Here is a 67,024-nt window from a genome sequence, read left to right on the forward strand (position 1 = left end):
CCCCACAGTATGTAGATCGTAGCCAACTTTTTCTTCTATCAGATGCTGTGTCTCTGATTTAATATCAAGCTCCTTGATCCATTTTGAGTTAACTTTTGTGCATGGCGAGAGAAAGGGATTCAGTTTCATTTTGATGCATATGAATTTCCAGTTTTCCTAGCACCATTTGTTGAAGATGCTATCCTTCCTCCATTGCATGCTTTTAGCCCCTATATCAAATATAAGATAGTTGTAGTTTTGTGGATTGGTTTCTGTGTCCTCTATTCTGTACCATTGGTCCACCCGCCTGTTTTGGTACCAGTACCATGCTGTTTTTGTTACTATTGCTCTGTAGCATAGTTTGAAGTCTGGTATTGCTATACCGCCTGATTCACACTTCCTGCTTAGCATTGTTTTTGCTATTCTGGGTCTTTTGTTTTTCCATATGAATTTCATAATTGCTTTATCTCTTTCTACAAGAAATGCCGTTGGGATTTTGATTGGCATTGCATTAAACCTATAGAGAACTTTTGGTAATATCGCCATTTTGATGATGTTAGTTCTGCCTATCCATGAACAGGGTATATATTTCCAATTTCTAAGATCTTCTTCTGTTTCTCTCTTTAGGGTTCTGTAGTTTTCATTGTATAAGTCTTTCGCCTCTTTTGTTAGGTTGATTCCCAAGTATTTTATTTTTTTTTTTTTGAGGATATTGTGAATGGAGTATTTTTCCTCATTTCCATTTCAGAGGATTTGTCGCTGATATACAGGAATGCCTTTGATTTATGCGTGTTGATTTTATACCCTGCCATTTTGCTAAATTCATTTATTAGCTCTAATACTTTCTTTGTAGACCATTTTGGGTCTGCTAGGTATAGTATTATGTCATCTGCAAATAGTGATAATGTAAGTTCTTCTTTTCCTATTTTTATGCCTTTAATTTCTTTCGTCTGTCTAATTGCTCTGGCCAGTGTTTCGAGAACTATGTTGAACAGAAGTGGTGAGAGAGGGCATCCCTGTCTTGTTCCAGATTTTAGAGGGAATGCCTTCAATTTTTCTCCATTCTGAATGATGCTAGCCTGAGGCTTAGCATAGATAGCTTTTACAATATTATGTATGCTACTGTTATCCCTAGTTTTTCTAGAGTTTTGAACATAAAGGGATGCTGTACTTTGTCGAATGCTTTTTCTGCATCTATTGAGATGATCATATGGTTCTTATCTTTAAGTCTATTGATGTGGTGAATAACATTTATTGATTTCCGTATATTGAACCAGCCTTGCATCCCAGGGATGAATCCTACTTGATCATGATGTACCATCTTTTTGATATGCTTCTGTATCCGATTTGCCAGAATTTTATTGAGGATTTTTGCATCTATGTTCATTACAGATATTGGTCTGTAGTTTTCTTTCTTTGAATTGTCTTTGTCTGGTTTAGGAATCAGGGTGATGTTGGCCTCGTAGAATGAATTTGGAAGTTCTCCCTCTTTTTCTATTTCCTGAAATAGCTTGAAAAGTATTGGTATTAGTTCTTCTTTAAAGGTTTTGTAAAACTCTGCTGTATACCCATCCGGTCCTGGGCTTTTCTTAGTTGGTAGTCTTTTGATGGTTTCTTCAATTGATATTGGTCTGTTTAGGTTGTCTATATCCTCCTGACTCAATCTGGGCAGATCATATGACTTAAGAAATTTATTGATGCCTTCACTATCTTCTATTTTATTGGAGTATAAGGATTCAAAATAATTTCTGATTATCTTCTGTATTTCTGAAGTGTCTGTTGTGATGTTGCCTTTTTCATCCCGTATGCTAGTATTTTGAGTTCTCTCTCTTCTTCTCTTTGTTAGCATGGCTAAGGGTCTATCGATTTTATTTATTTTTTCAAAGAACCAACTTTTAGTTTTGTCAATTTTTTCAATTGTTTCTTTTATTTCGATTTCATTAATTTCAGCTCTGATTTTAATTATTACTTGCCTTCTACTTCTTTTGCTGTTGTTTTGCTCTTCTTTTTTAATATTTTTAGATGAAGTATGAGATCATTTATTTGTTGGTTTTTTCTTTTTTTAAGGAATGAACTCCAAGCAATGAATTTTCCTCTTAGAACTGCTTTCAATGTGTCCCATAGATTCCGATATGTTGTGTCTGTGTTTTCATTTATCTCTAAGAATTTTTTAATTTCCTCCTTGATGTTTTCTATGACCCATTGATCATTCAGTAACCTATTGTTCATTCTCCAAGTGATGCATGATTTTTCCTTCCTTTTTTTATCGTTGATTTTCAGTTTTATTCCATTATGATCAGATAAGATGCATGGTATTATCTCTACTCCTTTATATTGTCTAAGAGTTGCCCTGTGACATAATATATGATCTATTTTTGAGAAGGATCCATGTGCTGCTGAGAAAAAAAATGTAACTGCTTGATGTTGGGTGGTATATTCTATATATGTCAATTAAGTCTAGGTTGTTAATTGTGTTATTGAGTTCTACAGTTTCCTTATTCAACTTTTGTTTGGAAGATCTGTCCAGTGGTGAGAGAGGTGTGTTGAAGTCTCCCATGATTTTTCTATGCTGGTCTATTAGACTCTTGAACTTGAGAAGAGTTTGCTTGATGAACATAGCTGCTCCATTGTTTGGGGCATATATATTTATGATTGTTATGTCTTGTTGGTGTATGGTTCCCTTGAGCAGTATGTAGTGTCCCTCTTTATCCCTTTTGATTAACTTTGGCTTGAAATCTATTTTATTTGATATGAGTATGGACACTCCTGCTTGTTTCCGCAGTCCATATGAGTGATATAATTTTTCCCAACCTTTCACCTTCAGTCTATGTATATCTTTTCCTATCAAATGCGTCTCCTGTAGGCAGCATATTGTTGGGTCTTGTTTTGTGATCCATTCTACTAGCCTGTGTCTCTTAATTGGTGAGTTTAAGCCATTAACATTTAGGGTTATTATTGAGATATGGTTTGTTCTTCCAGCCATATTTGTTTATTTATGTTACTAAACATGGTTTGTTTTCCTCTTTGATTATTTTCCCCCCTTTACTGTCCTACCTCCCACTGTTGGTTTTCATTGTTGTTTTCCATTTCCTCTTCCTGAAATGTTTTGCCAAGGATGTTTTGAAGAGATGGTTTTCTAGCTGCAAATTCTTTTAAGTTTTGTTTTTTGTGGAAGGTTTTAATTTCATCTTCCATCCTGAAGCTTAATTTCGCTGGATACATGATTCTTGGTTGGAACCCATTTTCTTTCAGAGTTTGAAATATGTTATTCCAGGATCTTCTAGCTTTCAGAGTCTGTGTTGAGAGATCAGCTGTTATCCTGATTGGTTTACCCCTAAACGTAATCTGCTTCCTTTCTCTTGTAGCTTTTAAAATTCTCTCCTTATTCTGTATGCTGGGCATCTTCATTATAATGTGTCTAGGTGTGGATCTCTTATGATTTTGCACATTTGGCGTCCTGTAGGCTTCTAGGATTTGGGATTCTGTCTCATTCTTCAAGTCTGGGAAGTTTTCTCGTATTATTTCATTGAATAGATTGCTCATTCCTTTGGTTTGGACATCTATACCTTCCTGTATCCCAATGACTCTTAAGTTTGGTCTCTTTATGTTGTCCCATATTTCTTGAATGTTCTGCTCATGGTTCCTTAACAGTCTTGCTGAGCTGTCTATGTTCTTTTCAAGTTGAAATACTTTGTCTTCATTGTCTGATGTTCTATCTTCTAAGTATTCTACTATGCTGGTAGTATTCTCAATTGAGTTTTTAAGTTGGTTTATTGATTCCTGCATTTCTAGGATTTCTGTTTGTTTGTTTTTTATTACCTCTATCTCCCTGTATAGTTGATCTTTTGCTTCTTGGATTTGTTTATGTAATTCATTGTTGAAGTGATCTTTCATTGACTGATTTTGCTGTCTCATGTCTTCCTAGAGACTCCAGATCATCTGAAGCATGTATGTCCTGAATTCTTTATCTGACATTCCATCTGCTGCAGATATTACCTCTTCTAACGTTGAGTTGACCTGCATTGCTTGTGGTCCTTTCTTTCCTTGTCGTTTCATAATGCTCGCGTTTCTTTCTGCTTGGTGAAACTGTTGTGTTTTTGAAATTTTCCCCCTATATATTTATATTACTCTTGTATAGTTGAAAAGTTTCCCTTGCAGGGCGGGCAGCAGCTGTGCTCCTCCTCCAGTTGGTGTGACGTGTCTACCATGCCCGCGGACCCCTGGGGCTGTTCTGTTGGTCGCAGGTCTGCCTACCTTGCAGGCGTGGGCGGCGGCTCTGCTCTGCCCTTACACCAATTGGGGTGAAGTGTCTACCATGCCGGGGGGTCGCTGGGCCTGTTCCAGACGCGGGAGGCGGCTCTGCTCTGCCCCTACTCCAATTGGTGTGACGTGTCTACCACACCCGTGGGTCGCTGTGCCTGTTCCAGGCGTGGGCGGCGGCTCTGCTCTACCCCTACTCCAATTGTTGTGATGTAACTACCACACCGGCGGGCCACTGGGCATGTTCAGGGTGCGGGCAGCGGCTCTGGTCTGCCCCTACTCCAATTGGTGTGACATGTCTGCCACGCCGGCAGGCCGCTGGGCCTGTCCTGCCGATCGGTCGCAGGTCTGCCTACCTTGCGGGCTCGGGCGGCAGCTCTGCTCGGCCCCTACTGCAGTTGGGATGAAGTGATACCACGAAGGCGGGTCGCTAGGCCTGTTCCGGGCGTGGGCGGCAGCTCTGCTCTGCCCCTACTCCAATTGGTGGGATGTGTCTACCACGCCAGCAGGCCGCTGGGCCTGTCCCACTGGTCGGTCGCAGGTCTGCCTACCTTGCGGGCTCGGGCAGCAGCTCTGCTCGGCCCCCACTGCAGTTGGGGTGAAGCGATACCACGCCGGCGGGTCACTAGGCCCACTCCGGGCGCGGGCCACGGCCCTGCTCTGCCCCTACTCCCATTGGTGTGACGTGTCTACCACGCTGGCAGGCCGCTGGGCCCGTTCTGCCGATCAGCCGGTGGTCTGCCTATCTTGTGGGCTCGGGCGGCAGCTCTGCTCAGCCCTCACCGCAGTTGGGGTGAAGTGATACCACGCCGGCGGGTCGCTGGGGCTGTTCCGGACGTGGGCTGCAGCTCTGCTCTGCCCCTCTGGCCCCCACAGCACTCAGCAGGATCCGGACCGAGAAGCAGTCTCCGCGGGTTCCTCAGCCCTGGGTCAGAGCAGCTCCGGGAGCCAGAACTCGGCCACTCTGGGCTCCGTGCATGCTCTGATAGGAGCAGGCTCCAAGAAGCAGCCTCTGCGGGCTCCTTAGCCCTGGGCCAGAGCAGTTCCGGGAGCCAGAATTCGGCCGCCCCAGGCTCCGTGTATGTTCTGATAGGAGCAGGCCCCAAGAAGCAGTTTCCACGGGTTCTTTAACACTGCGCCTGAGTAATTTGTCTGCAAGACGCAGGAGAATGGCAGCCTAAAATTACCTGTTCTATGGTTGAATGAACTGCGATCAGTCGAAAACAGGGATGATGACGTCAACTCTCCAAGATGGTGGCCACTGGCTTCCTCTGTGGTCTGACGAGTGAAGAACTGAACTGGACCGCTTCCTTCCCCCGTCTCAATCCCAGAATTCAGCACTGTGTATTGTGATTGCACAGCTGACAGGAGCCCACAGAATCCACAACGCTGTGTCCTTGCGTTGCTATCTCTTGCTTCCCAGCGCGTGCCGCAGATTCTAGCCACGGGGCAATTTGCTGAATAAGCAGCGTGACCCTCCGTACGGACAAATCGCTCGTGTTTGAGCCCCTTTAGCTGATCCTCGTGCGATGAAAATCCTTCCACTAGGTTTTGGAGCACCCCAGTTTTGCTAGAAATTCCTAACAACATAGTTTTTAGCTGTTCTAACTCATCATTCTTCCGAACAGTGACACGGTACATGGGAGTGATGCACTCCCTTCACTGCCATCTTCTCCCTCCCTCAATAGGTTTTCTTTCTTAATCAAGGTATGTGTGTGTGTATATGTGTGAGTCTCTCATCCATTTTGGAAATGAAGCTGAGACTCACAAGGAATTACTTACACCTAAGTCACACACACAAAAAAAGGAGAAGAGCAAGAATCTCAGCTTTAAACTCTCAAACACTGCTTTAGAGTTCCTTCATTTTAAATTGTCTGGCTGACTTACAGTGAAGCAGGATTATGATTTGTACTCACAACACTATAAATCTTGCTCATGAAATAAATTAAAGCTTTGCTTATTCTAAAAAATATTACTCCTTTCTCCATGGCATTCCAGTCCTTTATTTCTATAATTCATCTTCCTCCTCCACCATTACCCAACAGCTCAGTGAAGAACTATGTAAGGCCTTTGACATCACACTATGACTTTACAAATTCCAACCTACTTCCACCCTCCCTAATAAGTCTTAAATCATTGTCGCTCTGAAATGAGCTAATGAAAAACATTGCCTTCCTATAAACAAATTATTGATATTTTTCTAGAATATATAGATATTTCTAATAGAAAATAAACACACTGTGTTAGCAGAGCTTGTCAAACTCACAAGAAGGCTTCAAACACTAAAACACCTTTATCAGAGACAGAGGAAGCCCTAGTAGAACTCTCCACAGATGTGGCCACAGGCCTTTAAGGTTCAGACATAAAGAAGTTGGAAGACAAAAGCCCCATTTTCATTTTATCCCATGATTTTAGGCCATGAAAGGACTGAAATGATTCACAGCATGGGAGAAAGAGTGAGCACAGTGAAAACAATTAAGAATTGACACCTGGGCTTGGGAAATAGCAACAACTTGGAGCTTACAACAGGAAAATAAGGTATGCCTTATAATGAGAGTATGTCTTAAATACGTTAGGACCAAGTGAAACAAAGGGTGAAATACTGACCATTTCTTAGAAAATAGGAGATAATTATTTGTAAGTTACACTAGATCTGAAAAAGTAAAAGTGAGAAAAAAAAATTTAAAGGTAAACTAGGGCCAACATTTGAAATTATTTCAATAAAGCATATTATTAAAAAGTCAAACATATTAGTAAAACCAAATAGAGGAGTTCAGAATTGTGTTAATATCTATGTAGGAACTTAGTGCACAATCAGGTTTGTCTTTCATATTTAATGATGGGAACATAGATCTTCCAATAACTGGCACTGAAACAATTGCATAGTCATCTGAACTGAAAAACAAACTTGAATTGCTATCTCCTTTGTACAGAAGCAAGTTGTACATAAATCTAAGAATTAAATGTAAAAGTTGAAACTATACAAGTACTATAAAATAACATGAGAGAACATTGTTTTATCTCAAAGAAGGGATGGAAACATTAATTAATAAAATCCAAAGACATAAACAATATATGGAAAAATCTGATTTTTTTGTAATATCAGGGTTTGAATCCAGGGCCTCACATGAACTAGACAAGGGTTCCACCACTAAGGTACATCATAGCCCCCTTTTTTTTTTATTTTGAGACAAGATCTTACTAAGTTTGTAGCTAGATTTGTAGAACCAGACTCTGCATAATTTTCTTAAATTTTGCATATAGAAAAACAAAACCATCAGCCAAGCATGGTGGCTCACACCTGTAATCCAGGCTACTCGTGAGACTGAGGCAGGAAAATCACAAGTTTGAGGCCAGCCCAAGCAACATAGAGAGAAATCAAATCAATCAATAAGTAAATAAGGTATAAAGTTTCAACTTCACAGGAGTAATCCATTTTTTAGATCTATTATACAGTACAATGACTAAAGCTAACATGTATTATATCTTTCAAAATTGCTAAAAGTATAATTTTAAATGTTCTAATTACAAAACAAGATAATTATTCACCAGCTAAATAATCCAGTAGAATCTCCCTATTTTAATGTCAATTAATAACTAACCTTAATTACATCAACAAAGCCCTACTTTCCATGTAATATAACATACTCCCAGTACTGTATCTCAATTTATTCCATTTCCAGGGATTAGGCTGGGACACCTTTGCAAGGATTTTGTTTGTTTGTTTTTTATATCTGCCTACCACAGTCCACATATCCACAAAATATTCACTGCGGTATCATTTGTAGTGTTGGGGGACAAAAAGAAACAAAAACAAGAAAGAAAATCTATCAGTTTTCAGGATATTGGTTAAATAAATTATGATATGTCCATACAATGAAACACTATGTAACCATTCAATCAAATGGAGTACTGTATGTACTAAAATGAGAAATCTACAAAATGTATATTGTTAAGTGAAAAAGTAAATCCCAAAACAGAGTACATAGTATGCTAGCCCTTGCATGTTTTAAGGGAGTTATATATGTAAGACATTCAAGGACCCCCATGGGGGCAAAAGACCAGGATAATTAAATGAATCTCTGGTACAGTAAGCTATTCTCTAGTATGGCATGTTTTTCTCCTCTGGCCCCTGTGTTCCTTCAACAAACCTGTCATGAGACCCTAATAAAACTGCAGAAGCAGAATGTTTGCACAAGATAAAATTGTTACTGAGGAAAAACCTAAATAAACACTCTAAATTTGCTCATTCTTAGTCTACTTAAAAACCACTAATTTTTAAGGTCACACAGCTGGGCAATGTGTTCTTAGTTTCCCACTAGGAAAACACTGATGTGTAGGTTAGTGTTGAGAGCCACAGCAGAAGGGGCCCAGCAAACTTCCAGCTGCCAGGAAACTTCCAGCTGCCAGCTGATGATTGGCTCACAGCGGCCCCAGCAAATTTCTAGCTGCCAACTGATTGGCTCCTCTGCGGTGATGCTCATTGGGTTGTTTCCCCGCCCTTTAAGACCATGGAGCTGCTCATTGGGGGACTTTTTTTGGCTCTGCCCACGTGACCCAGCCAATCTGCCTCAAGAGAAGGAGGAGTGGGGGAGGTGGAGAGGCTTGTGGGAAGCCGGTGTTGGCAGTTGGGCTCTGAGGGTTTTCCTGAAGAGCTGTGTGGTGCAGTGTGTGTGTTCTAAAAATAAAGTTCGTTTCTTTTGACAAATGGCTCCTGAATTATGCCCAGCCAGACTGCGGCATTTGGTGGCCTGCACGGGGAAAAATTGAGGGTAAGTGAGAAGGTAAACTGCTCACCCCTGAGGGCAGGGCAAGAGGATGGGTAGCCATTTTAAGATTCTTTTTTTGTTTTGTTTTGCTTTTGTTTTAAGTTGCCTGTCCCTGGAGATGAGTGAGACGGAAGAAAAACTGCTCACATCTGAGGAAAAACTATTTGCGTCTGAGGAACAGATAGGGAGAAAGGACGGATGGACATTTCAGGAGGATAGAAAGGCTGATATAATAATTTTGTGTTGTTCCATTTTTGTTTCATTCTGTCTCGGTTTTTTTTAGCATCATCTTGTTGGGTTGTATTATAGTAGAAATATGGGATCAGAAATTAGTAAAAAAAACAAACTGAAAGAGTTTTAAGTAATTTATTAGAGGAAGGAGGCATCTCAGTAAAATCAAGAACAGTGAGGGCACACGTTGATACAATACAAAAATGTAGCCCATGGCTTTTTAAGGAGGAGTTGTTAAATATATCACAATGGAACCATCACGGTGAAGATTTAAAAAGAATAGAAAAGAAAAGCCCAGGAACTCTGCCAGTTGGCACATTGCCATTGTGGACGTTCGTATCTTGTTTGTTTAGTCCAAAGCCTTCAGTTCAGACATTGGTAGAGGAAGGAGAAGACATATTGATTCAAGTAAAAGAGAAGGTCTCTCAAGTTAGACAGAGGAAAAGATTCATGTAAAAGAGAAGGTCTCTCGAGCTAGTCAGACATAGGAAGAAAGTTTAGAGAAGAAAAAGCCATTTGGGGAAAAGTTACAACAGGAGACTGCTACTAACACCTTTCTATCACCAGAGGACATAACTGTCCAACCAACAGCGCCACCTCCATGTGCTGGGAGGCCCCCAACCCTCGCAATTGATAGTTGGGATCCTGAGACAGGATCTCAAATATTAACATGCCCTGTATTTGAGCAGGCAGGAGGGCAGAGAATTCACCATGCTTTAAATTTCAAAAAAGTGAAGCAGCTAAAAGAGGCTGTAACAACCTATGGTCCTCAAGCACCCTTCACTGTAAGCATGGTCTAATCCATTACCAACTTGAACATGATGCCAGCAGATTGGGCTAATATGTGTAAAGCTGTGCTAAATGAAGGACAATACCTGTTATTATTGGAAGGTTGCCAATGAGGAATTTTGCGAGGAGTCAGCTAGGCGAAATGCAGCAGCTGGTTATCCTCAGAGAAATCTAGATATGTTGTTAGCAAAGGGACCTTATGAGGATCAGCAGCAACAAATTTCATGTGATCCTGGTGTATACTTACAAATTACTGTAGATACGGTTAGGGCATGGAAGACGTTACAAGGACATGGAGGTTTACAAGGTCAATTATCTAAGGTAATACAAGGAACTAATGAACCTTATGCTGAATTTTTAGATAGGCTTATTCAAACAGCTACCAGAGTTTTGGGGAATACAGAACAAGCAATGCCATTGATAAAACAACTGGCTTATGAGCAAGCGAATCATTGGTGCAGAGAAGTCATTAGACCATGGAAACATGAAGATTTAAACACATATATTAAATTATATAGAGACATTAATGAACAAGGGCAAGTCGTGGCAGCTGCAGTACAATAGGTTTTAGATGCCAGGCCAAAAACATGCTACAATTGTGAACAAACAGGACATTTTAAAAGGAATTGCCCCATAGGAGTAGGGTTTAACAAAACTAGGTTTCAAAGGAGTAGAATACCGGGTGTTTGCCCACGATGCCATAGAAGGAGACATTGGGCTAATGAATGCCATTCTCAAACCACCATAGAGGGTACTCCATTATCAAAAAACAAACAAGGACCAGGTGTTTATCCATGATATCGTGGAGAAAGGCTCCATTGCCAAAAAGTGGATGGGGGGGCCCAATGCTCCGGGGCCCAAGACCACAAATATACGGAGCACTGGAGGAACCCAGCAACCCCATCAGGGTAGTGCCCAGGACACATTGTCCATTAAATCCCTCATCAGACAAACCAGAGGAAGTGCAGGATTGGACATCTGTGCCTCCGCTAGAACAGTACTAACTCCAGAGATGGGAGTTCAAATCATTCCCACAGGGGTAAAAGGACCTCTTCCCAAAGGAACAGAGGCTTATTATTGGGACACAGTTCTTCTACTCTAAAAGGACTTATGATAAGTCCTGGGGTAATTGATCCTGATTATGAAGGTGAATTAAAAATTATAGCCAGTTCTCCAAAGGGTATATCAGTAATTTCACCAGGAGATAGAATAGCACAGTTACTAATAATACCCAGCCTACATGATAAATTTTCCAGTTGTAATGTAGAAAGAGGTTCCAGGGGATTAGGCTCCACAAGTGTAGATTGGGCTATGCTTTCTTTAAATTTAGATTCTCGCCCCATGCTAAAACTAAATATTCAAGGACATGAATTTAATGGGCTACTGGATACAGGTACAGACCTTAGCATCATCTCTCATCAAGAATGGCCAAAATATTGGCCATTACAACAAGCCACTCAAATGCTTCGAGGAGTGGCAACTAATACCCATAGAAGTGCAATGGTATTAGATTGGAAGGATCCTGAAGGATGTGAAGGAACTATACAACCATATGTATTGGATCATCTTCCCGTAAATTTATGGGGATGAGATGTCCTAGATCAATTAGGTTTGACATTAACAAATAACATCAATCCAAATGTGCCCACTATTAGGTCTATACAAGGTTTTGGGAAAGAAAAAAGATTATAAGAACAAGAATAAGGTATAGCAGCACCAATACAAATAGATCAAGGAACGGACAGACATGGGTTGGATTTTCAGTAGGGGTCACTGAGACAATCAAAATTACTTGGAAATCAGAAGACCAGTATGGGTTCCTCAGTGGCCCCTGACTAAAGAAAGGACGCAAACAGCCCATGACCTGGTCAAACAACAATTAGCGGAAGGACATATACAACCTTCTGTATCACCCCATAATACTCCGATTTTTGTCATCAAAAAGAAATCTGATAAATGGAGATTATTGCAAGATTTAAGAGCCATTAATAATGAGATGGTTATTATGGGACCTGTTCACTCAGGGATTCCTCAATTGTCTGCTTTGCCAAAAACCTGGTATGTTTTAGTTATAGAAATAAAGATTGTTTTTTTTTTCAATTCCAATTTATCCTGAGGATGTCCACGTTTGCATTTACTATCCCTGCACTGAATCATGAAGGTCCTGATCAGAGATATGAATGGAAAGTACTCGCTCAAGGGATGGCTAACAGCCCAACTATGTGTCAAATTTATGTTAATAAAGCAATCCAGCCACACATTGCTAGAATGTTATGCCACACTTACAAATTTATTAAAAAATTATAATCTAGAGATAGCAATAGATAAAGTACAATGAAATTTTCCAATTAATTATTTCGGAGTTCTATTATCCTCAACCATGGTCCGTCCACCAAAAATTCAAATATGAGTAGATCAACTCAAATCACTTAATGACTTTCAAAAGTTATTAGGAGACATAAATTATCTAGGTACACCAACAGGAGAGTTGGGACCTTTATTTGATATCCTAAAAGGTCCATCAGATCCAAATTCACCCAAATGTTAACATCTGAAGCAAGAAAGGCATTAAAAATCATTGAAACATATATGGAAAATATGCATTGGATAGAATTGATATAAGTTTGCCTTTATTATTTATTGTACTACCAACAAAAAATATTCCTACTGGAGTATTTTGGCAAGAAGGTCCATTATTATGGATACATTTATCTTATTCTCCTAACACTACTCTTACTAGGTATCCCAAGGCTGTAGGACAATTAATACTCAAAGGAATAAAAGCAGCAAAGGGAGTGTTTGGAATTTCTCCCAATAAAATTATTACTCCATCTACTATGGATCAAATTGATGAGTTAGCTAATGAGTTAAATACTTGGGCAATAATCATGTGCAAATCTAATGTTTCATTTGATAACCACTTACCATCTAATCCTTTATTGTCTTTTGGGTCATTGCATCCTGTAGCTTTTCCAAAAATGACAAGAAAAACACCTATCATGAATGCTCCAAATATATTCACTGATGGGTCAAATAATGGTACAGCAGCAATAGTTACACCTGATCAAAATTTTACATTTTTAGTACCCAAACAATCAGCTCAAAAGGTAGAGCTTAATGCAGTATTACAAGCTTTTATGATGTTTAAAGATTCTGTATTTAATTTATTTTCCCATAGTCAGTATATAGTTAATGCTATAGTATCCCTTGAAGATGCTGGTAGGATTTCCCCTTCCTCTACTGTTTTCTCTTTGCTTTCCACTATACAAAGTCTAATCTGGGACAGAAAATATCTATTCTTTATAGGACATATCAGGGCACATACAGGATTGCCTGGAGCCCTTAGTTTAGGCAATGATTTAGCAGATAAAACTACACATGACATACATATTTTCTCTACACTAGAAGAAGCTACAAATTTCATAAAAAGTTCCATGTCAATGCTAGTACTTTACAAAAGTGTTTTAAAATAACTAAGGAACAATCTAGACAAATAATAAAACAATGTCAAAATTGTGTGACCTTTTTACCACAAGTTAATCTTGGAGTCAATCCTAAAGGACTGATTCCTAACCATATTTGGCAGATGGACATCACACCCTTGCCAGAATTTGGAAAATTAAAATATTTGCATGTTACAGTTGATACTTCTTCTGGATTTTTGATGGGCTCCCTTCATGCCGGAGAAAAAACTAAAGATGTTATAGCTCATTGCTTACAAAATTTTGCCACTGTGGGCATTCCAAAACAGTAAAAAACATATAATGCCCCTGGTTATACTTCTACCTCTTTTAAACAATTTTGCTCATCATTTGGCATTACTCATATAACAGGAATCCCATACAATCCACAGGGACAAGGCATAGTTGAAAGAGCTCATCAAACTATTAAAATGTACTTATTAAAGCAAAAAGAGGGAATTGGGAAGGGGTATATATTCCCCAAAGATAAACTTAAAATAACCCTTTTTACTCTAAACTTTTTAAATTTGGATTCATCAGGACTTAGTGCTGTGGAAAGGCATATGTGTCCAAAAAATGTACATAAGCCCAAGGTACTTTGGAAGGATATTCTAACAGGACAATGGAAAGGTCCTGACCCAGTAATTGTCTGGAGTCGGGGGTCTGTTTGTGTGTTTCCACAGGGAGAACAGCAGACGATTTGGATTCCAGAGAAATTAACTAAAGTGAATTCTACAGACCAAAAAGAAGATGATTTGGCTCAAATCCATAACAGCTGATATCCAGAACTCCAGTTTGGCTACCCTTACATCTGCGACAGAACCAGGATGCTTTTGTCAATATCTATTTTATTATTGCCCTTTCCCACATCATAAAGTTCTATTTTGTTTTTTGAGCTCACACAGACCTAGGTTAATGTTTTGCTGATCAGTTCTATTTTTTTGACTATAGAGTTTTTAAACATTGCAATGGAGATTTCACCTGTAAAAAGTTATAAGGCCTTTACTATTATGTTATGTGTTGTATGTATTATATTATGTGTGCACACTTGTGTTTTGTGTTGTGTGTTTGTATGTACATATGTATGTATATATGTCCATATCATATATGATGAGCACTCATGAAAAAATGGATCCAAATATTTTTTTATTCACGTGATTTAAATAGTTTAATTTAAATTGGGTAAACAGCTGTTGAGGATTGTTTTAATATGTGAACAAAAAAGGAGGTTAACAAATCTGTTTGTTTACTTTCACTTTTCCTTTTCATTATATTTAATAATTCTGTTCAAGATAATGTAAATTGTTCAGAAAATTGTTTTCTTTTAGTCCCTTCTGAAATGTTACATAATTTTTTATTTAGCCATTATTGCCAGAATTCCTATCTTCATCCCACTGCCGGTGAAGACAAAGATAAAACCAATCTACAGCTTCTGCAATAGCTATCACTGAACTGCTTGCAGAACTTGCCTGGACTATGTATCACTTGTATGCATTGTGAACTCACTTGTATGCATTGTGAACTGTCTGTTGGTGCAGCGACTTGTGGTAGTGTTGGGATATTTTTGCTAATGGTGTCATCGATGGTACAATTTTTCCAAAAGGAAACGTCAATTGGCTTGGTGTATCCTCCTCCCTTCTGCTTGTGATGGTAGTTCAGCTAAAATTTGGGGGCCAACAGAGGTGAGGCAAAGAACCTCACTCCCCCGCTGGTACAAAGACCTATCCACAGGTGTGGCTGTATGCTGGACCAGTAGCCAATGACAGGTAAGATCCAATTGCAATGGTACCAACCTAAGACCGAAGGCTGACGCCTTGAGGTCAGCTCATCCGATGACGGGTAGGGACCATATGTAGTATTGGGCAACCTAAGGCAGGCACGGTCCCTAAGCCACATGTTTGTTGTTTAAACAGAGAGGGGGAGATGTTGAGAGCCACAGCAGAAGGGGCCCCAGCAAACTTCCAGCTGCCAGCACCAGCTGCCAGCTGATGATTGGCTCCCAGTGACCCCAGCCAAAGGGGCCCCAGCAAACTTCCAGCTGCCAGCAAACTTCCAGCTGCCAGCTGATGATTGGCTCACAGCGGCCCCAGCAAACTTCTAGCTGTCAACTGATTGGCTCCTCTGCGGTGATGCTCATTGGGTTGATTCCGCGCCCTTTCAGACCACAGAGCTGCTCACTGGGGGACATTTTTGGCTCCGCCCACATGACCCAGCCAATCCGCCTCAAGAGCAGGAGGAGTGGGGGAGGTGGAGAGGCTTGTGGGAAGCCGGTGGTGGCAGTTGGGCTCTGAGGGTTTTCCTGAAGAGCTGTGTGGTGTGGTGTGTGTGTTCTAAAAATAAAGTTCATTTTTTTTGACAAGTGGCTCCTGAATTGTGCCCAACCAGACTGTGGCAGGTTAGAATGATAACAGTTGCCTAGGGTACTCTTCAGGGACCTGAAAGACACTTTTGCTGAAACACTGGCTCTTCACTTGGGCCTGTAGATGGCTGATGAATAACAGGAATGGGATGGAAAAGCTTGGCATTTCTGTCTTTATATTGCGTGTGTCCCCTTCGCGGCCTTAACCTTCAGGTCAGATTCTACTCAGCTCTGCGTGTAGACTGCTTGGCTTGATTGCCCACTGGAGCTAGAGTTGTTTCCTTCCTTCCCCTCCCCCTGCTCTCAGCATCTGTAGCAGCCCAAACATCTTAAGTCTTTCAGCCCCATCACAAGATTTTGGTGCCAGCTGCAAGAGTAGCTCAGCAGATTCTAGGACAAGCTGACTATGTCTTCATTAGCCTGTATCTTGCATCAGAGGGAAAACGTCTTGAGACTATGGCCATGGCCAGTAAAAACTCACCACTTCAGCACACCCCAGCAAATCAATAAAAGCTTGCTTTTCCCTTTGTTGGGAGAGCAGACTTTTCACTCTCTCAGTTGGTGCTATCTCCCTTCCACTCTCAGTGAAGCCCCCAATTAATGCTTACCTATGTGTTCATAATTCTCCACTCGGCCCCATTTCTATCATTTTCAAGTGGAAACATCCCATCTCTGATAGCAAAAGCTACCACAGACACTGGTCAGAATAATATCTCTAGGGTGGGGCACTGGGAAACTGGAGAGTTAAGATGACAATTTTCACTTTTGTGCAGTTTAAATTTTTACCATCTGTGTTATTTTTTTTTTTTAAATGAGAATATAAAAAACAGAAGGGTCTAAATAATTTTCTTTTTAATTTATGGCATATTTTTATTTGTATAAATACATATAAACACATTGAAAACATATACACTGAATGTCATGTATTAACTCCTTTAGATTCAGACATGGAGCCTAGGACTGAAAACAGATGCTGAAAATAGGCACTTTATATTCTTTCCTTCCTTTCTCCTTCCTTCCTTCCTTCCTTGCATCCTTCCTTGCTTCCTTCCTTCCTTCCCTCTGGACTTCCTTCCATCCTTCCTTCCTTCCAAATACCGGGATTACATGCTAGGATTAGACTCAGGGCCTCACACATGTTAGGTGAGAGTTCTACCATTAGCTACATACCCAGCCTTTTTTATTTTTTATTTTGAGACAGGGTCTCTCTAAGTTGCTGAGGCTAGCCTCAAACTTGTGATCCTCCTGCCTTAACCTCCTGAGAAGTTGGATATCAGCTCTTTTGGGAACCATTCAATATTCTTCATAGTATGGTGCACAGTTAAATGTAGAAATAATTCTCAGTTATCCTACCTTTTTGCTATTGAAATCCTAAGATACAGATATAGCTCTGCCTTAAAAAATAATGTCTAGGACTGCAAATTGGTGCAACCACTATAGAAAGCAGTATGCAGATTCCTCAGAAAATTGGGAATGGAACCACCATTTGACCCAGCTATCCCACTTCTTTGTTTATACCCAAAAGACTTAAAATCAGCATACTATTGTGACACAGCCACATCAATGTTTATAGCAGCTCAATTCACAATAGCCAAACTATGGAACCAACCTAAGTGTCCATCAATGAATGAATGGATAAAGAAAATGTGGTGTATATACACAATAGAGTTTTACTTGGCCATAAAAAAACTGAAATTACAGCATTTGCAGGAAAAACAGATGGAACTAGAGACCATCCATTTTTCCTGCAAATGAAGTTGTGTAAAAGAAAAGTCAAACTCAGAAGATCAAGGGTCATATGTTTTCTCTCATATGCAAAAGCTAGAGAGGAAAAAGAAAAAGAAATGTGGGCTAAATCTCCTGAAAATCAAAGTGAGATCAGGAAAGGTAAGGGACCAAGGGTTGGAGGTAGGGAAATGTCCCTAGGACTCCCAATAAAAATGGAGGGGGAAGTGCTGGGGAGTGATATTGGTCAAATTATATTGTGTGCATGTACAAATATGTAACAATTCATCGAATCATATCATTATGTACAATTATAATACACCAATTAAAAAATAGGAAAAAAAACTAATGTCTTTATAAGAAATAATTTTGCTCTCCTAGGTGATAGTTATCATACATGCTCTGCCACAATGTGGACAGTATGCCATTTGCCTAAATTTGGGGGATAAAATTTATATACAATACAAGCAAGTCTTTACTAATATTTTTTTCTAATTCAAAATAAAATTTTCCCTTGTTTTTGTCTGTGAAAGACTGTCAAATACCCACCTGATGTCAATGGTACCAGTAGGTTAACCGGCCAGGGAAAATCAGTATATCACTTTGTAATCATAAGCACCTTCTCTGAATTCACAATAATTAGGGAAATGTCAGTTGCCAAGATTGATGGCAGTTGCACCTCTGGAAAGTATGCTTAATTAAGTCATGTTTTTCCTAGAAGATTTGGTGCTGCATTAGATAGTGCAAAAGTGAATGGCATTATTCCCATGTAATGCAATATGGATAAGGAGTTGAAAAACCATGCATCTGGTTCATGGCTGATCATAATGCATGAGGAAAAAATTGTAAAACTACCTCCAAACACCTTTGAGTTCTCTTATACCTGCCCAGTCATCCCATGCCCCATTCAACATCTTTTCCATTCCCTCCTGCTCAGTAGTAAATGACCAGGAAAGACTGGATGCCATTCACAGATAGAAATGAGGAATTCCTGGAAACATAACACTGTTTTAGTATGACTGTGTCTCCTACATTCCAGCATATTCTTTCTTTCATTCAACAAACATCTATGGAGCCATTCACTGTTCCAGGTGCTGGAACTCTGCTGCTATCACAAATCACCAAGCTTACATTCTACCGCATAATATGTAGAGGATAACTTAACAATTTCCATGATTTTTGTTATTAAGTTTTGGTTGGTTTGATTGTTCTCATGTTATTATTGCAAACTTTTTGTTTTGCAGGTTATAAATCCAGAGATTGTGTTCCCTGAATAGTGACTGATTACTTATAAAACAATATTAATATAGACCCATTATATTATTAACAAAATAATATTAATATAATCCATTAGTATTAATATAGATCCATTACTAATGGATCTATATTAATATTATTTTATAAGTAATCAGCTACCTTTTGAACGACTTCACAAAGCCTTGAGTTGTAGCACGCTGGGAAAATGTGGGTATTTTATTTGATGATCTCCTGTACACTGATAACGTTCAGTGAAAATGACTTTGAAGATTTCTAAGTGATTTGTAAGAAAGAGATGGCTACTTGGACCTTTAATATATTTTACACACTTAACCATGTTTCTACAGTCACCAGGATAATAAAATGTTTTACCTGTGGGTCTCTCTTTGGGAAAAGTCCACTCAACCTATTTGAGAGAGATATTCAAGAATTCATTGTAACAATGAGAATAATCCTATTCCACCTTATTCCATCATATACTATTTTTTATTATAGAAATTATCTAAAACAAATGAGTTGACATTTCTGGAATCAAAAAAAAACTTGCAAGAACTCTTAGAGATAGAGGTTTAGAATTCTACCGAGGGCATAAATCCTTGTAGAACATTTTTAAAAATTGGTTTTCCTGCTTCTGACAGCACATGATCAGGGATGGAGCATTCACTCAGTAAGTGCTAATTTATTTGCATATTCTTTGAAAACATAGGTATTGATGGTGCACTGTTTGCCAAGACTGTCCTGAGTGCTGGAGATACAGTAGAGACCAAGAAATGAGCAATAAGCAAATACTCATAATTGTAAAGGATGCTTTAATTTTATTCATTCTGATTCCAGGCAAGATTCCCTTTCACATTCTCCCCCCCACACCCTGCAACTTTACATGCTTGATTTGCTCTGTGATTTTTTTTAATATATAGATCTATAGATTTTTCCATTATTCCTTGTTGTGTTTGACCTAGCACAACAGCCCATTTAAGTTAGGAACGAAATGTCAAGAAATCCGATCTGGAATTTTAGGAAGATTATTGGGCATAGGATACGGGAGGGCATCCAATCGGCAGTGGACACTCGGTAAAAGAAAACAAACGCATTTTTCTCCCCATGCAGAAGCTGGGAAAGATTTTGGAACTGAAAGAAGATGATCAGAAGCTGCAGCAGAGGGTTGACTGTCTCTGTGGTCATGCAGCCAGAGGAATGGTGCTCAAAGATGAGGCCTTCCTTTTATGGCTGAGGCTGGCTTCTAAACTGGACATGAGTTAGATGATAATAGTTCACCAGGTAAATAAGGGTGAAGGTGGAGCCAGGGATGGGGACTGGTAGGTGACACAGTTTCTCAGGAAACAGTGCATGTTTTTTAACTGAAGTCACTATTTCCCAGGCAATTCTATCATTTCATTAGCATAATCTTATATTTCATTATCCAGTGTGTTGCGCTGTTCTTTTTTTTATTGGTTGTTCACAACATTACAAAGCTCTTGACATATCATATTTCATACATTAGATTGAAGTGGGTTATGAACTCCCAATTTTACCCCAAATGCAGATTGCAGAATCACGTCGGTTACACATCCACAATTTTACATAATGCCCTATTAGTAATTGTTGTATTCTGCTACCTTTCCTATCCCCTACTATCCCCCCTCCCCTCCCCTCCCATCTTCTCTCTCTACCCCACCTACTGTAATTCATTTCTCTCCTTGTTTATTTTCCCATTCCCCTCACAACCTCTTATATGTAATTTTGTATAGCAATGAGGGTCTCCCTTCATTTCCATGCAATTTCCCTTTTCTCTCCCTTTCCCTCCCATCTCATGTCTCTGTTTAATGTTAATCTTTTCTTCCTGCTCTTCCTCCCTGTTCTGTTCATAGTTGCTCTCATTATATCAAAGAAGACATTTGGTATTTATTTTTTAGGGATTGGCTAGCTTCACTAAGCATAATCTGCTCTAGTGCCATCCATTTCCCTGCAAATTCTATGATTTTGTCATTTTTTATTGCTGCATACTACTCCATTGTGTATAGATGTGTTGCACTGTTCCGAGGTCTCAGTTGATAAGAAGTGCAAGGGCATCCTGAAAGGCTTCCTTCCTTTTCTGCTTCACCTCCCTCATTTTTCCAGAACAGTGGAAACAAAAGCACCAGAGATGAATGCAGTATAACTGTTCAAAATGAAATAAGTGCCTCTTAAATGTACAGATAATAAAATAAGCACTGAGAACTAATGCCATGTAACTCGTTCTGTGATGTTAAAAATAGAAATTGTGGAATTTAATTCATTATAACACTGATATGTCCATAAAATTGACCTCTGTCATCTATGAAAATTGCCACCAAGTGATCCCTTGTGCCCATCCTCAGGGTACCTTCATATTTAGCAGATTTCTCTGCATCTTTCATACAACTCTAGATTTGATGTGATGATTTTTCTGCTTTTCCAACATGTGAGGGTGTCATTGTTGTGGTGTAAATAATCAATAAAATCAGTAAGAGCATAAGTTATAGTTTATAGATTAGTAAAAAATAGAGATTATAGATATAAGATTTGTTAAGTGAGATAAGACAATTATAAAGCAAGAGCTGTCATAGACTCCATTTTGCTGCCTTCTGTAAAAAAAAAAATAAAACTGTTGCACAACTCATTTCTGAGAGACAGAAACAAAAGCCATCTTCTTATTAAAATTTGTTTTTCTGAACTTTGTACCCCACAGAATGTACCCAACTCAGGATATGTTGGTGGTCCTGGTGAGCTACATCCTGAGTTTGAGTACATTTATGGGTCTACATGACTTTCAAATAGATTCTCGCCCCTACTCAGCTGAAACTCAGGATACAGTAGACTAACACTTATTGAGACCAAGATGTGGTTAAGCTAACTGCTTTTTTTAGCTTCTGTAACTTGCTTGCTTGCATGATGATGAGAAAAGCTCCTGAGTTATAGTTTTCATCCTTAAATTCCCAAGACACAATCTAGGAAATTGCTATTCTCCCACAGAACTTCAGTCTCTACAGGTGGGTAACAGTCCCTGGCCAGGTAAATAAAGCTCTCTTTGATTTGAATCAGACTTAGAGTACTTTCTGAAGTGGCTTCTCAAAACATCATAAATCTTCACAAGTCTAAGGACATAGTAAGTCATTTTTTGTCCCAGGAGGTTCATGCATCCTTTGGTGAGGCATTATCCCTGTCTGTTTTCAAAGCCACAAGCCTATTGGGGAAATTTTGCCAACTCCACTCTGAGAAAAAGTATAGGGACCTCTAAGAGGGACTCATCCATATCTACTCCCTCATCGATTCTTTTCAAGCCCATTTTCATAACCAAATTCAATATATTCAATTCCTCACTTGGGTTTGAGTGATTAGGAGAAGAGAGAAAATTTATTACCTCTTATTTTGCCTTTTCCCCTCTTATTTTCTATCTCTGCTTCAAGTCAGATGCTTTGAATTTTGAAATACAAAAGCCATAACAAACATACACTGTGTTTCAATGCCAATATTTCGTCCTGAGATTTGAGCCCAAGATGACTTAGTTAAAATTTAATGGGAGATATTCCAAGTATTAAAGAGAAACCATAAAAACAAAACAAAAAGATACTAAAAAGTAATCAAAACCCTCCTCCCACAAACACATAGTCTAGGACCAGGTAGCTTCCTAACTGAATTCTACTAAGCATTCAAAGAAGAATTAACACCAATATTTCTTAAGCTCTTCCAAAAATAGAGCTAAAGTGAATAATTCTAAATACATCTTATGAGGCCAGCATCATCTTAAACCCTAAGCCAGACAAATATGTCACATGAAAAGAAAACTACAGGTCAATCTTTCCAGTTAACAGTGATGAAAAATCCTTAATAAAGCACGAGCAATCTGAGTCCAATAACATGTCAAAAAATATAGATCATGATCAAATGGAACTTATTCCTGACATGCAAGACTGTTTTAACATATTCAAATCAATTTATGTGACACATCACATTAACAAACATCATAATGGGGAAAATAAGCAATTTAGAAAAAAAACATAGCTGACATTCTAATCAATGGGAAAACAAAAACTAAAAGATTTCCCAGTGAGATTTGTACAAGGCCCACTCTTGGCACCTCTCTCCAACATAGTACTGGAAGTACTAGAAAGAGCAACAAACAAAAAGAAAATAGAAAAGAAAGAAAGAAAAAGCTTTAATATTTAAAAGGAAAAAGTAATATTATCCTAATTTGTAAGTGACATGATCCTATAGATGAAAGGAACCCAAAGATTCCACCAAAAGAAACCTGTTAAAACTAATAAGTTAATTTGGTAAAATTGCAGGACACAAAATCAGCATACAAAAATCAGCATCATTTTTATATAATGATCTAATAAAAAATCAAGAAAATTATCCTTTTTATAAGAGCATCAGAAAAAAATGAGGTATTTAGGAACAAATATCACCATGGAAGGTAAAAGATCTGTATATTTAAAATTATAAAACATTAATTAAAGAAATTAAACAAGGCAAAAATAGATTACATATCCTGTGTTTGTGAATTAGCAGAATTAGCATTGTTAAATTGTCCATTCTACTCAAAATATTATGCAGATTCAGAGCAATCCCAATTGCATTTGCACAGTGACAGAAAAAAACCTTTCTAAAATTCATATACAACCACAAAAGATCCCAAATAGCCAAAACAATTCTGAGAAAGAAAAAATAAAGTTGGAGCCTGTGGGTACAAGTGCATGGAGGACTCCATACATGGCAAAGGTTAAGGGCATCTGATTGGCAGGCCACTCCCCGTGTCCTAGGCACATGAGCAGCAGGCCACTTACCCCATAGGCACAGTCCTGGGTGTGAGGCCATGTGTTGCAGTCCCTGTGCTTGCTCCACAGCCCACGCCTCGATTGGTCGCTGTAAGGACAGTTAGCAGAAATTGATTTGGTGGCTGCCTGTAATCTGTTTAGCTACTACTACCTGAGTATATATACATGGTAACTGCACAATAAAATCAAAACTGCTTCCTGCTTGGTCTCCGGAGGTCTTGATTAGCGACTCTGCAGCCACACTCTCCTCTACCCTGGACCTCTGAACTGGACGAGAGACAGCCCAAACAGGAGCCATCATATTTTCTGATTTAAAATTATGTTATAGCCAGGCACGGTAGCATATACTTGTAATCCGAGCAACTCGTGAAGCTGAGGCTGGGGGATCTCAAGTTCAAATCCAGCCTCAGCAAAAGTGAGGCACTAAGCAACTCACTGAGACCTTGTCTCTAAATAAAATACAAAATAGAGCTAGGGATGTGGCTCAGGGGTTGAGTATCTCTGAGTTAAATCCCTGGTACCTCCCCCCCAAAAATAATAAAAAATAAACTCATATTATCAAAAACAAAACAACATAAGAATTGGCATAAAAACAGACATCTAGACAAGTGTAATAGAATGGAGAGACCAGAAACCAATCCAAACATAAACAGATCATTTTTGACAGAAGTAGCAAGAAGACACAATGGGAGAAGGATAGTCTCTTCAATAAATGGTGCTAAGAAAATAGGATTGCCATATTTAAGTCTTCTTTACACCATACATAAAATCAACTTAAGATATATAAAGCCACAGAAAGTAAAAAACTCCTGAAAGAGAATATAGGGGGAAAGTTCATGGCTATAGGCATTGGCAATGATTTTTTGGATATCTCACCAAGAGCTCAGGCCACAAAAGCAAAAATAATTGAGACTACATCAAACTAAAGAGCTTTTACATAGCAAAGAAAATAAGCAACAAAATGAAACAGCAGCCTAATGATTGAGAAAAATATATTTGCAAGCCATATATTGGATAAAATGTTAATATTCGAAGAGAATGTGTAATTCAATTTAGAAAAACAAACCAGTAAAAAAAAATGGACAAAGGACCTGAATAAGTCACTCTCAAAATAAATAAGTAAATAAAAATCACTGACAGATATATGAAAATGTGCATCATTAATCATCAGAGCAATGCAAATCAAGACCACATGAAGTACCACCTCATACCAACCATAGAATGTCTATTATGGAAAAAGTCACAAGATAACAAATATTGGTGAGCATATGGAGAAAAGAGAACTCTTTTACCCTACTGGTGGAAATGTACAATGGTAAAACTAGCAGGAAAAACAGGATGGAGGTTTCAAAAGAAATGGAAAAGAGAATTACCAGATGACCCAGAAATTTCTCTTCTGGTTATATATCCAAAGAAAGAAAATCACCACCTTGTAAAGATATCTGCACTATGGTGGGGAGCCGCCCTGGATGAACACGCCTTTAAGTCTTGATGCCCCAGGGCACTGAACAATTATTGCTTTCAAGTAACTTGGGCATTACCCAAACTCAGATTACAAGGTGTGGCTCCAGGTGTAGGTGTCACCCACTGGGGTTGAGTTACACTCACAAGCTCCTTTGTAATCCTACCCCTTCTGCCCTCATTGCATAGAATGTTCTAGTAAATAGCATCCTCCCAAATAAAAGCCCACTTCTGAATATGCTTGCGCGCGCTCTCTCTCTCTCTCTCTCTCTCTCTCTCTCTCTCTCTCTCTCTCATCAGTCTCTGTGACCTTCTCTTGCCCCCCTTTGGGGAGCCTGAGGCTGGAAGCTGTCCTAAAGCTCATATAAAAGGTATTTTGTGTCTGTGTCCTATTTTGCGTCACCCCAAATTCACATGAGTGATTTTATATTTTTTTTTTAAAGAGAGAGTGAGAGAGGAGAGAGAGAGAGAGAGAGAGAATTTTTAATATTTATTTTTTTAGTTCTCGGCGGACACAACATCTTTGTTGGTATGTGGTGCTGAGGATCGAACCCGGGCCGCACGCATGCCAGGCGAGCGCGCTACCGCTTGAGCCACATCCCCAGCCCTCACATGAGTGATTTTAATTCAGCCGCCCTAGCTGGACGGGGGCTACATACTAACATCTTCAATGCAGCATTATTTGCTATAGCCAACATATGAAAACAACCTGTTTCTGTCAATGGACCAATGGATAAAGAAATTCAGGTGCACATACACATTGCAATACCATTCAGCCCTCAAAAGGAACAAGTTCTTGTCATTTGCCATAGAATGGATGAGACTGGAGGACATGATGCAGAAAGAAAAAAATGGTCTGACATATGGTCTGACTTCACTTATATGTGGAATATTTTTAAAAATTCAAATATATATAGAGAAAGAAAACAAAACAGTGGTCACTAGGGTTTGGGGCTGGTGAAAGGAAATGTAGAAATATAGGCAAGAGGACACAAAGTAGCAGATACATAGGATGAATGAGTCTAGAGAGCTAAGACACACATGAGGATTATAGGTAGTGAAATTGTTGAGATTCATGCTAAATGAGATTTTAACAGCTCTTCCCCCTCCAAAAAAAGGAGGGGGGCAACTGTGAAATGATGAATAATTTGCTTTGCTATAGTAACCTTTTTAGTGTCTATGTGCATCCTATATCATTGTGTTGTATAACTTAAATATACACAATAAAATTCAGTTTTTAAAAAGCTTCCACAGGAAAAAAAATCAACTTTTAAAAACAGGCTGGCCTCACATTTCTTATCAGCTATATTAGCATTACTAAAAAATTACTTCAAAATTCTGATAATATTTTGAACCATTTTCTATACCAAAATGTATCTACACTGAAAGAAAGACAGGAGTCTAGGAGATATTCAAGATCCAGAAAGTGGATCCTATACCAAGGAGCATATTACCAACAGCTCTGACATGTGAATGTCCCTAGTATATATCTGATATTAAGTTATTCCCTTTTTCCCCTGAATATTCTTCATCATTATTAGTCAATTCTTACTTTTTGTTCAGCCATACCTGCGTATTTTAACTAGAATCCAAGATGTAGATGTTTGCAGTTTGAGGCTGCCTAGAAAATATTCGTCACTCATATGTGATAATGCATCAGCCCCAATACTTCTTTACAGTAACACACCCTTCAACACCCTCTTAAGTCATAGGGAGTTCTAGTTTCGGACCTGAGCTAAGCTCATGAAATGTAATCAAAGGAGCTCTGCTGGTTTCTGGGGACAGGTAAGCTAATTCTCTGAGAGGTGCCAAGTTGGTAGAACATCACTGTGCAAATTCTGGCAATAAAAATGACTAACCCAAGAGCAAAACCAACACACAGGAAAAGCAATTCTAGATGGAGACCACCTGCATCCAAATAAAATGACTCTTGACGTACATACTGGACCTAGCATGCACCTGGTACATCGAGTTACTGAGGGGAAGTGTGACTTGATTGCTGACAAAACCTAAACTTACTGTAATTAATGATACACTTGATTTTACTTCTTTATTAATTTTTTTATTCTAATTTTTATTTTTTTAGTTGTTGATAGACCTTTTTTTATTTGTATGTGGTACTGAGAATCAAACCCAGTGCCTCACACATGCTAGGCAAGCACGAGACTGCTGAGCCACAGCCACAACCCCTTCTTCATTAATTTTATGTTGCCTTTTCCTTATTAATTTATTCCCTTACATCTTTTGGATAAACTACTTCACAACATCTATTTCCTAACTCCTAGGATATAAGTTATGTCAAAAATTTTAGAATGCACACTTATAAACTATATTTATCATTCTCAGATTAATAGAGGTAACCCATAAGTATAAGTCACCCAGCTTTCCCATCTCTGATCTATATGATTAAGAGACCTTTTCTCTACCAAGAAATATAATAAACTACTAAGTCCTTAAGGCCATGCACCATGGATAGAAGACCTACATTCAATATTTATAGTGGCTTTCACTAACTGAATGTCTTGAGGTATTACACACAATGCTAAGTGTTTTAGACATTTCCACTTATCCTGATAAAGGGCTTATGATCTAAGCTATATCCATTCTGTACACGAAGAAACAGAACCACTGGAAGTTAAGTATTTACTAAAGATCAATCAACTAGCTAATAAGAGACACAGGTATCAAACCCAAGCTTTTCTTTTTGCTAAATCTATGCTTCTAACACTGAACTAGATTGCTAAGTGAAAACATTGTTAGAGAACATATTCATTTATTCAGGATATTTAGCACCTTTCACATGCTAAATAGGTACAGGCAATACAATAATGGACAAAGCCTACATAGGGCCTACTCATATGCCACAAAGATTTTTTCCACAAACATTGATATTACTCTTGGATATAGTTTTCCAGGAGCACAGGAAGGATCATTACTCAAAGATCATTTACTCAAAATACCACCTTTTTTCATAATTAGAAATTTTATTTAAATCTATTTTTATTTAAATGTATTGGTCTAGATTAATCTTAAATTAGCAATGATGATTAAATTATCATGTTATTATAATCTTAAAAACTAATAGATAAGGTACACTATATAGAATTTATTTATAACTTTTCTAAATTCATGTAGTTAGATAAGTTATTAATTTCATGAATCCCTTCAAACTGATAGTAATCTCCCATTTATCTATTTTTGTTTATCTGATAATATTCTCATGTTCTTTTTTTAATGATACAGATTATACTTTCTATTTCAATTCCAAGAGTGACTTTTGCTAAAAGTTGTTTCTTGCTTTGACAATTTCTCACCAATTTGCTTACTTCAGCACAATCATTTCCCTAAAGCTAAGTTGTCTTATTTATCTCTTATCACTGTGTTTCTATGCCATTACAGAAAAATAAACACCATTTCTTCTGGAGAAACTGAATGGAAATGGCAGCTTTTATCTTCAGAAGAAGATTTTTCATGCTTTTTATGGCACAAGAATGTTTGCAGAATATATAATCTAATGTGTGATGGCAAGGGTAAAAATTTGTGCTATAGACTCCTTTGAATGAGGAGTCTATTCACACCTATGATGAGGTGTGAATTGACGATATGCTACCAGGTGATTGTTAACTCAGTAAGGAGAAAACATGCCTGACCATTTCAGACACTACCTACAAGATCAAAAAAAGGGATTATCAGGTAAGGTGGTGGTGGCTTAACTGATGCCAAAGGTCCATCCAGCAACAGATGTTGAATGCTCAGGTCACAGCATGTCTTACCTGTGTCACTAGTGCACATGGAGGATTTGGCTCAGCCTTCATCTTGATGTGCAGGGCAGCTAGCATTTCCCCTGGGATAAGCAGTACTGACTCCAGTGAAATTTTCCCAGGTGAAAGATTTAAGGGATTGCATCAATGAAATACTACCAAATTGAATTCAACTGTACATTAAAGGATCATACAACATGCCTGAGTTGGATTTTAGCCTGGAATACAAGTATGGTTCAACACATGTAAATCAATAAATTTGACATACCACATTAACAGAAGGAAAGACAAAAATCACATGATCATCTTAGTTGATACAGAAAAGCATTTGACAAAATTTATTGTTCTTTCATGATAAAAGTATTCAACAAACTAGAAACAGAAGATTATCTAAGCATTAAAAAGATTATATATGAAAAGTCTATGGCTATTATACTGAATGGTGTATCTCAAGTTTTCCTCTATATCAGTAATAAGACAAATTTTTCCATTCTTGTGATTTCTATTCAACAAAATACTAGAAATCCTAGAGAGAGAAAATAGGCACAAAAATATTTATACATGGCTTCCAAATTGAAAAATAAGTTAAATTATTTGCTGGCCAATAACATATTCACATATATCCTAAAGAAAACCTTTTGGGATTAATAAATGAATTCAGTACGCTTTCAGGATACAAATCAGTAGATAAAAGTCAGTGGCATTTCTCTACACTAATAAAACCTAGGCAAAGAAAAAAAATCACTTCAAGTCAAGATGGAATAAAAGAGACCATATTTTTTTTCTCTCACCATCTGAAATAACTGAAAGATGTAAAATTTACTACAAAGATACAATAAAGACAGTTTCAGACATAGAAATGGACATGGAAATCAATAAAATAGCAACAGATTTCAGAAATAAACCCATATACTTATGGCTAATTGATTTTTGACAAGGATGCCAAGACCATTCAATATTTTTTCAAGAAATGAGACTGAAATAACTGGTTATCCATATACAAAAGAAGTTTGATCCCTACCTCATACCATACACAAAGATTGAATCAAAATAAATCAAGGACCTAGATTTAAAAGCGAAAACGATGAAAATATCTGAAGAAAACTAAATATAAATCTTCATGCATCGAATAAGTCAATGTGCATGACATTATTATTTGTAATACGCCAAAACTAGAAACAACCCAGGTGTCCATCAATAAATTCAATATAATACTACTTCACAATATAAATGAATGCACTAGCTCCATGTGATGGCACATGCTTGTAATCTCAGCAACTCAGAGTTGGAAGTTCAAAGCCAGCTTCAGCAATTTAGTAAGGCCCTAAGCAACTTAGTGAGAGATGATTTCTCAAAATAAAAATTAAAAGTGAGAGACGCTGTTTCAAAATAAAAATTAAAATAAACTTAAAAAAAATAAAATAAAAGAACAGAATAAAGTTTTGAAGTAAGTCTACTGAGACAGAAGGGTAAAATTATAAATAGAAAAGCTAGATTAAACAAATGAGTTTTACCATAAAACCAACAGAAACAAGTTTCAGCTAGAGAAGGAGATGAACTATGTCTTATTGACACCATTTTTATTCATCATTATCATCATTACCTGTCAGCAGACGACTGATAACCTGTAATTGTCCATAGAATGAGTGCCAAGGTGAAAAAGCTTGTGCTTGATCTTTCTGTCTCCAAAACCACATGACCAATAAAACTCCTGTTTTGCATTAAACAGTTTGAATTAGGTTTCTGTCTGACTAGTTTAACTCCTTTCAAAATAAGTCTTTAATTTTTTCTTTTCTTGTGATAATTCCTGTTCTTCTACCTTTCACAATCTTTACAATTCTTTCTGAATTTTTCTCACTTCTCAGCATTTTTTATACTTTCTTCATAATTCTTCCCACAAAATCATGGGATTTGAAATTAGAAACCTTATTTGAGCTCTAATTAAAATTAATCTGCAATCATTTCTGAACATTAGTCTCCTCATAAGGAAATTAGTCTAGTTGTCTTGTGAAGGATCAAGTGACATTATGGATGTAGGAGAATTTCCAAACTATATAACACAATATATGCTTTGGGGGAGGTTGCTACTTTCCCTTCATCATTTTTTTCACGTTCTTTTCAAAACCCTTATTTACTTTCCTCTTTTTCCTTCACCAGCTCTCCATTTTTCTCTCCTCAAGATTTGCTCTTCTTCATCCTTCTCCTCAGTTTCATATTTTGCATTTTCTTTCATCCTTTACTCAACCTCTTACTTCTCCCCTTTTCCCTTCCCTCCTCCCTTGGTTGCTATGTAGTAGATGAGTCACTCTCAGGTGGGAGGAAACTCTGAGGCTCCATAAAAGCTGGTGAGAAGAGACAGAGTTCTCACTTCTAAACCAGCCATAAGGAAAGATGGAGCAAGCCAAACTCTTCACAGAAACATCCAACAAAGTAAGTGTTGGTTTGCTTTTCAAATGTAGCTTCATTAATCTTCTTGTCAGTAGATGTACTTTAAGGCTGTTAAAGATACCATGTGAATATCTATACACCATGCTTTACACAGAGGAAGTATTCCTGGTCATTTGTAAATTGATTTTTAAAAAACAAATTCACAATTGTGATAAAGTAAGAACTCTTATCATTTAAAAAACAATTAATCCTTCTGTAAAGTAGAACAAAATCTTTCTAATGCTAAAAGAATCCACCAAATACAGCCACCTACTAATATAGAAAAATCAAAGCTTGAGCTGTGTACAGATTTTAAAATAAAAATGCAGTAAATGAATAAAGATTATAAGGCACAAGAACTATGAAGATAGAATATAATATTCTGCATGATGTTTTATGGAAATGAACTGTGGCTAAAGAAAGAAAATTAACACTATTTCTTTTCCTATTTCCAAAATTAACAATATTTCTTTTCCTATTTCTCTTTTCTTATACTAATCTTTTCACAATAAATTCCAGTTTTCTCTATTTTAAATAGATGATTAGTATTAGAAATTACAATGTAGAAATCTAGATTCAGAAAACTGAACTAGGATCCATAAACCAGTTGGGCAACATTAATATCTCATGACATTTGGAATACAGATGAGAAATCCCCTAAGTATCAATCAGATAACTGGGATAAAACAATTTTGAGACAAAGACTACATATCTATATAGTGATATAAAGATATAGATATATATGTGTACACATATAATTATATATAGATATATGTCTATAGAGATATAGATATACATATATAAATATAGATATAGAGAGAAATCATTTGTCTCCTAATTTATATTATTCTGTATAAAAATATACATGTGATTATTTTCAATGAATGAAGTCTATTATCTATATTTCAAAGTGATAAAGCAGATGACAATTCAGTATTATAAGTGGGAATGTAACTAAATGTCTCACTTGATTTTAAATTAATAGGATTAAGACCACTTTGTCATTTTATCTTTATATACATAGGTTATCACATGCCGGGCAGCCATTGCCTGGACAACAAATGCCCCTCTGTCTATTGAGAAAATTGAAGTTGATCCACCAAAAGCTGGTGAAGTTCGAATTAAGGTAACTATCAATCAGACTTTCAGTAAGCATGAATGCAGATGTGTGTTTATAATTATTTTGCATTTTAGGAGGAAAAAATGACATTTTATATTTAAAGAAAATCAAGAATTCCTATGATTTACACCAGCTCTATATTACTGTATTTAATAGTAAGATCATTGCATTGTGTGAAAATGTCAGAAACATAAGGTACATAAATATTGAAATGTCACTAAATATTGTAAATATACTATTGTTTTTTAAATTTTGAAAATCTACATGAGCAATTGTTGAATCATAAACCTCTTTTATTCACAATTATAAAGGTATTCTGATTATAACTGCTGTGGTTTGATTGCCCCTTCCAAAACTCATGTTGAAATTTAATTGCCAATTTAAGGGTATTGGGAGGTGATACCTTTAAGAGAAAATTAGGTCACGGAGCTATCATCTCATGAATGAATCCAGACTATTGTTGTGGGAGTTGGTTAGTTATCATGGAAGTAGGCTCCTGATAAAAGGGGAAAATCAGTACCCACACCTCTCTCTCTCTGTTTCACACATGCTCACTTAGCCCTCTGCCATATTAAAACACAGAGGGGAGGCCCTTGTGGGGTACCAGATTCCACACTGTTAGATCCAGCCTCCACAACTGTGAGCCAAAAAGAATTCTGTGGTTTACAAGTTATGCAATCTGTGACATTCTGGTGTAGCAGCAGAAAAATGGAGTAAGATAACAACAAGCAGATTCTCTACTCCCAGTGGAATGGATGAGAAAACTGAGACCATTCCCCAGCCCAGCTTCTACCTATGGAGTCTCCACTCTAGATGCATCATTTCTAGGATACCTGGCCCAAATCACCCACCTTCCTCCACAGTGCTCACTAGTAAGGAAGAAGATCACACCAGGCAGGGCAAGATGGGAACTGTATGAACATACTCAAGCTATAATGGAATAGTAGTTCAAACAAGCATTTTTCTCCCAGTTCTGGAGGCTGGAAGTCTACAAGATCAGGGTGTCAGCATGGTTGAGCTCTGGTGATGACTCTGGCTCACAATGACTATCTCTTTGCTGTGTCCTCACATGGTAGAGAAAACAAGCAAGCTGTCTGGTTTCTTTTTATAAGGATAGTAATCTAGCGATGGGTGTCCTACCCTCATGATTTCATTTAAACTTAATTACCTCCCACCAAAATATCCATCTCCAAATACCTCATCACATGGGGGTTAGGGCTTCAATAGAAGTAATGAATTGGACACAACTCAGTCCCTTGCAAGAATTTACCACCTCATAGGGCAAAGGTGTCATTTTAGGTAACAAGTCATTGCCTTCACCCCCAACTTTGTTGCATTAATGTAGAAATTTTAACCACAGAAATAGGCATGAAAGATTCATAATTCTGCAGCCCTGCTAAGGGGGCTAACTTTATTTGGAAAAGAGTATGAAAAGACTCATGTCTGAAGGGATTGTCAAAAATATTAGAGATTGCCTTAGTGTGTTTTCTCTTGCTATAACAAAATACCTTTAACTGGATACTTTATTTTTAAGAAGAGGCTTATTTAACTCACAGTTTCAGAGGTCAAAGAGCATGGTGCTAACATGATTAGTTTCTAGTGATTAGTTTCTGGTGAGGACAACATGCTGTGTTACAACATGGCAGAGAAATAGAAGGAGAAATTCTCTCAATAACTAATCCAGTCCAGCTAGACCTAACTGGTTCCTATGAGACTATAAGTTATTAGTTATTGAGAAAGACATTAATCAATTCATGAGTTTAGTGTCAACATTACCTAATCACCTCACAAAAGAACCCACCACTTAAAATTTTATCACCACTGTTTTAGTCAGCTCTTTCCTGCTGTGACCAAAGACTTGACAAGAACAACTTTAGAGGAGGAAAAGTTTACTTGACTCATGGTTTTAGAGGTCTTAGTCCTTAAGACAGCCAACTCCACTACTCTGTGCCTGAGGGGAGGCAAAACATCATGGCAGAAGGGTGTGACAGAGGAAAGCATCTGAGAACAGAGCTCATAGCTACAGGAAGCAGAGAGAGAACTCTGATCAACAAGGACAAAAAATATATCCAAAAGCGCACCTACAGGGACCCACCTTCTCCAGCCACACCCTACCTGCCTACAGTTACCACCCATTAATCTCTATCAAAGAAGTAATTTACTGATTAGGTTAGAATGCTCATAGCCCAATCAATTCACCTCCAGACTTTCTTGCATTGTCTCACACATGAGCTTTTGAGGACATCTCCTATCTAAACCATAACAACCACCTCTCAATACTATTATATTGAGGACCAAGTTTCAAGCACATGAACCTCAAGGCTACAAAACATATCCAAATCATATCAGAGATCTTAGTGATGAGCAATTAAGAAGACTGAAAGCTCCATGAAACTGGTAGCAGCAAGTTCAATGCAGAGCACCAGCCAAGGATACTAATAAAAGGAGTCCACTAAGATCATGTTCATCCATGGTGGTCCAAAAGACTATGGATAAGCACTAGGCACCTTTCCCTCAGGAAAAACTAAAATGGGCACTTGAAAGCTGCTAATTATTACTAACAGTGGTGAAGAATGGGAAACATTCCTCAAGATGCTGACCCAGGGGAAAATTCTAGGAAGCCAGGTTTAAAAATAAAAATATAGGGGAAAACACTGAAAACCTAAGTCTGATCCTAGATAAAGCACAATGAAAGGACTGGAAGGGGATAGGAAGAAGAGACTAATCAGAATCCAGATGCTATTCTATTATCTAATTATACAGTTTTTGACAAATTCTAAGACATACAAAGAAAAAGTTGTTCATTATACTGGGGGAAAAAGCAAGTAATTTAAGTTGCTTTTCAGAGGTCTCAGAAGTTGGACTTAGTAAAGACTTAAAATCAGCTATTATAAATGTTCAAAGAACTAAATAAAACAATATTGAAGTTATTTTAAATATGACAATGATTCATCTTTAAAGCAACAAAATTGAGCTGAAAAGTATAATCACTGAAATAAAATTTTCATAGGAGGCATTCAGGAGCAGATTTGAGCAAGCAAAAGAAATAATCAGCAAACTTTAATATAGATCCTTTGAGGTTGTATAATCTAAATAACAAAAAAAAATTAACAGACCACCAGAGACCTGTGGAAAATCACAAGCATATCAACGTATGCATGATATATATTTCAGAACAGGAGAGAGAAAAGAGGGCAGATAAAAAACACTAGAAGAAAAAATTGCTACAAATCTTTCCAAATATACTGAAAGAATTAATCTATACATCCAGAAGCTCAATCAACTCTAAGTAGAATAAACTCAGAGATTCATGCCTTGAAACATCACAGTCAAAGGCTATATTGAAAACCAAATAGAGTTACGTCAGCAAAGTGGTAGAGAAGGAAACCTTAGGTCATCCCCATCCTCAAAAAACAAAAACACTAATTGAGCAGCAACAATTCCTGGACAAATTTCCTTTGTGAGAAATCCAGAAAGTAGCAGAAAGTTTTCTGCTTCCATGGAAAATGTGAAATCAGACTCACCCTAAGGAGATTCAGAACATCTTCTTGCCAAAGAGCCTACCTCTGTAGCAGTACCATGCAATTAAGAACACTTACCCCAGCTCCCAGCTTCATCCAGGGGAGGGAATGAGATGATTTACATGTTAAAATCCCCCAGATTTTCTAAGGAGACTCCTGCAAAGGACTGACTTCTATCTTTCAACCTTGAAGTTTAATGAACCTACCAAAATCAATCTACTTGAAGGGGAATAGAAACAGTATCCAAGGGCTGGAAGATGCTATAGTACCTCCCCTCTGCTCAACACAGGGGAAGTGGATAAAAACAATACCAGCTTTTATATTCCCTCCTAGGAGGGAAAATATGTAACTGTGCCTACAGTGGCTCAACTTCTCTATGCTATCTAAAAAATTAGAATCTGTCTCACCAGTCCTGGATCTCTGACAAGTTCAGAAAAGCCTAGTCTCCTGGAGGGGAACAAAGTTGGCAGCTTGTGCTAATAGATGCCACCAATCTTTCTGCCTGCTCAGTGCAGTGTAAGCAGATAAAAATCACAGTCCCCATCATTGTGAGGAGGAAAAGTTGGCAGAGGCCCTCAGAATATCTTACCCTGATGACTGCTGAGGCTTCTCCTTTACAAGTCCAGTTCATGAAGCCTGGGGAAGGGCCTGTTTTGTCTATCAGGCAGACACCAACACAGAGAGTTAAGGATTATGAATAAAGAAAAGTTGTACCAAATAAAGCAACAAGATCAGTTTCCAGAAATTGACACTTATGAAATGTGGATATATAACTTATAGGAAGAGAACTTAACATATAAAAATGGTCACAAACTTTAAGACAACCATGCATGGACAGAATGAGAACTTCAAAGAAGTGATAGAAAACATAAAATTCACCAAACGAAAATCATAGAGATGAAGAATACCATAACTAACTTAAAATTTTACTAAAGGGGTTCAACAGCAGAATAGACCAAACAGAAGAAATTGACTATGAACTCAGGTTAGAAAAAAACATTCAGTCAAGGAAAAAAAATAAAGGAAGTAAATGATTAAAGAAACTATGGGATATCAATAAGCAGACCAATTTATAGAGTATGGAAATCCTAAACAAAAGAAAGAAAAGATTAGAAAGCTTGCTCAAAGAAATAATGAGTGAAAACTTCTCAAATCCGGGGAAGAAAATGAGCCAAGAAACCCAAATAAGATGAACTCAAAGATCTATACTGAGATATATTTTAATCAAATTGTCAAAATTTAAAGAGAAAATTACCATGAGCAACTAATAAAAAATAAATAAATAAATACATTTATGCTGATTTGAAAAAAAAAGTGATTAGTCACATACAAGCGAATCTCAAAAAAACTATCTATGGTTTCATAAAAAGAACCAAAAAGATCCTTTCAAAACAAAAATTCCAACAAACAAAAAAATGCTATTTCCCACAAAACTGTCCTCCAAAAAACAGAGAAGAGTAAAGACTTTCACAAACAAAACAAAAGCCAAGAAAATTCATCACCACTAGATGGATCTTATAAATAAATAAATAAGAGTTCTTTGAATTGAAACAAAAAGATGCTAAATAGGGATTTCAAGGTGGTTTTCAAGAGATAACTAGCCCTAGTTTGCTTCTCCAGGGGATGGAAATAAAGTAACAATAAGTGTGTAACTATTTGAGGAGGAGAGGGACTATAGGTGAGCCCTGGAAGTTGATGACACAGTCTAAAAACCTCTGGAGAGAATATGAGCATTGCAAACGTTCCTTAACCTGTTTTGTGAGAAAAGTGGAGCACAGCCTGCTTTCATCCCAACTCATTTGGTGACAACTGAGAGGCATGACAACAAGCAGAAGCTTCAACCAATAACCCTGCCCACCATACCTGGCAGATTCCAATCTTAAAGAACAAGTGAGAGATGTTTCCAAGAACCTTGGCTAAGAAGAATTTTTTTGACCCATTTTCTTTCCTCCATGTGTTCTTTCATCATTACTTTTTATATCTCACCATTTTCTCTTACTTTTGTCTTATTCTGTGTTTATTCTTTAATTGGATTTTTCTTTTTTCTATTTTTCCCTCTTGACTTATATTTATATAATTTTTCCTTTTTTGTTCTGCTTTTTATTTCATCTATATTCCTCCTCCTCCTCCTCCTCCTCCTCCTCCTCCACCACCTCCTCCTCTCTTTTTCTCTCACAACAATATGGTATTGGCATAAAGTAGATATATGAGCCAATGAAATAGACTACAAATAAACTTACACAGAAACAATAAACTTTGATGAGTATGCCAAGAATACACAATGGGGAAAAGATAGTCTCTTTAACAAATAATGTTGGGAAAATTGAATATCCACATTCAAAAGGTTGAAAATGGAAATTTTCTCATGCTGTACACAAAAATGAATTCAAATTGATTAAAGACTTAAACATGAGACCTGAAACTACAAAACTACTATAATAAAACATAGAGGGAATATTTATGACATTGGTCTTGGTAATGACTTTGTGGACATGAAGAAATGAAAGGAAACAAGTACCAGAATGAAAAGGCAACCAATAGAATGAGAGGAAAATATTTTCAGACCATATAAATAATAAGGGGTAAATATCTAAACTACATAAGGAACTTCTATTAACTCAATAGCACAAAAAGAATTTAATGGGCAAAGGACCTAAATATGCATTTTTCCAAAGCAAACATACAATTGGTCAATGTGTTTATCAAAAAATGCTCAATGTTTACCAAAATTGCTAATTATTAGGAAAATGCATATCAAAACTGCAATGTGGTATTACCTCATACCTGTTAGGTTATCTATTATCAAAAAACAAAAGATATCAACTCTTAGCAAGAATAGAGAGAAATTAGAACTCTTGCTTGCTGTTGATGGGCATTCAAATTGTGGTACCCATAATAAAAATAATATGGAGATTTCTTCAAGAAATTAAATAATAGAATAACCACATAAGGCAGCCCCTGGATATTTATCCAAGAGATTGAAATCAGTATGTAAATACTGCTGATACAACTCTCCCACACTTATATCAGCACTAGTCATAATAGCCTAGATATGGAAACAACCTAACAGATGAATCCATCAGCAGATGAATATAGAAGTTTATCCACCAACAGATGAATAAAGAAAATGTGCTTTATGCATACATGGGAATACTACTTGGTTTTTATAAAGAAGGAAACTCTGCAATCTGTGATAATATATATGAACCTTGAGAACATTATGCTGCAAAATAAATGCATTTCAGGATGACAAATAATATATGACTCTACTGATATCAAATATCTAAAATAGATTCATAGAACCAAAGACTAATGTGGTGGTTTCTAGAACTGGGAGAAAGAGGGAAACGGAGAGTTACTAATCAGTAAGAATAAAGTTTCAGTTAAACAAGTCAACATCATTTATTAGAGAGACTGTCTTTTCTCCTCTGCGTATTCACCCTTCAGTTGAGTTCAAAAAAAATTTAAGATCTGTTGTACTACATTGTACTTCTAGTCAACAATAATGTATTGTACACTTAAAATTTCATCAAGCATGTAGAAATCATATTAAGTTTTTTTAACATAATAAGATAAAAAGGCAAAGAGAAAATCTTAAAAGCACAAGAGAAAAAGAACAAATCACAGAAAAGGTAACCTCAATAAGACTAACAATTGATTTAACATCAGAAACAATAGAGTTCAGAGAGCAATGTGATAACACACTCAAAGTATTTGAAGGAAAAAAAACTGTCAACCAAGAAGAATCCAGCAAAACTATCTTTCAAAAATAAAGGCAAAATAAAGACACTCTCACATATATATTTTAAAAGAGTAAGATAAATTCTTCCTGATGTACCTGACTTTAAAAAGATACTCAAGGTAAATTATTTAGTCTGAATTATACAAATTAATAATTCCTTAAGTGCAAATTTTACTTTGTACACAAAATATTTAGCTATCTCCAAATTATCTCTTCAAAACTACTAAATGCCTTTAAAAGGGCATTTAGTCTTTTTTATAGATTTTTTGTTTTAAAACTAAATACAAATTGAGAAAATAAAATATCCATTAGTGGGAAATATTAATAATTACCTAGATTCAATCATTTGATGCTTCACTTATATTAAAATTCATCTATAATACATAATTTACTTCAAGCATCAAATACACTGGGTAGCTCCTATTTGTTAGTAATGACTGAACCTATATTCTGACATTTTTTTAAATGTGTTTATATGATTAACAAACATAAGAACGATTTGAGAGTCTACTTTTAGTCTCTAGTTTCTGCATCTTTCAACATTCTGGCTGTAAGAGAGCTTTGCCCCATCTAGGATTCTTCTGCTAGGTTTCAGAAAATAATAATACATCTTGTCCTACCATGGCCAAGACTATCTGCACTGGATTGCCAGTTCCTGCTTCCAAATCTTTATTATTAATCATAGTAAGTTTTTAGACTTTCAGTTTGCACTTGTTTAAAGTAGAGCATTTTGTAGAACAATCAATTTCCGATTATTACCTGCAGAAAAATTTACACATACCTGATACATGATGTGGAAATTTGGTTCCTGTTTTACCTATTAACTAGGGGAAATCATTTCTTAATATTTCTCCTCTGAATACTCTTTTTTTTTCTCATTGGCATCTTTTTCTCTATCATGGTCATTGGCAATGAATAAACCATCTTAAACACATTTTGATGTAAAACACTTTCTGATAGAGTCAGATTTGACCCTGATAGGGTTAGACACTACCTATCTGGTAAAATAGTTTTTACCACTGATATTAGAATGCTTTCTATGTAATTCACTAAAAGTTCTCAGTAGCAACATTTAAGGGATTTTAATGCCTTTTTATTTTATTCCTGTTAGCTATGGAGAGTCAATATCTTCTTTCCTTCATTAAATAAACAGAGGCAAAATTCATAACATTTTTTATGTCTGATGGCACCTTTTATGTCCCAATTAAGAAATCATTCCCTGGCCCAAGATCAGGAAGATAATTTCCTTGTTTTTGTCTAGAATCTTAATTGGTTTACACTTCGCATTCAGATCTACAAGTAAAAAATGCCTGGCAATAATTCTTTTGTGTTTGCTGTGAGGCAGAAGTCCAAGATTAACTTTCTTCCTACTTATATAACAAATTAACCTACTTATTTGAAAATTCTGCCTTTACCCCTACACTTTAGTGCCACTTTTTCTCTAAATCAAATGGCTAGTACGTCTGGGTCTATTTCTTAATTTTAATTCTGCTCCATTAACCTATTGGTACATTTATCATTGTACCAAAACCAAATGCTTGCATTATCATAGTTTTATATTATCATTCAGAATAAGTCCTATAATTTGTTCTTCAAAATTTCTTGGCCTTGTTCACTATTTCATTGAAATGACCCAAAATGTTATAATTAATATAATTAATTATAATTATATAATTATAATTATTGTTATAATTAATATCATTGTACCAAAACCAAATGCTTGCATTATCATAGTTTTGTATTATCATTCAGAATAAGTCCTATAATTTTGTTCTTCAAAATTTCTTGGCCTTGTTCACTATTTCATTGAAATGACCCAAAATGTTATAATTCATCACAAATTTTTATCAGAATTACCAGTAGACTTAAGCACTGAATCCTCCTCTTCCATTTTACATCTCATCTTCAAAGAATTTTCACCTTGTACCATCAGACATATTTGAATAAAATCTAAAATAGAAGGACAAAATATATTTTTAAAGAAATTTTCCATTTATTTTGTAAGAAACTGCTAGTCAGCTTTTAATCATTATGACCACAATACCTAAAAGACCAACTTAAGAGGAGGAAAAGTTTATGTTGGATCATGGTTGTAGAGGACTCAATCCATGATGAGTTAAAACAATTGATCAGGTCCTGGGGTGACATAAAACATCATGGTGGAAGGGCATGGCAGAGGACAGGTGCTCAGCTCAGGGTAGCCAGGAAATCGAGAAAGAGTTAGTGTCAGGGACAGATATTGTCCTAAAGCCATGCCTCAATGAACTACTTCCAGCCATGACCCACCTGCCTATAGTTTTTCATCACTTCCCAGTAAATTCATTCAAATTATTAATCCATCAAATAAGTTAATGCACTAATAGGATCACATGCTTCATAATCCAATCGTTTCATCTCTGAATATTACTGCATTGACTAACACATGAGCTTCTAGGGGCAATATTCCGGATCCAAATCATAACATTCCATCCATGGGACCCCAAAATCTCATGACTACCTCACAATGCAAAATTCATTTTTGTCCATCTGCAAGAGTACCCATAATTTCCATAGTTCCAGCATTGTTCTAAAATCTAAGTCCATAGTCACCTACAAGACTCAAGGCAAACCCTTAGCTGTCAGCTCCTATAAAAATTATAAAGCAATTTACATGCTTCCAATATACAAGGCACAGAGGAAACACACTTACATTATCTCACACATGAGCTTTTGGGGGACACCTCACATCTAAACTATAACACTATGTCATTCTGCAAGACAATTAACTTCTTTTTAGTGGTGGTAGTCTCTTCAACAAACCTACTTCCTTGACCCCAGTTTTAGTGCTTTGTCTGGCTAGACTGCAAGAAAACCACCACATATTTCCGTTTCTGGACATCGAGTTCTGGGACTTAACATATGCCCCACTGGGTTTCGATTTTGTTTTGGTCCAATTCCTTCTTGCCCCTATTCCTCCCTTTTGGATGGGTGTTTTCTCTGTGCTATTGTATATTGGAAGCATGTAAATTGCTTTATAATTTTTACAGCTCACAGCTGAGAGGTTGCCTTGAATCTTGGAGGTGGCTTTGGGCCCAGAACAGAAAGAAGAAGCAAGGGAGGGGCCACAGGGGCAATGCATCCTTTCAGGGCACACCCCAGTGATCCATCTCTTCCAATCATGCCTCATCTGCTTACAATTACCACGCAGTTTGTAGGTTCAAACTAGGATGAACTGATCGGGTTATAGCTTTCATAAGCCAATTCTTTACCTCTGGATATTGTTGCATTTACACAGGAGCTCTTGGGGATACTTTATACCCAAACCATAACAGAGGGTTGATCTTTTCCACAGCCCCTCTCTCTCTCTTACCTTCCCAGCTGCCATGAGTTGAACAGTCTTCCTCTGCCTCATCCTTCCATTATGGTGTTTCTGCCTTGAAGGCAGCTGACCAATGGCTGAATCCTCTGAGACCATGAATCAAAACAAATCCTTCCTACTCCAAGTTGCTCTTGTCAGACATTTTGTTTACAGTGACACAAAGGTGACTAACAAATTCTATTCAGTTTATTTCATGGGAGATCTCCCAGTTAGATTCAGGTTACACATTTCTGTAGGATGTCACCGAATTAACGTTACATTCAGTCAGTTGAAACTCAATTTGAATTTATTTCATGGCTTGTCATCTGTTGCATATATGGTGCCCAGCTTTTTTACTTATCCTTGGAAAGTTGAATCTGGAAAAGCCTTGCTTGCCACAACTGAAAGCTGAACTACTCTATGTAGAATTTCCCAGTTATACTTGAAATTAATCTTGCTAGTTAAGTTCTAATTTCATAAATAAGGTGCTTGGTTTCAAATTTTATTTTGAACTAGTTGATGCAGTGTGCCAAAGCCTAGCTACTAGAAAACCAGGGACATTTCAAATAGCTCACTGAAATTTAGGGGAGAGGGATAGACCATAAAGTTCATTCAAAGTACAAAAGATAGAGAATAGCCTAAAGTAATTTGAAAAACAAACAAAAGAGTGAAAAGGAAGATTATTTTTATTTGTAGAGAAACCTAGCAGATTGTTTTTCTGATAGAATCGGGATTGAATATCAAGATGCATGATTAATCAGAGATTTCCTGCAGACAAAATTCAAGGCAGAGAGACATGAGCTTGCAGGACAGTTATGCAAGCAAAAAGCCTGAGCAAACACTTGCAGAACCCATAGAAATAAATATTTTCAACCTCCAAAGATCAAAAAGGAATAAGAAAATAAGTCATCATAGAACTGAGCAATCAGATTTGCAAAAAGTACCAAAGCTCCAGGGTCAATGACTGTTGAGTAGAGAAAAAATAGTGAAGAGAATATCTAAATGGAAATAGTGCCTTATGAGTGTACCAAGTGAAATGTGCAATGAGAGGCTAACCTTTGATTTACCACCAACTCATTTCAGCTGTGAAATCTCATTACCCTTGGGGAAAACCAACTTACCTTTGTTACTAGAATAGCTGGATAAAGAGACTGATTACAAAGAGAAAAAGGAAAGAAAACTGTGCACCAAAGCAGAATATTGGGGAAAGGGGGGGGCACTTTTCGCCTATTCTTTGGGATAGTAACTGCTTGTCATGAACTAGCATGCCAAGATCTGGGTGGGGACTTAACATGAAAAGCCTGTGTTTTAGCTTCTTCTACTGGCAGGTAGAGGGCAAGGCAGGGAGAACAGCATAAATATTATCACCCAGGGTTTCTTCCATTAGAGTGTATGTATCAAAACAGACGCTCAAGTTTGGGTTGTGTGCTTCATCAAATCTCACAGAATGCATAGCTCCTCTTGACAAAGAGCCAGAAAATAATTCAGTGGTGTTTATGATGTTAAAGAGGTCTAGGGGAAATTATATAGACTGATAAACCAAATGCTTTGGTCCTTTTCCTGAAACATCTCTATTATAGGGACACAATCAATAATGCCTCAAATGTGTAGCCCAAGTTTTAAAGAATATATTCTGCCTCTAAAGTTGGAAATATTGCATTTTTATGAAAGACTCAATCATTTTATGATAAGGCATTTTATCTCCAATCACGTAATCACCTTTCAGATTATATCCTCTGGGACCTGTGGTACAGATAAGCACATCCTGGAAGGAAAAGACAAAGTACCATTTCCTGCAATTTTGGGTCATGAGGGAGCTGGGATCGTGGAGAGTATTGGAGAAGGTGTAACCAGTGTGAAACCAGGTAAGTAAGGACCAGATATGGTATCATCTCCTGTTCAAATTAGCTTTTAAATTATTCCCCAACAGCACTGTGAAATACGGAATCCATCATACTTTCACAAAAACATTAAAATGCATTCACATACAAGATACAGTGCACGATATAAGTAACCTAAAATTCAGAATCTTCCAGTTTGGGTTTGGGTAGCTGAGACAGGAGGATCGCAAGTTCAAAGCCAGCCTCAGTAACTTAGGAAGGCGCTAAGCAACTCAGTGAGACCCTGTCTCTAAATAAAATGCAAAATAGAGCTGGGGATGTGGCTCAATGGTTGAGTGTCCCTGAGTCCATCCGTGGTACCCTCCCTCCCCTCCCCCCCAAAAAAAAACCAGAATCTACTCATTTGCATACAGATTATGGCAAATCTATATACCCAAAATTAAACTAAGAATTGAAAATATACACAAAGTATTGAAACACCAGCAAATTTAAAATATATATGATTGACAATTTTTTCTACACACACACACAAAACACAATAATCTTATAAATTGTCTGGAATACGTATCATTTATAAAAGTTTCTTTCAGGCTTTGTATTTGCATTTTCATACTGTTCATGTTTCAAAAACTTTACTATGATATATATTATTCTACCAATATACACAGAGATATTTTAAAACCACTTTGTGAGTAAATAGAAGCCTTGGCAAGATAATCATTTTGTTAATTTAGCTGCTTAATGGCAGAGTAAGGATTAAGGACACAGGAAGCCTTCCCTCAAATTTTAGACTCTTGTTCAGTAATAAAATATTTCATAATGAATATTAATTCTTGTATTAACATTGGAGAATTAACTCATTGTTTCAACAAATATCAAGTATACATTAAATGCAAACTTGATCTTTCTCCTGGGATAGAACACTACCAAATAAGTCAGGCACTTTGGCACATACCTGTAATCCCAGCTACCTGGGAGGCTGAGGCAGGAGGATGGAAGTTCAAGGTAAGCCTAAGTAACTTAGCAAGATCCGGACTCAAAATAAAACATAAAAAGCGTGGAAGATGTATCTCAGTGGTAGAGTACCCAGGAGTAATTCAATCTCCAGTACAAAAAAAAAAAATGCTGTCAAAATAGAGGAGCCTCATACCATATATTGATGCCACTGTCTTACCTTTGAATCCAATTTTATGAGACATAAATTCCCCCATTTTTTTCTACTTTGAAGATCCATTTGCATTAAAATTGATTTTTTTCTATTCCAAAATGAAATTATGAATAACTTCAAAGATAATGATAACTTTCATTACAACCAATCACGAATATTTACTATGAATAACATCTTATAGATAAAGGTGGGGTTTATTACATTCCACGTCTCCACCCAAGTTGGTAATCATTTTCTTTGTTCTTTTTCCTTAGGAGATAAAGTCTTAATGTTCCCTCTACCAGAGTGCAGAGAATGTAGTTCTTGCTTGCACCCCAAGAGCAACTTCTGCTTGAAGCAAAGGTTAGTTTTAACTTGTTTGACTTTCTGTTGAGAGCCATGGCCAGGTCAAGATGGTGCCTGGCATTTTGCCAGAAGGAGCGGTTCCAGCTGCCTCAGGTGCCCGCATTTTTGAGCTCTCCCAGAGTTCCTAGAGAGTTCACGTGGGTCGGATGACTTCCAGTTGGGCGAGTTCCCAGAGAGTTCGGGTGGGTGGAGTTGCTCTGTTCAGTTCTGGTTGAGTGCTCGCAAAGTTCCCGAAGTTCAGGTGTGCTGAGTGGGTTCTGAAAAAAGTTTGTTCCTGCTTGAATCTTCTAGTGGCTCGTGAATTGTGCCCAGCCAGACTGCGGCAACTTTCTTTCACCCCATTTGCTTTCGTTGGTACAGTTATCGACTTAGAGCTAAATCCTTTATTTCTCTTTTTGTCACTATGTATCTGTGGAACAGTATTCTTCCTCCAACTGGATTAATGTTAGATGGAACCAGCAGATTTACCTGTAGAGGAAGGAAGATTTATCATCTTTATGGCACAAGCACATTCACTGAATATACTGTGGTACATGAAATTGCAGTGGGGAAAATTGATGATGATGCTCCCATGGATACAGTCTGTATCCTAAGCTGTGAGGTCCCTACAGGCTTTGGAGCTGTATTTAACATTGCAAAGGTAAGAATGTGCTTCTGTGTTGTTTTCAGTGACACTGTCTATATAACATCAAATTGAACTCCGTCATTTAAACTTCTCTGAACTTCTTCCATCACAGATAAAGCCAAAGAGGCCTTTTCTTTCCTCAGGAGAGGAAACTTCTTAAAACACAAGAGCATCGGCTTTGGATGCCTAATTATATTCTATCCTCTGAATTTGCAGGTCACCCCAGGTTCCACCTGTGTGGTTTTTGGACTTGGAGGAATTGGCTCAGCTGTCGTCATGGCCTGCAAAGCCTCTGGTGCTTCTAGGATCATTGGGGTGGACATCAAGGAGGAGAAGTTTCCTCGGGCAAGAGCATTAGGAGTCACTGATTGCCTTAATCCTCAAAAACTCAAGAAACCTGTCCAGGAGGTGGTGGTAGAAATGACTGGCAAAGGTGCTGACTTTGCCTTCGAGGCCATTGGACTTATTGATACCATGGTAAGTGATCTTGAAACACTGCCTGTCAATATGAGTGTACACATTAACTTCATGAAGACATTACTATAATTACTTCAGGAAGACATTACTATAATTTTGGTTTTGCTTTGCCTATTTTTTTTTTTTTTTTTTTTTTTTTTTTTTGGTGTGGGCACGTTGAAATTGTTTGGGTGCTAGGGATTGAAGTCGGAAACATGCTAACCATGCACTCTACCTCAGCCCTGATAAAATTATTATTATTATCTCTGTTTTTATTTTGGAAGTGGGGATTGAATTCAAGGCACTTTAGCACTGAGTTACATCCCCAGGCCTTTTTTTAAATTTTATCTTAAGACAGAGTCTCACTAAGTTACTGGGACTGACCTTGAAATTGCAGGCATGTACAACAGTACCTCCCCCAACCAAAAAAAATACTATAACTAAAAAAAAAAAATGAACACATCTTTCATAATTTGTACTGTGCCAAGTAATTTATATATTTTATCTCATTTAATCTGTATATCATTTTTACTAGCTAAGTAGTAACATTATCCTCATTTTAAAGATTGAAAAACTTAATCATAATGAATTTAAGAAATTTGTTCAAATCATAGTGAGTGTCCTGCATACTGTCCTACTCTATATGATTTCTCCCATAATCCTCCCTGAGAACACGTTCTGCAATTGTGAGTTGAAGATTTAGGGCTGCTGAGAAGCTAATCCATCCATCTCTGAAATTAGGTCGCAACTTTGGAATCGTGCCACCCAAGCTATGGAGTGGGTGTGATTATTGGATTAGCACCCACAAATTCACAACTCATTTTTGACCCAACGCTGCTTCTCTCTGGGAGAACCCTGAAAGGTGGTGTTTTGGGAAGTGAGTATTTTACTTTCATTTTGCCTTTTCCAGAAACCTACACATCCTGTGTGCTCGTTGGCAAGCAGTGGAGGAGAAGGAACATAGGAAAAATAATCCTCTTTGAAAGGAAATAGAAGACAATGTACCAAAAATAGGAAAGTACACCTTCACCTCCCCACAATCATATTTATTACTTAGAGGAGCAAAAGGAGATGAGCTTAACATCATTGATAAGATACAGAAGAGTCACTTCTTAGGGTGCTCATTGGCACCCTCACATTCTGTAATTGGTGAAGAGCTACAATATTTTTCTGAACCACTCCCCAGTACGGAATAAGACTAGAAGAAAATCTTGCTCTGTTGACCCTCAGTTCTCCCCTCAACAATCACCCTAAGTGTCTTCTTCAGAACAAAATAGGCAACTCCAATGTGGAGTCATACTTGGTTATCTCTTCTCCAAATGTCTCCAATTTCCCCTGTACAACACTATAGTTGTATTGTTTCTACTCCCTTGAAATCTCACACTATGGAGTAAATTTCAATATGTGAACCCTTGAGGGGCATACTAAAATCATATCTAAATTATATTATTATCCTTGATTACATGGAGGAATTTATTCACTTTTTCTGACATTCATATCTTCCATATCTCCTTCCCTCACACAATATATAAACACACTAAGGAAAATCACAACAAAATTCTCATTCTGGATGCAAAAATGTGAAATGGTCTTTTCCTTTTACTCACTTTCATTTGGTAGATTTCTTAGTTACCAAAAATCTTGCATACCAATAATGTTATAACCCAACATTTTAGTCCAATTGAACTATTGCTATGGTTTAGAAGTTGAATGTCCCTCAATGATCTATGTGTACAAGGCAGGTGCTATGGAGCTTTAAAGAGGTGGGGCCTTCTGGGAGGTCTTTAGGTCTTTGGGGGCATACCCTTAAAAGGGACTCTGGTGGGACTCCATTCTCTTTCTCCCCTGCTTCCTGACTCATGATGTAAGCAGGTTTTTTTCTAACTCATGTTCCCCATCTAGTGCAGTCTTAGAGGCCCAAAGTAATGTCCTACCCCTCTCCAATCTTGAACTGAAACCTCCAGAAATATGATAACTTTTAAGTTAATTATCTCAGGCATAGTATTGGGAATCTGGTTAATACACTTATTAAAAAACAGAAAATTTTTGTAGCTTGGGGACTGATAAAGAATACGCTGGCTATCTCTTTTTTTAAAAGAGTTCAAGTTTTCCTTTTAATCCCATTTTCCCCCAACCCCACATTTTTTATTGGTGCATTATAATTGTACATATTGATGAGATATTTTATTCCATATTCCTACATACACACAATACAAAATATAACAATATAATTTGGCCAATATCACTCTCCAGCACTCTCCCTCTCCCTCCCTGCCTCCCACCCCTTGGTCTCTTTTCTCTACTGATCTCCCTTTGATTTACATGAGCTCCAACCCCAACTGTATTTTCCTTTCTCCTCTCTAGCTTTCACATAAGAGAGGAAAGAGGACCCTTAACCTTCCGAATTTGAATTATTTAACCCTTTTGTGGGGGGGATGGGGTACTGGATTGAACTCAGGGATGCTTAACCACTGAGCCATATCTCCTGCCCCTTTTTATACTTTATGTAGAGACAGAGTCTACTTAGGGCCTTGCTAAATTGCTGAGGCTGGCTTTGAACTCCTGATCCTCCTGCCTCAGCCTCCTTAGGGGCCGTGTGCCACTGCACCCTGCTAACCTCATCTTAATTAACATTTCATAATAGTCCTAAATAAATTCTAAATGGCTATAAAGAACTGTGCTAGGAATATAAAGACCTGGATTCTAGGTTTAACTTTATGCTTTCTAGATGTACATTAGTGTTGTAAAATATACCTCCATCCCCAGGATTTGTTTTAATCAACTATCATAAGAAGACACACACATAGATAATTGCCTTGAAAGAAGAGTATATTACCTCAGTTCTTAAGAGAATGGGGCACTTCACTCCATACAGGGCCATACAAGGAAGCACTAGGCCCAATCAGGAGACAGAAATTGAAAATCAGGATCAGGTCCTCGTTTCCCTGTTATTGAAGATTAAACACCCAAGAAATGCCAACGCAAGAAAACAAGTTTTATTTAAGGGATAGAACAGACACAGACTTCTCTAAAAGGGAGAAGGAGACCCAGAGCTGGTATCCATGGAAGTGGGGGGTATCCTGCCTCTTTATAGGTTTTAGGTTTCCTTTCTTCTCATGCCTTCTCCTCTTCTCATCTTGACTATATGAGCAAAAGACAGGAAAAGATCAGTCCAGGGGCTCATTGCTTAAGTTAGAAAATGCCTCCTTCCCCTGCCTGGGGGAGGTGTTAGCGAACAGTTAATGGGAAAGTGCTATCTACCCACTTCCTTTTCTTTGATAATCAGCTACCTATCCTTTGCTGAGGTCTCAAAATGACATGGGAATCGGGGGTCACTGTCTTTATTGTAATATTTACTGAAAGGAACAGAAGACAGAGTAAGAAAACTCAGAAATTTTAGAATTAACTTGAAATCATTTCAATGGTTTCTGAGCTACAGGGTGTTCTCTAGTTATCTGGTAACTGGCCCTGGGGTAATTCAGGACAGGGGTATACTGTCCCACTGTGAAGCCTGATAAAAGGGGAGGGGAGGGACAGGGCTTAATGGCTTGGGCTGGTTGGTGAGCATGTCAGGCAAGTTGTTTACTTTCCCTTGAAACTAATTAACCTCGGAAGGAATGGTTCTTCCCCAGGTCCCCAAGCCCCCAGTATGTCAAAGCATTTTAAAATATGGAAAATTTTAAAAATATATATTAATATAATCAGTGAAACATATTTAAACTCTCTAAACTTTAGTCCTCATAGTTATAAAAATGGAGAAAACAATCCCTGCATCTGCCTTGCTCCTGGTGATTATAGTAAATGGGATCTAGGCAGGATTCCAACATCACCTGACACAGCTACTCTACTTCCCTGCCCTCGAACGCCACTACACAATTAGGTTTATTTCAAAGATTGAAATGTTAGGTTTGTGAACTTTGTTTATATATATATATATATATATATATATATATATATATATATATATATAAACAAAGATATATATATATCTCCTTAAGTGGTGGGAAACTGTGGTAACTGAAATTGAACCAGCTAGAAATTAAATTGGTATAGAAAAAATTAGTGTCCTGATGACATGGCAGAGCTGGGGGCCATGACAGCATTGTGTCTGCTCTGCCAGTCCACTAGGCTTACCTATACAGGGCTCCTCGATGACTCTGAATGATCTTAACACTCCTGAACAGCACCCAGATGTCGAGGATCTAATATAAATTGCCTTTGCTTTTGATGCCAAGATAAAGGATCAAAAGGTGAATGGCTGACTACTTCCCATGAATGCTTTTGCCAGTTTTATACACAAATAGTTCATTGGTTTCTTTGATTCGTTTTGTTATTTTTCAGGTATTGCTATTTTTCTCCTTTCCTTCTACAGAGTATAAAACCAGAAGCTGTATTCCTAAAATGGTAACTGACTACCTTCAAAAGAAAATCAACATAGACCCACTTATAACCCATAAATTGCCTTTTGAAAGTATCAATAAGGCATTTGAATTGCTCCAAGGTGGACATTGGTGAGTATTTGTGTGTGTGCATGCACATGCACACATACATACATCTGTGTGTCTGTTTCTGTGTATCTTACACATGCAACTTTTACCCAAAATTTTATAAAACAAGAGGGAATGCATAGATCAAGTGTGAAAGTGGGCAATTGTGAGAAATGGTTTAGGGGTCAGCAATAAATAAATTTAAAAGAGCTGTGAATCTGTTTTGAAGAGCTCAGGCCTCCATTCAGTCACTATGTAGCCCAAATGGCTGCCTTGGCCTGTGCCACTGCTCCTGTTTACAAAATGGGGATTATGGTTCCTGCTCTGTTGAGAGACCACATGAAGGACAAATGTAAAAATAAAAATGATCAGTGAAAGAAAAAGCACTGTGAAAATAAGCTTTCATTGTTTTCAGTTTAAGTGCTAGCATATATATGACAAAGAGATTAAAGTGTAACTTGATTACCAAACTGAAAAGCCCAAAGTTTTAAAATGACCTTTCAGCATAAAATTAAGTAGCTACAAAAAAACCCTGCTTTTATGGGTTTATTTTCAATCACAGTTTACTATTTGACATTTCAGAAATATTTCCAATCTGCATACATTCATGAAACACCTAAGAGTTTGTGCTAGACACACTGGCAAATCTAATCACTGCCTTTAGGCCACTGCCCATTTGGCCCTGGAATGCAGCATGCTGAATACATGAATAACTGCAGCGTGGAGCTAGATGTGATGTCTGGCCAAAAATTCAAAACTCAAGATTCAGGGGAAAGAGATCTCATTTCTTATAAATAGAATAGGATGATCCCTCAGGAAGAAGGTATCCATTGGCCTTGGGAACTTGTAGGTCTATAACAAGAAGAATCATCAGAGTACAAGGCATCATAGAAATTGGGACTGTATACAAGAACCCAAATAGTGAAAAAGCCAACACGCAAGGAAGAGTTTGTTCTTGTATAGAGTAGTAAATGTAAAGATTTTGATTACAAAAATATATTCCTTATAAAAAATTAAAATGCAAGAACTTTTACACCTGAAGAGAACCAGATTTCCTTAGGATATTACCTTGCCTTTTCTGAACCTGTCTATATGATATTGCTGTGAAATCCCACCTTACACTTTTTTTTAAATAAACCAATAATAAAGTTTGGTTGAAATTATTAAAAGTGCATTGACTAGATTGACTAGAATTAACTCAGATCTAAAAATCTGAAAAACACAGATGATGGGTTGTGTCACCTTGAAGACAATTTCCAGCTCTATGATGCCACCTGTGACTTTATGTATATTGAGATCAAAGCAACTGAGACAAGAGCTATATTTCCTATAACAATGTGACCCAAACAGATTCACAGAATTTTTAAATTGACCCTTAGTTAGCAAAACATTGTTTGTGGAATGTTTTAGCTAAATATTCCACTTCTATACTCAGATACTATTCAAATAAATGCATTTCATTGGTCACCAATAGTGAAATAGTATACGGAGTAAAAATAGGAGTTCATAACCCACTTGAATCAAATGTATGAAATATGGTATTTCAAGAGCTTTGTAATGTTTTGAACAACTCATAAAAATAGTGAAAGAGTATTAAAATCCAATTACCATTTATCCTAGAGAAATAGAAGGTTGTTACATAATACACAGACTTTCAGGCATATTTAGTTTGTGTTCTCAAAAATATTAAAGACCCAAGTCACCCAACTTGTAGCAGATGGAATTGCATAATGCCATCTGATTTTTTAAAGAAATGCGATAGTCATTTTGCTAATATACAGAGCATGTTTTTATTTATAGGATGACCACTTTTTCATAGTTTGCAAGCATAAAAAGAACAGAAAAGTTGCCACTTCTGCCCTTCCCATTGATTCTGAAAGGTGGTTACTACAAATAAGCCCCATATATTAATTTTAAAGAGTTTTCCTCCCCAATTTGAACCTTACTTCCAGAACTTCATCCTGGAAGAAGGCATTTCATTACCATCTTAATAAAGACCTCAAGCAATTTACATTGCTCAAGTGGCCTATCAGGAAATGTTACCTCTCTTTACATTTAACTTTTTTAGAATTGACTTGATAAGTATTTACAAAACAGAAACATTAGACTTTGTCATAAATCGTTAAAAAAACATTCTTCTTCTTAACATATGCAGTGTGTGCATGGTAGCAGAATAAAATGTGGTATGAGGCTCTGAATGAACTTTCCAGAGGAAAGAAGATATAGATCAAGGCTCTGTTGCTCATACAGACTTCTAGGCTAGAGCACTGCTGACAAACCTCAATCCCACGAACAAGCCATTTGTAGAAACTTTTGTGCAAAGGGACCTCTTGAGCTTTGACTTTATAAGTTCATGGAACCTCTGAGGACACCTCACTGTCACCCTCATTTATTGAGAATAAAACTAAGAACCAAAGAGTATAATGTCTTTCCAGGATCATGTAGTCAGTTAGAAATGAGCAGATTCTCCTGGATTTTCGCTACTCCTTCCTCTAAATGAATCTTCCATGTTATGCTCATATTTTAACATTTTACCCACACATTGGATGCTTCAGTCAACTTAAGGTTTTTGATCCTTCTCCCAAACCCTGGCCCTCAAAGAATGATGTCAGAGTTGCCTGTCTCTGAAATTTCATACATGAAGTTCTTCATACTAGCACCCATCCGTGCCCATACCCATCCCAACCAAAATCCAACTCCTGGACATTGTCCAAATCACAGTGCAGCAAGGCCTCCAAGCTCCCAGAATTCTAATCTACATATATTTTCTCTGCTCCCATTCTGCCTTTTATTTCCTCCATGATACCATATAAAATACTACATTATAATTCTATGAATAGTTATTCATCTGATGAATTCTTTTTAAATTTTTTTGTAGTTGTAGATGGACAGTATGCCTTTATTTTATTTTATTTTTCATTTTCTTATGCGGTGCTAAGGACTGAACCCATTTTCTCACAAGGGCTAGGCAAGGACTCTTCCACTGAGCTATAGCCCAAGCCCCTCTGATGAATTCTTGAATATCACATTTCTAATTATAACCCCGACATCAGATACAATGCTTTAAATGTGAAAGTTGCTCAGTTTTTTAAAAAATTGTTTAAATGAATTAATAAATAAAAACATGGAATAATAAACAAAAATCCCTAATACATATGCAATAGAATAATGGATTAAGAATACTGTACACTTTTTTTGAGAAAATAACTCCAAGAAATCAATTTCCCTCTTAAAACTGCTTTCATTGTGTCCCATAGATTTCGGTATATTGTGTCTGTATTGTCATTTGTCGCTAAGAATTTTTTTATCTCCTCCTTTGTGTCTTCTGTAACCCATTGATCATTCAGTAACATATTGTTCATTTTCCATGTGATGTAGGATTTTTCCTTCCTTCTTTTATCATTGATTTCCAGTTTCATTCCATTATGATCAGATATGGTGCATGGTATTATCTCCACGCCTTTATATTTACTAAGAGTTGCCCTATGGCATACTATATGGTCTGTCTTTGAGTAGGATCCATGTGCTGCTGAGAAGAATGTGTATCCACTTGATGATGGTTGATATATTCTATATATGTCGGTTAAGTCTAGGTTATTGATTGTGCTATTGAGTTCTATAGTTTCTTTATTCAGCTTTTGTCTAGAGGATCTGTCTAATGGCGAGAGCGGTGTGTTGAAGTCACCCATAATTATTGTGTTGTGGTCTATTTGACTCTTGAACTTGAGGACAGTTTGTTTTATGAACGTTGCAGCTCCATTGTTTGGTGCATACAAATTGATAATTGTTATGTCTTGTTGGTGGATGGTTCCTTTTAACAGTATATAGTGTCCTTCTTTATCCCTTTTGATTAAGTTAGGTTTGAAGTTGATTTTATTCGATATGAGTATGGCCACTCCTGCTTGCTTCCGAGGGCCATGTGAGTGGTATGATTTTTCCCAACCTTTTCCCTTCAGCCTGTGTATGTCTTTTCCAATCAGATGTGTCTCCTGGAGGCAGCATATTGTTGGATTTGTTCTTTTGATCCAGGTTACTAGCCTATGTCTCTTGATTGGTGAGTTTAGGCCATTAACATTTAATGTTACAATTGAAATATGGTTTGTACTTCCAGTCATGTTTATTTATTTATTTATTTTAGTTTGGCTAGTTTTTATTTTTAGGTTATTTTCCTCCCCCTTTACTGAGATACCTCCCGCTGTTAGTTTTGGGCACTATTTTTCAATTCCTCTTCTTCTAGTATTATGCTCAAAATGCTTTGCAGTGCTGGTTTTCTGGCTGCGAATTCTTTTAGCTTTTGTTTATCGTGAAAGATTTTAATTTCATTGTCAAATCTGAAGCTTAATTTTTCTGGATACAGTATTCTTGGTTGGAATCCATTATTTTTCAGCATTTGAAATACATTCTTCCAGGATCTTCTCGCTTTCAAAGTCTGTGATGAAAAAACAGTCGTTAACCAAATTGATTTACCCCTGAATGTAATCTGCCTCCTTTCTCTCGTAGCTTTTAATATTCTCTCCAACAAATAAATGAACTCACACTACACCTCAAAAACCTAGAAAAGGAAGAACAAAACAACAGCAAATGTACTAGAAGACAAGAAATAATTAAAATTAGAGCTGAAATCAACGAAATTGAAACCAAAAAAACCATTGAAAAAATTGATAAAACTAAAAGTTGGTTCTTTGAAAAAATAAATAAGATCGACAGACCCTTAGCCATGCTAACAAAGAGAAGAAGAGAGAGAACTCAAATTACTAACATATGGGATGAAAAAGGCAATATCACAACAGACACTACAGAAATACAGAAGATAATTAGAAAGTATTTTGAAACCCTATATTCCAATAAAATAGAAGATAGAGAAGATATCGATAAATTTCTTAAGTCATATGATCTGCACAGATTGAGTCAGGAAGACACACACAATTTAAACAGACCAATAACAAAGGAAGAAATATAAGAAGCCATCAAAAGACTACCAACCAAAAAAAGCCCTGGACCAGATGGGTATACAGCGGAATTTTAAAAACCTTCAAAGAAGAATTAATACCAATACTTTTCAAGCTATTTCAAGAAATAGAAAAAGAAGGAGCTCTTCCAAATTCATTCTATGAGGCCAACATCACCCTGATCCCGAAACCAAACAAAGATACTTCAAAGAAAGAAAACTGCAGACCAATATCTCTAATGAACTTGGATGCAAAAATTCTCAATAAAATTCTGGCGAATCGAATTCAAAAACATAGGATAGGAAAGGCAGCAGAATACAACAGACACTAGAATGGCAATGTGTAAATCAATGGAAGTGTAAATGATGTGATTCAGCAATCTGTATATGGGGTAAAAATGGGAGTTCAAAACCCACTTGAATCAAACTGTGAAATATGATATATCAAGAACTATGTAATGTTTTGAACGACCAACAATAAAAAAAAGGAAAAAAAAAGAAAAATACAGACCAATATCTCTAATGAACTTGGATGCAAAAATTCTCAATAAAATCCTGTCGAATCGAATACAAAAGCATATCAAAAAAATTGTGCACCATGATCCAGTAGGATTCATCCCTGGGATGCAAGGCTGGTTCAATATACGGAAATCAATAAATGCTATTCACCACATCAATAGACTTAAAGACAAGAACCATATGATCATCTTGAAAGATGCAGAAAAAGCATTCGACAAAGTACAGCATCCCTTTATGTTCAAAACACTAGAAAAACTAGGGATAACAGGAACTTACCTCAACATTGTAAAAGCTATATATGCTAAGACTCAGGCTAGCATCATCCTAAATGGAGAAAAACTGAAGGCATTCCCTCTAAAATCTGGAACAAGACAGAGATGCCCTCTATCACCACTTCTATTCAATTTAGTTCTTGAAATACTAGCCAGAGCAATTAGACAGACAAAAGAAACTAAAGGCATAAAAATAGGAAAAGAAGAACTTAAATTATCGCTATTTGCGGTTGACATGATAATATATTTAACAGACCCAAAAAAGTCTACAAAGAAACTGCTAGAGTTAATAAATGAATTCAGCAAAGTGGCAGGATATAAAATCAACATGCATAAATCAAAGGCATTCCTGTATATCACCAACAAAACTTCTGAAATGGAAATGAGGAAAGCCACTCCATTCACAATATCCTCAAAGAAAATAAGATACTTGGGAATCAACCTAACAAAAGAGGTGAAAGATTTATACAATGAAAACTACAGAACCCTAAAGAGAGAGATAGAAGAAGATCTCAGAAGATGGAAAAATGTACCCTGTTCATGGATAGGCATCATCAAAATGGCGATATTACCCAAAGTTCTCTACAGGTTTAATGCGATGCCAATCAAAATCCCAATGGCATTTCTTGTAGGAATAGATAAAGCTATCATGAAATTCATATGGAAAAACAAAAGACCCAGAATACCAAAAGAAATTCTAAGCAGGAAGTGTGAATCTGGAGGTATAGCGATACCAGAGTTCAAACTATACTACAAAGCAATAATAGCAAAAACAGTGTGGTACTGGTACCAAAACAGGCAGGTGGACCAATGGTACAGAATAGAGGACACAGAAACCAATCCACGAAATTACAACTTTCTTATATTTGATAAAGGGCTAAAAGCATGAAATGGAGGAAGGATAGCATCTTCAACAAATGGTGCTGGGAAAATTGGAAATCCATATGCAACAAAATGAAACTGAATCCCTTTCTCTCGCCATGCACAAAAGTTAACTCAAAATGGATCAAGGAGCTAGATATCAAATCAGAGACACTGTGTCTGATAGAAGAAAAAGTTGGCTATGATCTACATAATGTGGGGTCAGGCTCCAAATTCCTTAATAGGATGCCCATAGCCCAAGAGTTAATAACAAGAATAAACAAATGGGACTTACTTAAACTAAAAAGTTTTTTCTCAGCAAGTGAAACAATAAGAGAGGTAAATAGAGAGCCTACAACCTGGGAACAAATTTTTACCCCTCACACTTCAGATAGAGCCCTAATATCCAGAATATACAAAGAACTCAAAAAATTAAACAATAAGATAACAAATAACCCAATCAACAAATGGGCCAAGGACCTGAACAGACACTTCACAGAGGAGGACATACAATCAATCAACCAATACATGAAAAAATGCTCACCATCTCTAGCAGTCAGAGAAATGCAAATCAAAACCACCCTAAGATATCATCTCACTCCAGTAAGATTGGCAGCCGTTATGAAGTGAAACAACAACAAGTGCTGGCGAGGATGTGGGGAAAAGGGTACACTTGTACATTGCTGGTGGGACTGCAAATTGGTGAGGCCAATTTGGAAAGCAGTATGGAGATTCCTGGGAAAGCTTGGAATGGATCCACCATTTGACCCAGCTATCGCCCTTCTCGGAGTATTCCCTGAGGATCTTAAAAGAGCATACTACAGGGATACTTCCACATCAATGATCATAGCTAGACTATGGAACCAACCTAGATGCCCTTCAATAGATGAATGGATAAACACAATTCACAATAGCTAGACTGTGGAACCAACCTAGATGCCCTTCAATAGATGAATGGATAAAAAAAATATGGCATCTATATATACTGGAGTATTACGCAGCACTAAAAAATGACAAAATCATGGAATTTGCAGGGAAATCGATGGCATTGGAGCAGATTATGCTAAGCAAAGCTAGCCAATCCTTAAAAAACAAATGCCAAATGTCTTCTTTGATATAAATAGAGCAACTAAGAACAGAACAGGGAGGAAGAGCATGAGGAAAAGATTAACATTAAACAGAGATGAGTGGGGGAAGAGAAAGGGAGAGAGAAGGGAAAGCATATGGAAATGGTAGGAGACCCTCAATGTTACACAAAATTACATATAAGAGGTTGTGAGGGGAAGGGGGGGAACAAGGGAGAGAATTGAACAACAGCAGATGAGCTAGAGAGGGAAGATGGGAGGGGAGGGGAGGGGGGATAGTAGGGGATAGGAAAGGTAGCAGAATACAATAGTCACTAATACGCCAATATGTAAAAATGTGAGTGTGTAACTGATGTGATTCTGTAATTTGTATTTGGGGTAAAAATGGGAGTTCATAACCCACTTGAGTCAAAAGTATGAAAGATAATATATCATGAGCTCTGTAATGTTTTGAACAACCAATAAAAAAATTTTAAAAAGGATAAAAAAAAGAATACTGTACACATCTAGGGAATTTTCCAAAATACAATGCATAACGTATTTTGTATTCCCTGATAGAGAATAGTTTGATAGCTAATAAAGTAAGGACATAATACCACAAGAGATGAGAACCAAAAGAAAGACGTTGACATATGAATTGGAATATAGTGATTATCCTCATGTAGCCATTCACAATTAGAAAATGTCCAGGGGCCATGGGAATCCTCCATTTCCCACCAAACCAACAAGTGGCCTGCTAAAGATTTCATAGCAATATCATATAGTTAGACTCAAAGTCACAGAGTGAAATGAACTCTGCAACTGTGGGTCCAAAGGAGATAACTACTCAAAGTCATCTCTTGCCTTATTGTCTCTACTTCTCATTACTAAAATCAGATCACATGGTTACTAGTCACCCACTGGACTTAATTCCAGAGATGTTTTCTGATGTCTTTAAGGGGAGGGGAGAAAATAATATAGAGATAAGAAATGGGGATGAGTGGAAAACTCTCTTTAAATGCACAACTTACAACTCGTTTTTACTACCTGTATATGCATGGGCAAGTTGATCAATTCAATATTTTAATTCTTTGTGTTTCAGCATCCGCTGTGTCCTCTTGTTTTGAGATCCCAGATAACGAAGATGGAGTACGAGCACCCTCAACAATGTTCCTTTGTGCTTCTTCACCTCTTTGATTATTTACTTGCAATATATTAAGAGAAAAATTGAAAGAGGGTACTTCTAGAATTTTAATGAAACTATTATAAAATTAATGATTTTGAAATTGATGTATATATTTCTATCTAAATCTTGAAGAAAAGACATGAACTGATTATTAATAATAAAAAAAGATCTTCTCTCCATGCTAACAATCTCACTTTAAATTTGTCTTATTTTTCATGGGCCACAAGTCACCTTATATTTTTTAAAATCCCACTTATACTATGGAATGCTTCCCACCATTCCATATGTTGCTCAGTTGACTTGTCTCAGAAAGAACTAAATTGATGGTCTGCCTTCTTGGACAAGTACTGGGAAGAGAGATGGCTAATTGTTTTGAGTTTGAGCTTAACATACATTGGGACAGATTTTTCCAGTTGGGGTGGTGGGGAGGGTGATTGCTTTAACAGTGGTAAAACTTCCAGACACTCAGTCTTTTACAAACAGAAATGAATCTTTTTCATTTTTCTTTAATATGCTGTTCTTCCATGAGCAGTGAACCTAAACCATCTCCTTTCTCTGTTTCATTTCCTCTGCTTGAATAGATAAATGTCACTTTGATCACTAATGTCATTTTGTCACAAACTGGGTACAGTTGGGGTGTGCTAATACTGTAAACTGAAAACTATGAAATTAAAGAAGGATAATTGGCAGAATTCAGGTAAAAAAAATCACCACTCAATATTTTACAATATTACAAACACAAGGATAAAAAAGAAATGGATCTTTGGACCTACTTTTAGCCAAAAACTACATTACATGAAAAGCATTTCTGATAGGAAACTCCTAGAAATATAAAATAATATACAACAAAAAATCCTTTTAAATGAATGTTTGAACAAGAAGAAAAGTCTGTTTATTCTAGTCCAAGTAGTCAAAGAACTAGAATAAAGGAAGTCTAGCAAGACAGAAATAAATCTTTTAAACAATAATCATTCTGTTCTCACAAAACACGTGCTCGCGCGTGCGCGCGCACACACACACACACACACACACACACACACACATTCCATTCCTTTCCATGGTAGCAAAGTCTGACAGGGAGCTTAGACATCCACTTATGCCAGACTGTAAAAAGGCACCAATTGTCACCCCCACACTAGGCTGCTGTCAGAGAAAGACAAGGAGTGATGTGAAAATTCCAAGCCCACCAGGTGGCAATGAGCCCTATCATTGGGAAGTTTAGACTTCCTTGTCCAGGTACCCAGCCCTTCCATGTCCAACACAAGATATCAACAAAATTAACAAATTTTAAGCTAGATTGACCAAGAAAGGAGAGTCATGTTACAAGTTTCAAAAATAAAAGAGAGAACATTATCAACAACCTCATAGAAGCTAAAATAATTATGAAGGAACAATATAGGCTATAGTATGTCAATGAGTGTAGATGGTGTTTTAGTTAGCTTTGGCATCACTATAACCAAAAGACCTGATAAGAACAATTAGTGGAGGAAAAGTTTATTTGGGGCTCATGATTTTACTCAGTCCATAGACAGCCAACTTCATTGCTCTGGGCCTGAAGTGAGGCAGAACATCATGATAGAAGAGTGTGGTAGAAGACAGCATGTCAGGACATGGCAACCAAGAAGCAGAGGGAAACTCCACAGGCCAGGGACAAAATATACCCCAAAGACATGCCTCCAATGACTTATCTCCTTCAGCCATACCCTACTTGCCTTCAGTTACCAGCCAGTTAATCTCTAATGGGGGTTAATTCACTGATTGGGTTTTGGCTCTCGTAACCCAATCATTTGACTTCTAAACATTCTTGCATTTTCTCACACAAAAGTTTTGGGGAGATTCCTCATATCTAAACCATTACAGATGAAATGAGGAAATCCCTAGAAAGACAAAAGCTACCAAAACAAATGTAAAAAGAAATAGAAAATAGACCTGTAACAAGCAAAGAGACTGAATTAGTAATCAAGAACATGACATAAAGAAGCCCATGTCCAATGGCTTCACTGGTGAGTTCAAACATTTAAAGAAAGTTTAAACTTATTCCCACAAACACTTCCAAAATATAGAACTGAAAATATTTATCAACCCATTCCATGAGGCCACTATGAGCCTAATGCAAAATGAAATAAAGACTTTATGTGAAAGAAATATAACAGGTTTATATTTCTTATGAATGCAGACTTCAAAATCTTACACAAAACATTAGTAAATTAAATCCACAAAGATATTTTAAAAAGTATACACCATGACCCAATATGATTTTACCCCATGTACTCAAGACTGGTTTAATGTCCACTAATTCAATGTCATCCCATATCTGCAGAAGCATCTCATCATCTTAGTGGAGACAGAAAAAAATAACAAAATACAACACTCTTTCATGTTAAAAACTCTCAACAGATTCAAGATAATGCAATAGAGGAGGTCATGTTCCTGGCTGCTCCATGGCATGGAACCAATAAGGCAGACAGGCAGTTTCTCTGCAAGGTGGATGAATAAAACAAAATGCTGGGGGAACTTTACTGGAACTTATAACTGGACATTCAAAGCAGACTAGGGACTGAGGAGGTTGGATAAAATAAAATAAGGAAAAAAAATCCCCAGTTGCACAACAGCTGCTCGAGATGGGCAGAAAGCACCAGCCAGAGGTTCCGCCATGGGCATAATAGAGGGATAAGGGAAGTAATGGAACCCACATTTTTGGCAGGACTGAGGAATGTCTGAGTATGGAGCATTTAGAGACCAAGTACGTTGCCCAACAAACCTGAAAGATGTGCTGCATGATATCTGTGTGTGGAGAAAGAAGCCACCATAGAAAGGAACCATTTTGCAGCCACAGTGCAGGGCCCAGCCGCTGAGGAAGCCAATTCCAGGAAAACCCAAGTATGTCCTGAAATGCAGTCCCACTAAACACACACTGCATGACATAAGAGTGTGCTTAAATGAACAGCAGAAAATCAAACGTGGAGAGAGGTTTACACAGGAGATAACTGTCCTTGAAACCCACCTGGCTCTATCCCTACCCCTCCAACACAACTGCTTGCAGGACCTGCTGGTAGAGACTCATCTAGATTGGAACTCAGAAGGGTGGGGGTGAGAGAGATTCTTTGGAGACTGAACCCAAGAACAGGAAATGTGGGGTCACAGATAATGTAGGGGACTAAGAATCAGGTCCCCCACTACACAAGTATCACCCGGGGGAGATCCCTGGGATAAATTCTTGCAGCGTGGACCAGCAAGTACTGGTTACTGCAAGTGCACTGATTTAAAATCTCCAGGCCAACTGGCATTCAGCAAAGAGCCTGGAGCCCACCTAAACTTAAACCCTACCTCCAGGAACTTGGACTACAGCATTACAACTCTTACTCTGGCAATCCAGAGAGTGGAGCATCACGTTCCATATGACCCCACCTAAAACTGCTGAGATGAGAACCTGAGAATCTTTTGAACTCCAATAGAAAGGACTCTTTAACGTCTCATCAAGATTTACTTTTTCTTTTCTTTTTTTCTTTCTTTTTTTTAAATTCTTTTTCTCTGTTGAATTTTGACCTTCACATAAACATTTATACAGTTTCTTCTTTATCATTTCTAGCAATTTTGAAGCCAGTTATTTTACCAGGATTAGTATTTTTGTGAACTAGGATGTCTTATTAGTATATTTTAGTTTTGTATTCTTTTATTTATATTTTTAATTTTTTAAAACTTTTACTTTACACATTTTTCCTGTTTCCTTTGATTCTCTCTTCTGCTAAGAGCCAATCTCTATTGTTCTCTTTTTCACTCTTCCTTTAAACTTTTATTTATGTTTTCTTTCCTTCTCCCTCAAAATCATCACATCCTATATTACTTCTATTCTCTCCCTGTCTACCATTTGAAATTGTAAACACATTTGCAAACTTGCTGTTTTATTATAGGCAATAACTAATCATTTCATTTCTGTTTATTGTGATAATTAACACTTTAGACATCATAATAAGAATTATTTGATTTACTGCTATATATTACTTGCATTGATGGTGGTTATTATTTGTCTCCCCCTAAACAGTGAGGTACTAGAAACCATTAGGTACAATATAAGTCCACAGGGTAGAAACTCTACTGCCTCAGATCTATTCCGTTAGATGGATAGACACACAAACAAGAAAAGTGAAGGGAAAAAAATCTCTCAAACAAACCGAAATACACCAATAACAGAATCCATTGACACAACCATGGGAGAAATGTCCGATGTGTTTAGAATGTACATAGTTAATCTGATCTGTGAAGTAGACGGTAGTATAAGGTAGAGGAAGGTATGAGGAGTGAAATCAAAGAAAAAATACAGGAAGTGAAAGATCAAAAAAGAGGCAGAGATTCTGAAAAATAAATAAGCAGAAATCCTCAAAATGCAGGAATCAATAAGCCAAATTAAAAATTCAAAGAAAACATCAACAACAGATGAGACTATTTGGAGGACAGAAGTCAGGCAATGATGACAAAATGTATAATCTTGAAAATACAGTTGACCATGGAGAGAAGATGTTAAGAAACCATGAGCAGATCACAAGAATTATGGGATACAATTGAAAGACCAAATTTAATATTTATCAGGATATATGAAGGCATGGAGTTACAAGCCAAAGGAATGCACAATATAGTCAATGAAATAATATCAGAAAATTTCCCAAATATACAGAATGAAATGGAAAATCAAATACAAGAGGATTACAGGACCCCAAACATACAAAATAATGAAAAACATCGAGTCACATTATAACAAAAATGGTTAGCATACAGAATAAGGATAGAATGTTAAAGGCTGTGAGAAAAAAGTATCAGTTTACATATAGGGGGAAGCCAATTTGGATCTCAGCTGATTTCTCAACCCAGATCTTCAAAGCTAGGAGGTTCTGGAATAACATATACCAAGCTCTGAAAGAAAATGGATGCCAACCAAGAATTATAGGTCCAACAAAATTAAGCTTCAGATTTGAAGAACAAATAAAAGCCTTCCACGATAAACAATAATTATTATGAGAATTCACAAATAGAAAGCTTGCTATCCAGAATATTCTCAACAAAATATTCCATGAAGATGAAATGAAAAAAAAGAAAAAAGAAAACCAATGAAGAGAGGAACTACACTAAAGGAAAAGTCAATCAAAGGAGAAATTAATTTAAATTAAAAACTAGAAATAATCCCAAATGAGAACATAAATCATACCTCAATAATAACCTTGAATATTCATGGCCTAAACTTATCAATCACAAAACATAGAGTGGCAGATTGTATTAAAAAAAAAAAGACCCAATAATATGCTGTCTCCAAGAGACTCACCCCATAGGCAATGACATCCACAGACTGAAGGTGAAAGATTGGGAAAAAATATATCACTCACATAGATGGTGCAAACAAACAGGGTTTTCTATCTTTGCATCAGATATAGTGAACTTCAGAGAGGACAAAGAAAGCTATTTTATACTGCTTAAGGGAATTATACATTAACAAGTCATAACAATCATAAATTTATATGCCCCAAATAATGAAGCATCTACATACATCAAACAAATCCTTCTCAATTTTAAGAATCAAATAGACCATAACAAAATAATACTGGGTGATTTTAACACACCTCTCTTGCCACTGGATATATCTTCCAAACAAAAACTAAACAAAGAAACATAGAATCAAATAATCGATCAATAATTTAGACTTATGGACATATATAGAGTATTTCATCCAATCAATGAGCAAATACACATTCTTCCCAGCAGGACATGGATCCTTCTCTAAAATAGATCATATGTTATTCTACAAAGCAACTCTTAGCAAATACAAAAAAAATAGATACCAATACTCTGTATTCTTACCATATCATAATGCAATGAAACTAAAATCAACAACAGAATAAAAAGTACAATGTACTCTAACACCTTGATATTAAATAATATGCTATTGAATGACAAATTAATAGAAGAAGAAATCAGAGATGAAATTTAAAAAATACTTAGAGATAAATGAGAATAGTGATACAACATATCAAAATCTAAGACACTATGTAGGAAGTGCTAAGAAGAAAGTTTATTGCATTGAGCTCATTCATTAAAAGAATAAAAAGTCAACAAATAAATGACCTAACTTTACATCTCAAACCCCTAGATAAAGATCAACAAATCAACACCAAAAACAGTAGAAGACAGAAAATAATTAAAATCAGAGCTGAAATCAATGAAATTCAAACAAAAGAAACAATTGAAAAAAATGCCAAAACAAAAAGTTA

General features: G+C 37.0%; 1 protein-coding gene across 1 annotated transcript; it reads left to right on the forward strand.

Annotated features, from left to right (window-relative positions):
• Positions 1 to 31,239: 31,239 nt before the first annotated feature.
• Positions 31,240 to 60,708, forward strand: LOC308655075 (alcohol dehydrogenase 1-like; the record flags this gene model as incomplete). Its single annotated transcript, XM_081304851.1, has 9 exons — positions 31,240 to 31,278; positions 32,300 to 32,401; positions 44,722 to 44,860; positions 46,259 to 46,346; positions 46,770 to 46,989; positions 47,191 to 47,451; positions 48,172 to 48,307; positions 51,803 to 51,941; positions 60,684 to 60,708. The coding sequence occupies 9 exons, from the start codon at positions 31,240 to 31,242 to the stop codon at positions 60,706 to 60,708; spliced, it is 1,149 nt and encodes a 382-aa protein (XP_081160977.1).
• Positions 60,709 to 67,024: the final 6,316 nt, after the last annotated feature.

Source organism: Spermophilus citellus (assembly GCF_964194105.1).
Source record: "Spermophilus citellus genome assembly, chromosome: 8".
Taxonomy (NCBI): Eukaryota; Metazoa; Chordata; class Mammalia; order Rodentia; family Sciuridae; genus Spermophilus; species Spermophilus citellus.